This window comes from Scyliorhinus torazame, chromosome 4 (genome assembly GCF_047496885.1).
Source record: "Scyliorhinus torazame isolate Kashiwa2021f chromosome 4, sScyTor2.1, whole genome shotgun sequence".
Classification (NCBI taxonomy): domain Eukaryota; kingdom Metazoa; phylum Chordata; class Chondrichthyes; order Carcharhiniformes; family Scyliorhinidae; genus Scyliorhinus; species Scyliorhinus torazame.
Window position 1 is genome coordinate 41,772,646 of NC_092710.1, and position 72,089 is coordinate 41,844,734.

The window sequence follows — 72,089 nt, forward strand, 5'->3', positions numbered from 1 at the left end:
GCCAGACACTCGGCGCCCGTGGAGACTAAAACAAAGCATACCAACGGCCACCTAGGACACGCCCAGCAACCAGTGAACCCACCCCTCTATTGGAGGAAAATCGATAAGGACAATTGGGAAACGGCCCAATTAATTGGGGCCAAGGTCAGGACCCGCCCAAAAGAACGCGAAGCCTTTTGGGGTATAAACAGGATTCCCCAAGAGAGAATCTCTCTCCTGGCCTTGGCTCTCAGCGAGGTGAGACCTGCCTAGCAGCTATGCCAGGCCAAGTAAGTTCCAAGTCAACGCATGATATGAGATAGGCGCTCCAAGTTGCTATACTGTGTGTAAATAAATGAGCATTGCTTTTGAACTTACTAACTGGTGTATCGAGTCTTTGATCAATATTCGGGTTTGAAACTTGTGGCGGTGTCGAAAGATACCTGGCGACCCGAGAGCAAACGTAATTAAACAGAGCCAAATTAAGAGACAACAGCAAGTTAGCAACAATAAGGCTATTGAACTATTCGTTTTACGTGTCCATGAACTATTGCTTGGAACTCATATGAGGACAACTTTACTTATGAAACACTGAGTGAAAATGGGAAAAATCAACTTACATGTCAACATAGCAAAAGGTTGCTTTTTATGAGGACATTTAACACAGAGGGGGCAATTCAAGGTGGGACTTGAGAGACCATGTTGGTAGAAACAGTTTTCGGTGGAATTAGCGGAGAAAATTAATTAAAGGTTTTTGTTGAAATGGACGTAGAGTTGTGGAGAGATTTTTTAATGCAGCTATCTGTTATCGACAGGAATGGTCATTCATAGAAACATAGAAGATAGCAGCGAAAGGGGGTCATTCGGCCCTTCAAGCCTGCTCCGCCATTCGTCACGATCATGGCTCATTGTCCAACTCAATAGCCTCATCCTGCTATCCCCCAATAACCCTTGATCCCATTCGCCTCAAGTGCTATATCTAACTGCCTCTTGTAATTATTCAATGTGTTAGCCTCAACTGCTTCCTCTGGTAATGAATTCCACAGACTCACAACCCTGTTGGTGAAGAAATGTCTCCAAATCTCTGTCCTAAATGGTCGACTGCGAATCCTCATACTGTGGCCCCTGGTTCTTAACACACCCACTATCGAGAATATCTTCCCTGCATCCATCCCATCTAGTCTGAACTTCATCCCATTTCGGCTGGCTCCCTTTTGTCAATTCTACGAGTTAAATCTTCAAAGAACTCCAATAGATTTGTCAAGCATGATTTCCCCTTCTAAATCCATGCTGATTCTGTCTGATCCTGCCAATGTCTTCTAAATGCTCCGCTATCAGGTCCTTGATAATGGATTCGAGAATTTTAACGACTACAGACGTCTGGCCTCCTGGTCCATAGTTCCCTTTTTTCTTCTCTCTGCCTCCCTTTTTGAATATTGTGTGATATGAGCTACCCTTCAATCAACAAGGACTGCTCCAGAGTCTATAACATTCTGAAAGATGACCACCAGTGCATCCACCATATCTAGCGCCACTTTCTTAAGTGCTCTGGGATGCAGATTATCACTCCCTGGGGATTGATCAGCCTTCCAGCCCATCAAATTTCCCCAACACGATTGCTCCACTCATATTAATCTCCCTCAATTCTTCTCTCTCACTAAATTTTACATTTTCCAACATTTCTGGCATGTAATTTGTGTCCTCTTTTATGAAGACAGAACCAAAGTATGCATTCAGTTGCTCAGACATTTCTTTATCCCCTATTGTACAATTCCCCGTTTCTGACTGTAAGGGACCTACATATGTCTTCACCGATCTATTTCTCTTCACATTTCCATCGAAACTCTCAGTGTCAGTCTTTATGTTTCCTGTAAGCTTACTTTCCGACTGTATTTCCCCTTCTTAATGACTCGCCTCGTCCTTTTTGGCTGAATTCTAAACTGCTCCCACTCATCAGATCTATTACTTTTCTTGGCCAATTTGTATGCTTCTTCCTTGGACCGGATATTATCTCTACTTTCCTTTGTATGCCATGGATTGGCCCTCTTACCTATTTTGCTTTCGTGCCAGACAGGAATAAACAGTTGTTGCAGTCCCTCCGTGCGTTCGTTGAATGTTTGCCATTGCCTATCCACTGTAATCCCTTTAAGTAACTCTCCCCAATCTATCAAGCACAACTCACGCCTCATATCTTCATAGTTCCCTTTATTAAGACTCAGAACCCTAGTCTCCGAATCAATTACTTCACTATCCATCTTGATTAAAACAGCTTTCATGTTATATTCGTCATCCCCAAAGGGTCTCGCACAGCTTGATTGGTAATGTTTTCTAATTTCCTCTTAATCCCACTCCCAAACTCGCCACTTCAGTTTGGCAATCTATTCATGAAGCCCATTAGTGATTCTTGCCCCTTGGTATTTCTTAACTCTATCCATACATACTCCATATTTTCAGAGCCAATATCCTTTCTCACGATTGTGTTAATTTCCTCTTTAATCAGCAATGGCTCTCACCACGTTTTAGCCCGTCCTTCGTAAATATTGAAGAGCTTGAGACATTCAGTTACATGACTGGTCATCCTGCATCCATCTCACCGTAATCCCAATTATATTGTACCCGTTTACATCCATACGATTATTTCATTACTTTATTGCAAATGGTCCACGAATTAAGACACAAAGCCTTTAAGCTTGGGTTTGTAACAAGGTTTGTTTTGCTCACAACATTTTCCGTTTCTGTTTGAGTTTTGCCCTTGATTACTCTGCCTATCTCTTTTCTTATTCCCCTTTCTACCTTTCGTTGTCTTGCTTCCTCCTTCTCTGATTCCATACATAGGTTCCCATCCCCCTGTCATATTAGTTCAAACCGCATCCAATCTTTCTAGCAAACACTCCCCCGAGGACATCAGTTCAAGTCCTGTCCAGGTATAACCCCTCCAATGTGTACGGGTCCCACCTCCACCAGAACCGGTCCCAATGCCGCAGGAATTGGAACCTCCCCTGCTGATACCATCTCTTCAGCCACATATTCATCAGATAGTTCCTGTAATTTCTTGATAAAAGCAAATTACTGCGGATGCTGGAACCTGAAACGAAAAAGAAAATGCTGGAAAATCTCAGCAGGTCTGGCAGCATCTGTAGGCAGACCACGAGCGAACGTTTCGAGTCCAATGACTCTTTGTCAAAGCGAACAGACAGACAATGTGGGATATATTTTTACTGTGAAGTGAGAATGAAAGATGAGTCAACGCAAACTGGAGGAACAACTGGAGGGACACAGCGAGAGCGAGGGACACAGAGAGCGAGGGACGCAGAGAGAGCGAGGGACACAGAGAGAGCGAGAGCCACAGAGAGAGCGAGGGACACAGCGAGAGCGAGGGACACAGAGAGCGAGGGACGCAGAGAGAGCGAGGGACACAGAGAGAGCGAGAGACACAGAGAGAGCGAGTGACACAGCGAGAAGGAGGGACACAGAGAGAGCGAGGGACACAGAGAGAGCGAGAGACACAGAGAGAGCGAGGGACACTGCGAGAGTGAGGGGCACAGCGAGAGGGAGGGACACAGAGAGCGAGGGATGCAGAGAGAGCGAGGGACACAGAGAGAGCGAGGGACACAGTGAGGGCGAGGGCCACAGAGAGAGAGGGACGCAGAGAGAGCAAGGGACACAGAGAGAGCGATGGACACAGCGAGAGCGAGGGGCACAGAGAGCGACGGACGCTGAGACAGCGAGGGACACTGAGAGAGCGAGAGACACAGTGAGGGCGAGGGCCACAGAGAGCGAGGGACGCAGAGAGAGCGAGGGACACAGCGAGAGCGAGGGACACAGAGAGCGAGGGACGCAGAGACAGCGAGGGACACAGAGAGAGCGAGAGACACAGAGAGAGCGAGGGACACAGAGAGAGCGAGGGTCACAGACAGAACGAGGACACAGCGGGAGCGAGAGACATATCGAGAGCGAGGGATACAGTGAGAGCGAGGGAGACAGCGAGAGCGAGGGACTCAGCGAGAGCGAGGGACAGAGAGAGGGGGACAGGGAGAGAGAGTGGGACAGAGAGGGACACAGCGAGAGAGTGGGACAGAGAGCGAGAAGGACACAGCGAGAGAGACAGAGAGAGGGGGACACATAGAGGGAGAGGGACACAGAGCGAGCGAGGGATACAGAGAGAGCGAGGGACACAGGGAGAGTGAGGGACGCACAGGGAGCAAGGGACGCACAGAGAGCGAGGGACGCAGAGCGAGGGACACACTGAGAGCGAGGGACGCAGAGAGAGCGAGGGGCACAGAGAGAGAGGGACGCACAGAGAACGCGGGACACACTGAGAGCGAGGGACACACTGAGAGCGAGGGACACACAGAGAGCGAGGGACGCAGAAAGAGCGAGGGGCACAGAGAGAGGGGGACACACAGAGCGCAGGAGACACGGAGAGGGAAAGGGACACAGAGCGAGCGAGGGACACAGAGGGAGCGAGGGACACAGAGAGAGCGAGGGACACAGAGAGAGCGACGGACACACAGAGAGCGAGGGACACACAGAGAGCGAGGGACACCGCGAGAGCGAGGGACACAGCGAGGGAGAAAGGGACACAGCAAGAGAGAGGGACACAGCGAGAGAGAGAGGGACACACTGCGAGAGCGAGGGACCCAGCGAGAGTGAGGGACACAGCGAGAGCGAGGGACACAGCGAGAGAAAGAGGGACACAGCGAGAGAGAGAGGGACACAGTGAGAGCGAGGGACACAGCGAGAGCGAGGGACACAGCGAGAGAGGGAAGGACACAGCGAGAGAGAGACGTACACAGTGAGAGAGAGAGGGACACAGCGCAAGAGAGAGGGACACAGCGAGAGAGAGACGGACACAGCGAGAGAGAGGGACAAAGCGAGAGAGAGCGAGGGACACAGCGAGAGAGAGGGACACAGCGAGAGACAGACGGACACAGCGAGAGAGAGAGGGACACAGCGAGAGACAGCGGGACACAGCAAGAGAGAGAGGGACACAGTGAGAGAGAGGGTCATAGCGAGAGAGTGAGGGACACAGCGAGAGAGCGGGACACAGCAAGAGAGAGGGACACAGCGAGAGAGAAGGACGCAGCGAGAGAGGAGGACACAGCCAAAGAGAGGGACACAGCGAGAGAGAGGGACACAGCGAGAGCGAAGGACACAGCGAGAGAGAGCGAGGGGCACAGCGAGAGAGAGGGACACAGCGAGAGAGAGGGACACAGCGAGAGACAGAGGGACACAGCGAGAGAGCGAGGGACACAGCGAGAGACAGGGGGACACAGCAAGAGAGAGAGGGACACAGTGAGAGAGAGGGACACAGCGAGAGAGTGAGCGACACAGCGAGAGAGCGGGACACAGCAAGAGAGAGGGACACAGCGAGAGAGAAGGGCGCAGCGAGAGAGAAGGACACAGACAAAGAGAGGGACACAGCGAGAGAGAGGGTCACAGCGAGAGTGAAAGACACAGCGAGAGCGAGGGACACAGCGAAAGCGAGGGACACAGAGCGAGGGACACGGAGAGCGAGGGACACGGAGAGCGAGGGACACAGCGAGAGCGAGGCAACCAGCGAGAGCGAGGGACCCAGCGAGAGCGGGGGACACAGCGAGAGCGAGGGACACAGAGAGAGCGAGGGACACAGCGAGGGCGAGGGACACAGCGAGAGCGAGGGACCCAGCGAGAGAGAGGGACACAGCGAGAGCGAGAGACACAGAGAGAGCGAGGGACACAGAGAGAGCGAGAGGGACTCAGTGAGAGAGAGGGGGACACAGCGAGAGGGAGAGGTAAACAGCGAGAGTGAGGGGGACACAGCGAGAGAGCGGGGACACAGCGAGAGAGAGAGGGACACAGCGAGAGAGAGAGAGTGGCACAGCGAGAGAGAGGGACACAGCGAGAGAAAGTGGGACACAGCGAGAGAGATGGACACAGCGAGAGAGTGAGGGACACACCGAGAGTGTGGGGGACATAGAGAGAGAGGGACACAGCGAGAGAGAGAGAGGGACACAGCGAGGGGGAGAGGGACACAGCGAGGGAGAGAGGGACACAGGGAGAGAGAGAGGGACACAGCGAGAGAGATGGACACAGCGAGAGAGTGAGGGACACAGCGAGAGTGTGGGGGACAGAGAGAGAGAGGGGGACAGAGAGGGACACAGCAAGAGAGAGGGGGACACAGCGAGAGAGGGACACAGCGAGAGAGACCGAGAGAGGGGGACGCATAGAGGGAGAGGGACAGAGAGAGAGTGTCACAGATAGAAAGAGTTACGCAGTGAAAGAGAGGGATAGAGTGAGATAGGAGGACACAGAGAGAGACAGGGACACAGAGGAGAGAGGGATACAGAGAGGGACAGAGAGAAGTGGGCACACAGATTGAGTGAGGGACACACACAGAGAAAGAGGTACACAGCGGGTCAGGATGTGAGGTTTCGGGGACGTGAGTGTGTCAGGATGTGAGTGTTAGGGGACATGAGGGTGAGATGGTGTGAGAGTGCCAGGGCGTGAGGCAGTCAGGACATTGAGGTTATCAAACTCACCGTTTTCATTGAATCCAAATTGTTTCATTAAAAAATTCTAATCTCAGGAATTGATAGCAGAGGATTTCAGTGAAAAATCCCATTGAACCCCCTTGTCTAATAAAATCAATAAAATCAATAAAAAATCAAATTCAATCCATATTTATAGAGCAGCTCATTGAAGAAATCTGTCTGTGAACAACAAGTAAAATATGAAGTGAAACTTTGCAATGAGCTTTGTTTTTGTGGCCAGGAATCTTCTCTCAAAACGGAAGCAGAAATGAAGTTGTGTTTAAGTCACATTCTGTGATTTCTTGCTGGTTTTTACTCATTCTATGGAAAGCCTCCCTTAGGCGACAGACGAATGGTCATTCCAAACATGTCAGAAATTCAGAGGGAAACAAATGTCAAACAAAGACAGAAATAATGACAGGACATTGCTGAATCTGTTGTTGACTGCTGAATTAACATAACCATAGACAGGACAAGTGTCTTCCTTAGAAGACACAGGAACCACACCGAGGGGGAGATTCCTGACAGAACGTCGGGGGTGGTGTCTGTACACAGGTCACTGAGGAGATCTCAGTCCAAACTGTTTCCAATCATTTCCCAAATGTTTGACAACATTTGTGGCTCTTCCAACATTTAAGATACTTTGCTGTCTCTATTCTGTGAATCCAGCTGTGAAATATCTTCGCTTCAACGTCTTTTCTCCAACACTATCCCCATATCCCTTTGTGTCAATGGGATTTAGAAATCAGTCAATTTCTGCTATAAACGTGGTCAATATCCTTCCATCTTTGAGAGTGGAGAAATCACCAGAAATGTGGTACTTGATCTCCAGGGTTAGGTTGGAGAAACAGGGCTTGTTCAGTTCCTATTGAACCAATCTCTCCTCTAGGACAGTCCGGCAATCTCGCTATCAGCCAATTGACCCTCCGCTGCACTCCCTCTCTGGCAACTATATCCTTTCTATGTTAGGGAGACCAAAAGCTGTACACAGTGCTCCAGGTGTGGTCTCACCAAGGCCCAGTATAACTGCAGTAAGACATCTCCCCTTCTGAACTCAAATCCCTCTTGCAATGAAGGCCAACATATCATTGGTCTTCGTAACTGCTTGCTGCACAACCCTCTCCACTTTCATTGACTGGTGTACAAGCACCATTTGTACATCCACATTGCCCAACATATCACCGTTTAAATACGACTCTTTCCTTTAGTTTTTGTTTGACACTAACTTGGACAAATGTCCGAATTCTCTCAGTGCTGTGCTCACATACAATGGCCACCCAGAGTGAGAGATAGAGAGTTGCAGAGACAGAGAAGATGGGGAGACTAACAGAATACATTCTTCAAGATTCAGAATCTCCATCAAACACTGTGAGCAAAAGTACATCATGGGGATAGACACAGGTTATACATCCCTCCAAACCGTCCCCATCAAACATTCCCAGGGCAGCTACAGTACGATGATGTATACAGAGTAAAGCTCCCTCTACACTGCCCCCATCAAACACTCCCAGGACATGTACAGCACGGGGTTAGATACAGAGTAAAGCTCCCTCTACACTTTCCCCATCAAACACTCCCAGGACAGGTACAGCACGGGGTTAGATACAGAGCAAGCTCCATCTGCACTGTCCCCCATCAAACACTCACAGGACAGGTGATGCACTAAGCGTCAAGAACCACAAAGACATGTGAGACTTGAACCAAGGCTTTAATACACTACAGTTATAATGGAGGCTGCTGTGAAACCCGACAAGCTCTCGCTCGACCCCCACGCTCCACGCGCGGGTACAATACTAGGGAAGTACAGTGGTGTATCACCACAACAGGTACAACACGGAGTGAGATGCAGAGTAAAGCTACCTCGACACTGTCCCCATCAAACACTCCCAGGACATGTACAGCACGGGGTTAGATACAGAGTAAAGCTCCCTCTACACGTTCCCCATCAAACACCCCCAGGACAGGTACAGCATGGGGTTAGATACAGAGTAAAGCTGCCTCCACACTGTCCCCATCAAACACTCCCAGGACAGGTACAGCACGGTGTTAGATACAGAGTAAAGCTCCCTCTACAATGTCCCCATCAAACACTCCCAGGACAGGTACAGCATGGGGTTAGATACAGAGTAAAGCTCCATCTACACTGTCCCCGTCAAACACTCCCAGGACAGGTACAGCACAGGGTTCGATACAGAGTAAAGCTCCCTCTACACTGTCCCCATCAAACACTCCCAGGACAGGTACAGCGCGGGGTTAGATAGAGGGTAAGGTTTCCTCTACACTGTCCCCATCAAACACTCCCAGGACAGGTACAGCACGGGGTTATTTACAGAGTAAGCTTTCCTCTACACTGTCTCCATGATCACTCCCAAGAATGGTCGAGGCAGTACAACGTGGAAATCCCCATCCCTGTGTATAGTCTGAACAGCGCTGTTGGAACGTAATACATTTCAATCAGAGCTCACAGAATCATAGAATATACATTGCAGGAATATGCCATTTGGCCCATCGAGTCGGCACTGGCCCTCGGAGAGAGCACCCTACCCAAGCCCACGCCTCCACCCTCTCCAAATAACCCCAGTAACACCAGCTAACCTTTGGGCCACTAAGGGGCAATTTAGCACGGCCAACATCTCCTCTCATCCTTCCTGGCTCTAGTGAATACAGGCACAATCACAGAATCGGTACAATGCAGAAGGAGGCTATTCTGCCAATCGAATCTACACCTACCCTCTGACACAGCACTCTATGTAAGCTCAGTCACCCGCCCTATTCTAATAACTCCTTAACCTAATCTAAACAATCTTTCTTGGACACTAAGGGGTAATTTAACAGGACCATTCCACCTAGCCTGCACATCTTTGGATTGTGGAAGGAATCTGGAGCACCCGTAGGAAACCCACGCACACACGGGGAGAAACTGCCAACTCCACATAATCAGTCACACAAGGCCCGAATTTAACCGGGGTCACTGGCACTGTGAGGCAGCAGAGCTAACCACAGTGCCACAGTCAAACCAATCTCTCCATGTAGGACAGTCCGGCAGCCTATCCGCTGCACTCGCTCTCTGGCAACTGTATCCTTTCTTAGTTAGGGAGACCGAAACTGTACGCAATACTCCAGGTGTGGTCTCACCAAGGCCTTGTGGAACTGCAGTAAGACATCTCCACTTCTGAACTCAAATCCCTCTTGCAATAAGGGCCAACATATCATTGGCTTTCTTAACTGCTTGCTGCACCATCCCCCTCCACTTTCAGTGACTGGTGTACAAGCTCCCTTTGTACATCCACATTCCCCAACATATCGGCGTTTCAATACGACTCTTTCCATCAGTTTCTATTTTACACCAACGAGTACAAATGTCAGAAATGACTGTGCTGATCTAAAATGGCGACCGTTAAGTAACTTAAAATGGCTGACTGCTGATCATGGATTTTGCTTTGACAATATTCCCAACAGACAGAGAGAGAAGCAGAACCAGAGCGATGGAGAAACTAATAGAAGACATTTATTTGAGATTTTGAAACTGCGTTAAACGCTAGCAGCAAAGGTCCATCATGGGATTAGACACAGGTTCCTTTACACTGTCCGTGGCAAACATTCTCAGGACAGGTACAGTACGGGGCTAGATATAGAGTGAATCTCCCTCTACACTGTCCCCATCAAACACTTCCAGGGCAGCTACAGCATGGGGTTAGATGCAGAGTAAAGCTCCTTTTACACTGTCCCCAGCAAACACTCCTAGGACAGGTACAGCACGAGATTAGATACAGAGTAAAGCTCCCTCTACACTGTCCCCATCAAACACTCCCAGGACAGGTACAGCACGGGGTTAGATAGAGAGTAAAGCTCCCTCTACACTGTCCCTCTCAAACACTCCCAGGACAGGTACAGCACGGTGTCAGATATCGAGCAGGACTCTCTCTACACTATACTGTTTCCATTTTATCACATCATATTTGCTTCTTTTCTAATTCACTTTAGTTCTGTGCCATCTCGTTCTTTAGCTTCTTAATAGTGGGAACCGTTTCTCCCTGTCTACTCTGTCCGGCACCCCCTAGAATTTGAACACCTCTATCAAATCTCCTCTTGGAGATTGGTCTCTGCGTGGAGAACAGACCCAACCTCTCCAATCTAACCTCATCACTGAAGTTTCTCATTCCTGAACCATTCTTGTGAACCTTCTCTGCACTTGCTCCAGTGTGTTCACATCCTTCCTATAGTGTGGCACCCAGAACTGTCCACAATATTCCAGCTGAGGTCTATTTAGTGACTTTTATAAGTTCAACCTTACCTCCTCGCTCTTGTACCAATGCGGGAAAATACTGAGCAGGTCAGGCAGCATCTGTGGAGAGAGAAATAGAATCATGTCCCAGGGCTACTAGCAGATAGACAGATAGAGAAAAGTCCACACACACAGTAACACACTTACCCTCACACAGACACCCTGCTCTAAAGAGATAGAAAATGCGGCAGATTACTTCTCCATCAGTAAATGGAAGGAGATTAATTGAATTGCTCTTCAAAAATACCAGCTCATATTTAAAAAGAATGGGTGGGTCGGAGGGTTGGTGCTTCCCAATTTTTTGTATTATTATTGGGCGGTGAATTTGGAGAGGTTTGGGCAATGGTGGGGAGAGGAAGAAGCGGAATGGTTACAGGTGGTGGAAGCATCGTGTAAGGGGCTAGTTTGCAGACTTTCACTGCGGCCCCACTCCCATTTCCCCCAGGGAGGTTTACACAAAGCCCGGTGCTGACATCTTCCTTCAACATATGGAGCAAGCGGAGACGCCATTTTGCTTTGGTAAACTTGACGGTGCGATCCCCTATTTATGGAAAGGGTAGGGTGCTCTTCTCCAAGAGCCGGTGCAGACTCGATGGTCCGAATGGCCTCCTTCTGCACTGTAAATTCCATGAAAGCACCGATTCACCCCGGCGGCAAGACTGGATACAATATATAAACGGTGGCATAAAGCTGGGCTGAGATAGGTAACAGACTTGTTGTTGGAAAGTAAATTTGAAGAATTGAGGGAGAAACATAAAATGCAGAGGGAGGTGAAGTTTAATTATCTTCAAAGATGAAACTTGGTGAAAAAGGAGTTATCCTCTTTCGTTTGCCTACCGGAGAGCAAGCTACTGGATAAATTGCTCCTCCCAGCTGAGTTGGTGATGGGAGAATTACTGACATTTACAGGTGGCTGATGGACAGAAAGAAAGCAGCGATTGAAGAGATGAAACAAAAGTGGAAGGAAGAGTTGGATGTCGAGTTGGAATGGGGACTATGGAGTTAAATTATACACATGGTCAATGCGACATCTTCATGTGCTCGGATGGGCTTGATACAATGCAAGGATGTACACAGGGGCCACATGACACAGGAACGAATGAGCAGATTCCTCACAGAGGGAGAAGATGAATGTGAGAGTGTAAAGGAGGACCAGTTAACCATGTCCACATCGTCTGGTCTCGTCCACGATTAGTGGGCTTCTGGCTCTCGCTATTTAAAACACGAACAAAAGTTGTGGAGGTGGAAATGTTACTGGGACCACATGAGGCAATTACTGGGGTGTCGGAAGTACCGGGACTAATAGATGGGGACGGGGCCGATGTGGTGGACTTTGCCACATTGATCGCCCGGAGGCTAATTTTATTGGAAGGGAAGTCAAAAGATCCGCCAAAAATATCGACATGGTTGAGGGATACTGCGGAATTCCTTAAACTTGAGAAACTAAAGTTAGCCCTTTGTGGCTCAGATGGGGGTTTCTGGACGAGATGGAAGCTGTTCTTGTCTCGATTTACAGATCTGTTTGTTGCCAGTGGGTAAGGGGAGGGAAAGGATTAATGGAAATTAAGGAATAAATCTCAAATGAGGAGAATAGTATTTTGTTTGTGTTGTGACTGACTGATTGTTTGTATGTTGTTATGTCCGTCCTCATCGGAATGAAAATATTTTCAAAAAACACAGCAACAGTAACCACACTTATTAAAAAGTAGCTCACGGGCTGCAAAATGGGTTTGAAGGTCATGAGTTAAAAGTCTTAAACTTAAACGTGGGAATGAGGGAGTTAATTCATCCTTTCCACAGGGGACGTAGGGGAATTTTCCACCATGATCACATTTCTGATTGTGGAATCTTGCTGTGCAATCAATATGCCTGCTGTCAGTTTGTACATGTTCAAGTAGAAAGAGAGAAATAAATCCATCTTCAGAGACCCTGAACTTAATTATGAAAGTGCCACATTTTTGGGCTCTTCATGTGCACAAGCTGCCTGCAGAATTCCCCAAATTGAAAACAAGCTGAGGAGAGTGAGGGGCGAGTTAACAGAAAGCAGTTGGGGTTACGAAACTGACCGTTTTCATTGAATCCAAATTGTTTCATTATAAATTCTAATCTCATGAACTGATATCAGAGGATTTCAGTGAAAAATCCCATTGAACCTCCTTGTCTAATAAAAAGATGTTGTTGCCGATGACCCTGTATTAATTGAGGAATAAGCTTCAAGGAATAACATCTCACAGTGAGAAAATATCAAATTGAATCCAAATTTATAGAGCAGCTCATTGAAGAAATCTGTCTGTGATCAGCATGTAAAATATGAAGTGAAACTTTAAAATGTGCTTTGTTTTGAGGTCAGGAATTTCTCTTCAACACCCATCAAACACTCACAGGCCAGGTACAGCACGGGATTAGATAAAGAGTAATGCTCCCTCTACACTGTCCCCATCAAACATTTCCAGGACAGGTACAGCACGGGGTTAGATACAGAGTAAAGCTCCCTCTACACTGCCCCAACAAACATTCCCAGGACAGGCACAGCACGGGTTCGATACAGAGTAAAGCTCCCTCTGCACTGTTCCCATGAAAATCTCCCAGGGCAGGCACAGCACGGTGTTAGGTACAGAGTAAAGATCCCTCCACATTGTCCCCATCAAACAGTACTATGACAGGTACAACACGGGGTGAGATACAGATTAAAGCTCTCTCTACGCTGACCCCATTAAACACAACAGGACAGGTACAGCACGTGTTTATATAAAGAGTAAAGCTCCCCCTGCACTGTCCACATCAACCACTCCCAGGGACAGGCACAGCACGGGGTTAGATAAAGAAAAAAGTTCCTTCCACGCTGCCCCATCAAACACACCCAGCAAAAGGTACAACACGGGGTTAGATACAGAGTAAAGCACCCTCTACACTGTCCCCATCAAACCTTCCCAGGACAGGTACAGCATGAGGTTAGATAAACAGTAAAGCTCCCTCTACACTGTCCCCATCAAATACTCCCAGGAGAAGTACATAGGAACAGTAATGGGCCATTCAGCTGATCTAGCCTGCCTGAGCGACTAGACCACCTTAATCAACAACTTATTTTAATAATCCGATACAAAGCCCTGGATAAATTTATTTCCCAGCAGCATCAGTAGCTGTAAATGCTGCTCTACACTGTGTCAGAAATATTACTGCATTAGAGAATGTCATTGTGAATATTATCTTGTAATATTTTACCGTTCTCATCCATATCTCTATTGAGAACACATTAGCTCCTTTCCCAGTGATCACTGCAGTTGACCCCGTCACTGTTTATACTATAAGCTCTTGTCCCAGTTAATACTACATTACACCATACTGCAGTGGGCACTACAATTAACCCTTTTTGAGTGCTGACCACCATGTACCCAGGGTAAGAGCCTGTGGGACTACCATGTATAACAATCTTTATTGTCACAAGTAGGCTTACATTAACACTGCAATTCAGTTACTGTTAAAACCCCCTAGTCGCCACATTCCGGCGCCTGTTCGGGTACACAGAGGGAGAATTCAGAATGTCCAAATTACCCAACAGCACGTCTTTCAGACTTGTGGGAGGAAACCGGAGCTCCCGGAGGAAACCCACGCAGACACAGGGAGAACATGCCGGGAATCGAACTCGGTACCCTGGAGCTGTAAAGCCACAGTGCTACCCACTGTGCCACCGTGCCGCGTAAAATGTCGCACACACAACATCCCCCCCCACCCCCACCCCCCCCCACCCCCCCACCCCCACCACCCCCCCAAACCCCCCACCCCCACCCCCCCCCCCAACCCCCCCCCCCACCCCCCCCCCCACCCCAGATACACAAACACGTGTACAGACAAACACAAACTCACACACAGACACAAACTCAGACAGGCTGCGTCAATACAGCTTTCAAATGGAGCGAGATCCATTCTCCACCTTTAACTTGGAGAGGTGTATCTGGCCTCTGTGTGACCCAAGTTACACACTGACTCTGAACATCCTCACAACAGCTTGGGGACAGACTTTTCTAAAGCACTTTTCATAACCTTTGGGTATCACAAACTGCTTCACAGACAATGGAGCCCTTTTGAAATCTAGTCAGTGGTTATTTAGGAAATGGACCAGCTAATTTCAGAGAGAGAGACACACACAGAAACAGGATGTGATTGTGCTGTGCATGTTTCACAGCTGACACTGAGACACACACGAGATGTACAATATCAATTATTATTCTGAAGCATGTGATTAAATCACCCCTCAAACTAAATTCCAATGTTTCAGAGTAAAGCTTTATCTGCACTGTCCAACATACTCTCACAACCCAAATACAGTCTGGGCTTAAATACAGAGTCAAAATCCCTCTCTCCTGTCCAAGGAATTTTTCATTGCAGATAGTTATTTTTATTTTTTGGAAAAGCAGAACTCAAATTACACGGAATCCCAGGGTGGAATCATGTTTATTTCAGCCCTTCACATTTAAACATGAAGTTTAAGTTCCGATTACAGATATCTGCTTGTCTCTGTTTGTATATTGTCTGTTACTGTTGTTTTGTCACTTGTCTGAAGTATTTGAAAAATAGGCCTTGGTTAATCAATCCTTTCTCTCAGCACATGGAAGTTGTGAATCTTCAAGGCTGTCAGTCTAATGTAGACAACAAAAAACTACATCCTTTGAACATCAATCCATTCCCCAACCCTAAATAGATCTCACACATTTCCATAATGCAGGATTATCTCCATCAAAACTCCTAATCAGTTCCCAATACTCTTGTTAACACTTGCCTGGATAACCTAAATTCCACTGACAGATTCCGAAAGCTGCACAGATAAATGACAGGTTACTTTAAACTTTGAAACAAAACTATTTGAACTTGTGCTTCAATCCTATTATACAGAAATGCTGTCCCTGTGGGCTGACAGTTTCTCAGTAAGATTGAAACATTGAGGTACACCTCGCACTGCACTTGACAACATTTGTGGCACTTCCAAAATCGACGCTACATTGCTGTCTGTATTGTGTGAATCCAGCTGTGGAATATCTGTACAGTTTAAACTTCCACTGTTTCTGTCTTCTCATCATTTATAAAGATCACGGTTCTATTCTTTGTAAGTCTAAATTACATCATCTTACATTTCCCTAAACTGAAACACGTCCACAGTTCAGTCTACTGCCAAAACGATAATATCTCCCTGCAATTTGATGTTCCCAGCTATGCTGTTTACAACGCTGTCTAATGTTTGGTGTCATTGGCAAACTAGGATGTGTAGCATTCTATCAAATTGTCTTAAATGGCTAATATATGTGTGTGTGTGCACGCATGTGTAATGCACGCGTGTGTGTGTGTGTATGTATCTGTTGCCGTGTATGTATCAATCAGTGTGTGCACGTGCATGTGTGTGTATATCTGTGAACTTGTGTGTGTATACACATTTAAGTCTCAAAGGAAAATATGAGCAGGTAGGTCATTTGACCCATCGAGCCGGCTCCACCATTCAAACTGATCCTGCCACACTCAGACGCACGCACACTCACACACACATTCCTATTTTATTATACACAGTCGATTTGTTTCTGGAACATGCTCAATGATTAAGCTTCCACAACCCACTGGATCAGAGAATTCCAAAGATTCGCCACGCCTCAATGAAGAAATTCCCCCTCATCTCAGTCTGCAATGGTCTACTCCTGATTCTGAGCATTCGTGACAAGAAGGCTTGAATACAAGACCAGGGATGTACTTCTGAGTCTGTATAAGGCTCTGGTCAGGCCCCATTTGGAGTATTGTGAGCAGGTTTGGGCCCGGTATCTAAGGAAGGATGTGCTGGCCTTGGAAAGGGTTCAGAGGAGGTTCACAAGAATGATCCCTGGAATGAAGAACCTGTCGAATGAGGAATGGTTGAGGACACTGCGTCTGTACTCGTTGGAGTTTAGAAGGATGAGGTGGGATCTTATTGAAACTTACAGGATACTGCGAGGCCTGGATAGAGTGGACGTGGAGAGGATGTTTCACCTTGACGGAAAAACTAGAAGCCGAAGACACCATCTCAGACTAAAGGGACGATCCTTTAAAACAGAGATGAGGAGGAATTTCTCCAGCCAGAGGGTGGTGAATCTGTGGAACTCTTTGCCGCAGGAGGCTGTGGAGGCCAAATCACTGAGTATCTCGAAGACAGAGATAGATAGGTTCTTGATCAATAAGGGGATCAGGGGTTATGGAGAGACTGGAGGAGAATGGCAATTAGAAAAATATCAGTCATGATTGAATGGCGGAGCAGACTCAATGGGCCAAGTGGCCTAATTCTGCTTCTATGTCTTACGGTCTTATGGTTTGAGGCTGCGCCCCCTCCCCCTGGTTCTAATCTCACCAGTCAGAGATCATCCAACCTACATCTATCTTGTGATGCCCCGTATGAATTGTGTATGTTTCAAGATCACCTCTCATTTTTCGGCACTCTCGGGAACACAGGTACATGTTCCTCAATCTCTCCTCATCAGACAACTTCACCATCCCAGGGATTCGTCTGGTGAATCTCCATTGCACTCGTTCCACTGCAAGTATATCCTTCCTTAGATATGGAGAACAAAACTCAACACAATAGTCCAGGTGTGTTGTGACCAAGGCTCTGTACAATTGCAGCAAGTCATCTTAACCCCTGCACTAATAACCCCGAGCGATTAAAGTTAACGTACCATTGGCCTTCCTGATTGCTTAATGTACCCGCACGCTAGCGTTTAGTGACCCATGAATAAGGAGTTAGATACAGAGTAAGGTTTCCTCTACACTGTCCACATCAAACACTCCCAGGGCAGGTACAGCACGGGGTGAGATACAGAGTAAAGCTCCCTCCACACTGTCCCCAGCAAACACTCCCAGGTCAGGTTCAGCCTGGGGTTACAAACGGAATAAATGTTCCTCTACAATTTCCACAACAGAAGCGGCCAGGATATTTACAGCAAGTAGTGGGAATGAGGCAATGTTTCCAAAGGAAGGGTTTTATTTTTAAAGAAGATAGGGAATTGTCAACATAACAGAACTTACCCCAAATGGTGATTACTCCAATATCCAAATCAAAAACGATGCCGAATTCATTTCGATCCCACTTTTCCAGATAATCTTAAACAGATAAACATCGAAATAATTAGCAATAACAGGCCACAAGGAGTAGGAGCAGGACTGAATCATTTAGCCCTTCGAGCTCGCTCCACCAGTCAATATGATCATGGAGATTCTTCCATTTCAACACCGTGCTCCTGCCCTATCCCCGTGCCTCTTGTTGATCCATCAATCGCAGTCTAGAACCGGCTCAGTGACGGAGTCTCCAGATCCCTCTGGGATAGAGAATTCCCAGGATTCACCACCATCTGAGTGAAGAAATTCCTCCTCATCTCAGTCCGGCATATCATTGGTTAATACAGAGAACAAATGATATCTGGGAATGAATTACAGACTGCAATCTAATGTAGGGGTTCAGGATGGTTTATATATAGAATAACAGATACCCGGGAGTGAATTACAGACTGGAATCTAATCGAGGGGTTCACAATGGTTTATATATAAAATAACAGATACCCGGGAGTGAGTTACAGACTGGAATCTAATCGAGGGGTTCACAATGGTTTATATATAGAATAACAGATACCCGGGAGTGAGTTACAGACTGGAATCTAATCGAGGGGTTCACAATGGTTTATATATAAAATAACAGGTACCTGGGTGTGAGTTACAGACTGGAATATAATCGAGGGGTTCACAATGGTTTATATATAGAATAACAGATACCCGGGAGTGAGTTACAGACTGGAATTAATCGAGAGGTTCAGGATACTTTATATATAGAATAACAGATACCCGGGAGTGGGTTGCAGACTGGAATTAATCGAGGGGTTCAGGATAGGTTATATATAGAACAACAGATACCCGGGAGTGAGATGCAGAGTGGAATGTAATCGAGGGGTTAGATTTAACTCACTCATACACACTCACTCACACTCTTACAAATATACTCTTACGCACTCAGTCACTCTTACACAATCACTCACTCACACACACTCACTCTTACACACCCCGATTCACTCTTACACGCTCACTCACTCTTACACACACACCTGTACATGGAAACTCACTGATTCCTACACATTCCCTCAGTCTTCCACACTCACTCACACACTCTTCCACACTCAATCACACTTAAACACTCACTCACTCGCATACTCGCTCATTCTTACACATTCACTCACACACACTCACTCTTACATACTCTTACTCACCTTCACACTCACTCACACATAGTCACTCACACACTCATTCACTAACTCTGACACACTCACCCCCACACGCTAACACACACTCACTCTCAGATATACACTCACTCACTTACTCATTCAGTTACCCACACTCACATACCCACTCTCACACGAACTCGCTCAGTCTTACACACTCACTCAGGCTCACTCACGGATTCAAACTCACTCTTACACACACACTTACACTCTCTCACTAACACATACTAACTATCATTCACACTCACTCTTACACACAGTCACACTTCCACACTCAGTCACTCTTAAAATCACTCTTACACACACATTTTCACACATTCACTCTCACTCTCACACTCACCTACATCACTTTTGGACATGCATTCTCACTCGCACACTCGTACTCACTAAATCTCACTCTTATACTCACTGAATTACACACTGTCGCTGTCACACACACACATCATTACACACACTCTAACTCGCATTCACTCACACTCATGCACTAACTCGAACACTCACTACCTCATGCTCACTCAATCACACACTCACTCGCACACACTCATTCACGCACACCGACTCACTCTTACACACTCACTCTCTTACCCACTCACATACTCAACCACACACTAAATCACTTACTCTTCCACACTCACTCCTACACTCACACAGACTTAATCACTCATTCACACTCTTGCACAATCACTCACTAACACACTCTCACTCACTTACTAACTACTGACTCTTACACACCCTGACTCACACTCGCTCACTATTACATAGTTACTCACTCATACACACTCATTTACACACTGAAACTCACGTATTCCTACACATTCACTCTTTATTACACACTCACTCTCACATCGCTCACTCAGTCTTAAACACACTCACACTCTCACACTTAAACACTCACACGCACACTCACTCACACTCCTACACTCACTCTTACACATTCAATCACACACACACTCGCCCTCTTACACACTCACTCACTTACACACTTACTCTTACACATTCGCTCACACACACTCCTACACTTACACTCACACTCCCTCACACATTCACTCACTCTTACAAAATCACTCACCCTCACTCACACCCACTATTACATACACTTGCACCCTCACTCACCTACTCACTCATTCTTACACACTAACTCGCTCACACACTCAAACTCACTTACACAGTCACTCACATTGACATACTCACACACTGACTCGCTCACTCTTAGACACACTCACCCTTACACACACTCACCATTTACAGATACACTGCAGTGCGATACAATGTGCAATCTAATCGAGGGGTTAGCTTTATCTAATTCTTACACACTCACTTACACACACTCTTATGCACACTTTTACACACTTACTAACAACCTTACACAATCACTCACTAACACACGCTCACTCACTAACTCACTCTTACACACAGACTCATTATTACATACTGATTCAGACACACTTACTGACTTTCACACACTCACTGACTCTCACACTCACTGACTCTCACACACTCACTGACTCTCACACTCACTGACTCTCACACACTCACTGACTCTCACACACTCACTGACTCTCACACACTCACTCTCACACTCTCTTACACACTATCACTCTGACACACTCACTCCCACATGCTAACACATACTCACTCTGCAATCTGGTAGAGAGAGCGAGAAATCTCAGATCAGAAACTCTGAACTCAATTTTGAAAGTGGTCATCATTTGTTGGGCTCTCCCTGTGCACAGGTTGCCTGCAGAATTCACAAAATTAACGAGAGTGGGGTCACTTTTAAAATGAATCCATTGAATGTAAAGTAATCTGGGTTGCCCAGAATTAAAGTCCCTTAACTTGAAGCGGGTATAATTCTGGAATGAAGCCTGTGTTTTTGGCCGACACATAAGTATGGAGGGTGAAATTAAATTCGCAGGAGGTCATTTAATTCAGTTGGAATTCACTCACACACAGACTGACTCATTCATTCACACTAACTTACGCACAATTACTCACTCACTCTTTCACACTCTCTCACTCACACTCACTCATACTCACTCACTCATACTTACTCAGGCACTCACATCCTCACTCATACACTCACACACTCATTCACTCTCACACATTCACACAAACACTCACTCTAGCACACTCTCTCACTCATACTTACTCATACTCACTCACTCATACATGCTCAGACACTCACTCATACACATGAGGGACGCACAGAGAGCGTGGCACACAGAGAGCGAGGGACGCACAGAGAGCGAGGGACGCACAGAGAGTGTGGGACACAGAGAGTGAGGGACGCACAGAGAGCGAGGGACGCACAGAGAGTGAGGGACGCACAGAGAGCGAGGGATGCACAGAGAGCGAGGGACGCACAGAGTGCGAGGGACGCACAGAGAGTGAGGGACACACAGAGAGCGAGGGACACACAGAGAGCGAGGGCCAAACAGAGAGCGAGGGACACACAGAGAACGAGGGACACAGAGAGAGCGAGGGACACAGAGAGCGTGGGACACAGCGAGAGCGAGGGACACTGCGAGAGCGAGGGACACAGAGAGCAAGGGACACAGAGAGCGCGAGGGACACAGAGAGAGCGAGGGACACAGAGAGCACGAAGGACACAGAGAGAGCGAGGGACACAGAGAGCGAGGGACACAGCGAGAGCGAGGGACACAGCGAGAGCGAGGGACACAGACAGAGCGAGGGACACAACGAGAGCGAGGGACACAGCGAGAGCGTGGGACACAGCGAGAGCGAGGGACACAGAGTGAGCGAGGGACACAGCGATAGCGAGGGACACAGCGAGAACGAGGGACACAGACAGAGCGAGTGACGCACAGAGAGCACGAGAGGCACTGAAAGCGAGGGACACAGAGAATACGAGGGACACAGACAGAGCGAGGGACACAGCGAGGGAGAGAGGAACACAGTGAGAGAGAGAGGGACACAGCGAGTGAGAGAGGTACACAGCGAGAGAGAGAGGGACACAGCGAGAGAGAGAGGGACACAGCGAGAGTGCGCGGGACACAGCGAGAGCGAGGGACACAGAGCGAGCGTGGGACACAGAGAGAGCGAGGGACACAGAGAGAGCGAGGGACACAGCGAGAGCGCGGGACACAGCGAGAGCGAGGGACACAGAGAGCGAGGGGCACAGTGAGCGAGGGACACAGAGAGCGAGGGACACAGAGAGCGAGGGACACAGAGAGCGAGGGACACAGAGAGCGAGGGACACAGTGAGAGCGAGGGACACAGAGAGCGAGGGACACAGAGAGCGAGGGACGCAGCAAGAGCGATTGACACACTGAGAGCGAGGACCACAGACAGAGAGAGGTACACAGAGAGCGAGGGACACACAGAGAGAGCGAGGACCACAGAGAGAGCGAGGGACACAGAGACAGCGAGGGACACAGAGAGAGCGAGGGACACAGAGAGAGCGAGGGACACAGAGAGAGCGAAGGACACAGAGAGAGCGAGAGACACAGTGACAGCGAGGGACACAGCGAGAGCGAGGGACACAGAGAGCGAGGGACACAAAGAGCGAGGGACACAGTGAGAGCGAGGGACACTGAGAGCGAGGGACACAGCAAGAGCGAGGGACACACAGAGAGCGAGGACCACAGAGAGAGAGAGGTACACAGAGAGCGAGGGACACACAGAGAGAGCGAGGACCACAGAGAGAGCGAGGTGCACAGAGACAGCGAAGGACACAGAGAGAGCGAGTGACACAGAGAGAGCGAGGGACACAGAGAGAGCGAAGGACACAGAGTGAGCGAGGGACACAGTGACAGCGAGGGACACAGCGAGAGCGAGGGACACTGCGAGAGCGAGGGACACAGGGAGCGAGGGACACATAGAGCGAGGGACACAGTGAGAGCGAGGGACACAGAGAGCGAGGGACACAGAGAGCGAGGGACACAGCGAGAGCGAGGGACACAAAGAGAGCGAGGACCACGGAGAGAGAGAGGTACACAGAGAGCGCGAGGGACACAGAGAGAGCGAGAGACACAGGGAGAGCGAGGGACACAGAGAGAGCGAGGGACACAGAGAGCGCGAGAGACACAGAGAGAACAGGGACACAGCGAGAACGAGGGACACAGAGAGCGAGGGACACAGAGAGCGAGGGACACAGCGAGAGCGAGGGACACAGCGAGAGCGAGGGACACAGAGAGCGAGGGACACAGCGAGAGCGAGGGACACAGAGAGCGAGGGTCACAGAGAGAGCGTGGGAGACAGCGAGCGCGTGGGACACAGAGAGCGAGGGACACAGAGAGCGAGTGACACAGAGTGCGAGGGACACAGAGAGAGCGAGGGACACAGCGAGAGCGAGGGACACAGCGAGAGCGAGGGACACAGAGAGAGCAATGGACACAGAGAGAACGAGGGACACAGAGAGAGCGAGAGACACAGAGAGAGCGAAGGACACAGTGAGATCGAGGGACACAGCGAGAGCGAGGGACACAGCAAGAGCGAGGGACACAGCGAGAGCGTCGGACACAGAGAGCGAGGGACACAAAGAGCGATGGACACAGCGAGAGCGAGGGACAGAGAGAGAGCGAGGGACACAGAGAGAACGAGCGACACAGAGAGAGGGGGGACACAGAGAGAGCGGGGGACACAGGGAGAGCGAGGGACACAGCGAGAGCGTGTTACACAGCGAGAGCGAGGGACACAGCGAGTGTGAGGGACACAGCGTGAGCGAGGGATACAGCAAGAGCTTGGGACAAAGAGAGCGAGGGACACAGCGAGAGCGAGGGACACAGCGAGGGAATGAGGGACACACCGAGAGTGTGGGGGACAGAGAGAGAGAGGGGGACAGATAGGGACACTGCGAGAGAGAGGGGGTCACAGCGAGAGAGGGACACAGCGAGAGAGAGACAGAGAGAGGGGGACACATCGAGGGAGAAGGACGCAGAGAGAGTGGCACAGATAGAAAGAGGTACGCAGTGAAAGAGAGGGAAAGAGTGAGATAGCAGGACACAGAGAGAGACAGGGACACAGAGGGAGAGAGGGATACAGGGAGGGGCAGGGAGAGGTGGGCACACAGAGAGAGTGAGGGACACACACAGAGAAAGAGGTACACAGCAAGTCAGGATGTGAGGTTTTGGGGACGTGAGTGGGTCAGGATCTGAGGGTTAGGGGACATGACGGCGTGATGGTGTGAGGGTGCCAGGACGTGAGGCAGTCGGGCCATTGGGGTTATCAAAATGGCCGTTTTCATTGAATCCAAATTGTTTCATTATAAATTCCAATCTCAGGAATTGACATCAGAGGATTTCAGTGAAAAAATCCCATTGAACCCCCTTGTCTAATAAAATGATGTTGTTGTTGTCGATGACCGTGTAATGATTCAGGACTAAACTTTACATCTCACAGTGTGAAAAAGTCAAATTGAATCCAAATTTACAGAGCAGGTCATTGAAGAAATCTGTCTGTGAACAACAAGTAAAATATGAAGTGAAACTTTGCAATGAGCTTTGTTTTTGTGGCCAGGAATCTTCTCTTAAGATGGAGGCAGAATTGAAGTTGTGATTAACTCACATTCTGTGATTTCTTGCTGGTTTTTACTCATTCTATGGAAATCCTTCCTAAGGCGACAGACGAATGGTCATTCCAAGCATGTCAGAAATTCAGAGGGAAACAAATGTCAAACAAAGACAGAAATAATGACAGGACATTGCTGAATCTCTTGTTGACTGCTGAATTAACATAACCATAGATAAACAAGTGTCTTCCTTGGCAGACACAGAAACCACACCGAGGGGGACATTCCTGACAGAACGGCAGGGGTAGGGTCTGTACACAGGTCACTGAGGAGATCTCAGTCCAAACTGTTTCCAATCATTTCCCAAATGTTTGACAACATTTGTGGCAAAATTTAAGATACTTTGCTGTCTGTATTCTGTGAATCCAGCTGTGAAATATCTTCTCTACAATGTTTTTTCCCCAACACTATCCCCATATCCCTTTATGTCAATGGCATTTAGAAATCAGTCAATTTCTGCATTAAACTTAGTCAATATCTTTCCATCTTTGAGAGTGGAGAAATCACCAGGAATGTGTGATTTGATCTCGAGGTGTTAGGTTGGAGAAACAGGGCTTGTTCAGTTCCTATTGAACCAATCTTTCCTCCTAGGACAGTCCGGCAATTTCACTATCAGCCAATTGACCCTCCGCTGCACTCCCTCTCTGGCAACCATATCCTTCCTTGCTAGGGAGACCAGAAACTGCACACAGTACTCCAGGTGTGGTCTCACAAAGGCCCAGTATAACTGCAGAATGACATCTCCACTTCTGAACTCAAATCCCTCTTGCAATGAAGGCCAACATATCATTCGTCTCCTTAACTGCTGCTACACCCACCTCTCCACTTTCAGTGACTGGTGTACAAGCTCCATTTGTACATCCACATTGCCCAACATATCACCGTTTAAATACGACTCTTTCCTTCAGTTTTTGTTTGACACTAACTTGGACAACTGACCGAATTGTCTCAGTGTTGTGCTCACATAAAATGGCCACCATTAAGTAACTTAAAATGGCTGACTGCTGATCGTGGATTTGTTTAGACAGATTCCCAGAGAGAGAGATAGAGAGTTGCAGAGACAGAGAAGATGGGGAGACTAACAGAATACATTAATTCAAGATTTAGAATCTCATCAAAAACTGTTAGCAAAAGTACATCATGGGGTGAGATACAGATTACACATCCCTCTAAACTGTCCCCATCAAACACTCCCATGGCAGCTATAGTACGATGGTATATACAGAGTGAAGCTTCCTCTAAGCTGTCCCATCAAACACTCCCAGGAAAGAGACAGCACGGGATTAAATACAGAGTAAAGCACCCTCTACACTCTCCCCATCAAACACTCCCAGGAGAGGTACAGGCCAGGGTTAGCTACAGACTAAAGCTCCCTCTACACTGTCCCCATGAAACACTCCCAGTACAGGTACAGCACGGGGTTAGATACAGAGTAAAGCTCCTTCTACACTGTCCCCATCAAACACTCCCAGGACAGGTACAACACAGGGTTAGATACAGAGTAAAGCTCCCTCTACACTGTCCCCATCAAACACTCCCAGGACAGGTGCAGCACGGGGCTAGACACAGAGTAAAGCTCCCTCTACACTGTCCCCAGCAAACACTCCCAGGACAGCTACAGCACGGGGTTAGATACAGAGTAAAGCTCCCTCTACACTGTCCCCATCAAACACTCCCAGGACAGGTACAGCACGGGGTTAGATACAGAGTAACGCTCCCTCTGCACTGTCACCATCAAACACTCCCAGGACAGGTACAGCACGGGGTTAGATACAGGGTAAGGTTTCCTCTACACTGTCCCCATCAAACACTCCCAGGACAGGTACAGCACGGGGTTAGATACAGAGTAAAGTTTCTTCTACACTGTCTCCATCATCACTCCCAAGACATGGCAGAGGCAGTACAACGTGGAAATGACCATCCCTGTGTATAGTCTGAACAGCGCTGTTGGAACGTTATACATTTCAATCAGAGCTCACAGAATCATACAATATACATTGCAGGAGTAGGCCATTTGGCCCATCGAGTCTGCACTGGCCCTCGGAGAGAGCAACCTACCCAAACCCACACCTCCACCGTCTGACAAATAACCCCAGTAACACCAGCTAACCTTTGGGCCACTAAGGGGCAATTTAGCAAGGCCAACATCTCCTCTGATCCTTCTCGGCTCTAGTGAATACAGGCACAATCATAGAATCCCAACAATGCAGAAGGAGGCCATTCTGCCAATCAAATCTACATCAACCCTCTGACACAGCACTCTATGTAAGCTCAGTCACCCGCCCTATTCCAATAACTCCTTAACCTAATCTAAACAATCTTTCTTGGACACTAGGGGGTAATTTAGCAGCACCATTCCACCTAGCCTGCACTTCTTTGGACTGTGGAAGGAAACCGGAGCACCAGGTGGAAACCCACGAACACACGGGGAGAAACTGCCAACTCCACATAATTAGTCACACAAGGCCGGAATTTAACCCGGGTCACTGGCACTGTGAGGCAGCAGTGCTAACCACTGTGCCACAGTCAAACCAATCTTTCCTTGTAGGACAGTCCGGTAAACTACCTATCAGCCGATTGACCCTCCGCTGCACTGCCTCTCTGTCAACTATATCCTTTCTTACTTAGGGAGACCGAAACTATACGCAATACTCCAGGTGTGGTCTCACCAAGGCCTTGTGAAACTGCAGTAAGACATCTCCACTTCTGAACTCAAATCCCTCTTTCAATGAAGGCCAACATATCATTGGTCTTTTTAACTGCTTGCTGCAACCCCCTCTCCACTTTCAGTGACTGGTGCACAAGCTCCATTTGTACATCCACATTGCCCAACATATCACCGTTTAGATACGACTCTCTCCATCATTGTTTGTTTGACACTAACTTGGACAAATTCCGAATTGTCTCAGTGTTGTGCTCACATAAAATGGCCACCGTTATGTAACTTAAAATAGCTGACTGCTGATCATCGATTTGTTTAGACAGATTCCCAGAGAGAGAGATAGAGAGTTGCAGAGTCAGAGAAGATGGGGAGACTAACAGAATATATTCATTCAAGATTCAGAATCTCCATCAAACACTGTTAGCAAAAGTACATCATGGGGTTAGATGCAGATTACACATCCCTCTAAACTGTCCCAATCAAACACTCCAAGCGCAGCTACAGTACGATGGTATATCCAGAGTAAAGCTTCCTCTAAGCTGTCACCATCAAACAATCCCAGGACAGGTACAGCACGGGGTTAGCTACAGAGTAAAGCTCCCTCTGCACTCTCCCCATGAAACAATCCCAGTACAGGTACAGCACAGAGTTAGATACAGAGTAATGCTCCCTCTACACTGACCCCCATCAAAGACTCCCACGACAGGTACAACACGGGGTGAGATACAGAGTAAAGCACCCTCCACACTGTCCCCATCAAACACTCCCAGGACAGATACAGCACGGGGTTGGATACAGAGTAAACCTCCCTCTGCACTGTTCCCATCAAACTCTCCCAGTACAGGTAAGGCACAGGTTTAGATACAGAGTAAAGCTCGCTCTACAGTGTCCCCCATCAAAGACTCCCAGGACAGGTGCAAAACGGGGTGAGATACAGAGTAAAGCTCCCTCTACACTGTCCCCATCAAACACTCCCAGGACAGGTACAACACGGGGTGAGATACAGTGTAAAGCTCCCTCGACACTGTCCCCATCAAACAGTCACAGGACAGGTACAACACGGGGTTAGTAACAGAGTAAAGCACCCTATAAACTGTCCCGCATCAAACACTCCCAGGACAGGTACAACACGGGGTTAGATATAGAGTAAAGCTCCCTCTACACTCTCCCCATCAAACACTCCCAGGACAGGTACAGCACGGGGTTAGATACAGAGTAAAGCTCCCTCTAAAATGTCCCCGTTTAACACTCCCAGGTGAGCTACAGCATGGGGTTAGATACAGAGTAAAGCTCCCTCTAGACTGTCCCCAACAACCACTCCTAGGACAGGTCCAGCACGGGTTGGAATCAGAGTAAATCTCCCTCGACACTGTCACCATCAAACACTCCCAGGACAATTACAGCACGGGGTGAGATACATCGTAAATCTCCCTCGACACTGTCACCATCAAACACTCCCAGGACAGGTACAGGACGGGGTTAGATACAGAGTAAAGCTCCCTCTACAATGTCCCCATCAAACACTCCCAGAACAGGTACAGCACAAGGTTAGATAAAGAGTAAAACTCCCTCTGCACTGTCCCCATCAATCACTCCCAGGGACAGGCACAGCACAAGGTTAGATAAAGAGTAAAGCTCCCTCCACACTGCCCCATGACACACACCCAGGACAGGTACAGCACGGGGTTAGATGCAGAGTAAAGCACCCTCTACACTGTCCCCATCAAACATTCCCAGGACAGGTACAGCATGAGGGAAAATAAAGAGTAAAGCTCCCTCTGCACTGTCCCCATCAAACACTCCTAGGACGGGTACAGCACGCGGTTAGATACAGAGTAAATCTCCCTCGAGACTGTCCCCATCAAACACTCCCAAGACAGGTACAGCACAGGGTCAGATACAGAGTAAAGCTCCCTCTCCACTGTCTCCATCAAGAACTTCCAGGACAGGTGCAGCACAGCGTTAGATACACAGTACAGCTCCCTCGACACTGTCCCCATCAAATACTCCCAGGAGAGGTACATAGGAACACGAGTGGGCCATTCAGCTGATCGAGCCTGCCTTAGCGACTTGACCACCTTAATCAATCACATATTTTAATAATCCGATACAAAGTCCTGGATCAATTTATTTCCTATCAGCATCAGAAGCTGTAAATGCTGCTCTGCACTATGTCAGAAATATTACTGCATTAGAGAATGTCATTGTGAATATTACCTTGTAATATATAACCGTTCTTATTCATATCTCTATTGAGAACACATTAGCTCCTTTCCCAGTGATCACTGCAGTTGACCCCGCCACTGTTTATACTATAAGCACTTGTCGCAGTTAATACTACATTGCACCATACTGCTGTGGACGCTACAATTAACCCTTTTGGAGTGCTGACTACCATGTACGCAGGGTAAGGCCTGTGGGACTACCATGTATAATAATCTTTATTGTCACAAGTAGGCTTACGTTAACACTGCAATGAAGTTACTGTGAAAAGCCCCTAGTCGCCACATTCCGGCGCCTATTCGGGTACACAGAGGGAGAATTCTGAATGTCCAAATTACCCAACAGCACGTCTTTCAGATTTGTGGGAGGAAACCGGAGCTCCCGGAGGAAACCCACGCAGAGACAGGGAGAACATGCTGGGAATCGAACTCGGGACCCTGGAGCTGTGAAGCCACAGTGGTACCCACTGTGCTACCGTGCCGCGTATTGAGTCACACACACAACCTCCCACCCCACCCTGGACACACAAACACGTGTACAGACAAAGACAAACTCACACACAGTCACAAACTCAGACAGGCTGCGTCAATACAGCTTTCAAATGGAGCGAGATCCATTCTCCACCTTTAACTTGGAGAGGTGTATTTGGCCTGTGTGTGACGCAAGTCACACACTGACTCTGAACATCCTCACAACAGCTTGCGGGCAGACTTTTCTAAAGCACTTATCATAACCTTTGGGTGTCACAAACTGCTACACAGGCAATGGAGCCCTTTTGAAATCTAGTCAGTGGTTATTTAGGAAATGGACCAGCTAATTTCAGAGAGAGAGAGACACACAGAAACAGGATGAGATTGTGCTGTACATGTATCACAGCTGACACTGAGACACACACGAGATGTACAATATCAATTATTATTCTGAAGCATGTGATTAAATCACCCCTCAAACTAAACTCCAATGTTTCAGAGTAAAGCTTGATCTGCACTGTCCATCAAACACTCACAACTTAAATACTGCCTGGGCTTAAATACAGAGTCAAAATCCCTCTGTCCTGTCCAAAGAATTTTTCATTGCAGATAGTTATTTTTATTTTTTGGAAAAGCAGAACGCAAATTGCACCGAATCCCAGGGTGGACTCATGTTTATTTCAGCCCTTCACAGTTAAACATGAAGTTTAAGCTCCGATTACAGGTGTCTGCTTGTCTCTCTTTGTATGTTCTCTGTTATTGTTATTTTGTCACTTGTCTGAAGTATTTGAATCATAGGCCGTGGTTAATCAATCCTTTCTCTCAGCACATGGAAGTTGTGAATCTTCAAAGCTGTCAGTCTGATATAGATAACAAAAAACTACACCCTTTGAACATCAATCCATTCCCCAACCCTAAATAGATCTCACACATTTCCATAATGTAGGAATATCTCCCTCAAAACTTCTAATCAGCTCCCAATACTCTTGTTAACACTTGCCTGGATAACCTAAATTCCACTGACAGATTCCGAAAGCTGCACATAAAAATTTTCGGTTATTTTAAACTTTGAAACAAAACTATTTGAACTTGTGCTTCAATCCTATTATACAGAAATGTTGTCCCTGTGGGCTGACAGTTTCTCAGTACGATTGAAACATTGAAGTACGCCTCGCACTGCACTTGACAACATTTGTGGCACTTACAAAATCTACGATACATTGCTGTCTGTATTGTGTGAATCTAGCTGTGAAATATCTGTACAGTTTAAACTTCCACTGTTTCTGTCTTCTAATCATTGAAAAAGATCACGGTTCGATCCTTTTAAATCTAAAGCACATCATCTAAACATTTCCCAACACTGAAACACGTCCACAGTTCAGTCTACTGCCAAAACGATATCTCCCTCCAATTTGATGTTTCCAGCTATGTTGCTTACAATGCTGTCTAATGTTTGGTGTCATCGGCAAACTGGGATGTGTAGCTTTCTATCAAATGGTCTTAAATGGCTAATATATATGTGTGTGTGTGCGCCAATGTGTGTGTACACGCATGTGTCTACGCACGCATGTGTGTGTGTGTGTATGTATCTGGTGCCGTGTATGTACCAGTCAGTGTGTGCACGCGCCTCTGTGTGTATATCTGTGAACTTGTGTGTGTATATACATTTAAGTCTGAAAGGAAAATATGAGCAGGTGTAGGCGATTTGGCCCATCGTGTCTGCTCCACCATTCAAACAGATCCTGGCACGCACAGACGCACGCACACTCTCACACACATTCCTATTGCATTATACACACTCGATTTGTGTCTGGAACATGCTCAATGATTGAGCTTCCACAACCCTCTGGATCAGAGAATTCCAAGATTCTCCACCCTCTGAATGAAGAAATTCCTCCTCATCTCAGTCTGCAATGGTCTACCCCTGATTCTGAGCATTCATGTTAAGAAGGCTGGAATACAAGACCAGGGATGTACTTCTGAGTCTGTAGAAGGCTCTCGTCAGATCCCATTTGGAGTATTGTGGGCAGTTTTGGGCCCGGTATCTAAGGAAGGTTGTGCTGGCCTTGGAAAGGGTCCAGAGGAGGTTCACAAGAATGATCCCTGGAATGAAGAACCTGTCATATGAGGAATGGTTGAGGACACTGGGTCTGTACTCGTTGGAGTTTAGAAGGATGAGGGGGGATCTTATTGAAACTTACAGGATACTGCGAGGCCTGGATAGAGTGGACGTGGAGAGGATGTTTCCACTTGACGGAAAAACTAGAAGCAGAGGAAACCATCTCAGACTACAGGGACGATCCTTTAAAACAGAGATGAGGAGGAATTTCTTCTGCCAGAGGGTGGTGAATCTGTGCAACTTTTTGCCGCAGAAGGGTGTGGAGGTATTTTCGACAGAGATAGATAAGTTGTTGATCAATAAGCGGATCAGGGGTTTATGGGGAGAAGGCAGGAGAATGGAGATGAGAAAATATCAGCCTTGATTGAATGGTGGAGCAGACTCGATGGGCCGCGTGGTCTAATTCTGCTTCTATGTCTTATGGTCTTATTGTTTGAGACTGTGCCCCCTTCCCCTGGTTCTAATATCACCAGCCAGAGAGAACATCTGACCTACATCTATCTTGTGATGCCCCGTATGAATTGTGTATGTTTCAAGATCACCTCTCATTTTTCGGCACTCTCGGGAACACAGGTAAATTTTACTCAATCTCTCCTCATCAGACAACTTCACCATCCCAGGGATTCGTCTGGTGAATCTCCATTACACTCCTTCTACAGCAAGTATATCCTTCCTTAGATATGGAGAATAAAACTCTGCACAATGGTCCAGGTGTGTTGTGACCAAGGCTCTGTACAATTGCAGCAAGTCATCTTAACCCTGTACTAATAACCCCGGGCGATGAAAGTTAACCTACCATTGGCCTTCCTGATTGCTTAATGTACCCGCACACTAGCGTTTAGTGACCCATGAATCAGGAGTTAGATACAGAGTAAAGCTCCCACGACACTGTCCCCATCAACCACTCCCAGGACAGGTTCAGCACCAGGTTAGATACAGAGTAAAGCTGCCTCCACACTGTCACCATCAAACACTCCCAGGACAGGTACAGCACGGGGTTAGATACAGAGTAAAGCTCCCTCTACACTATCCCCATCAAACACTCCCAGGACAGGTACAGCACGGGGTTAGATACATGGTAAAGCTCCCTCTACACTGTCCCCTTCAAACACTCCCAGGACTGGTACAGCACGGGGTTAGATACAGAGTAAAGCTCCCTCCACGTTGTCCCCATCAAACAGCCAGGGCAGGGACAACACGGGGTTAGATACAGAGTAGTGAGGGACGCACAGAGGGCGAGGGACGCAGGGCGCAAGGGATGCTGGGCACGAGGGACGCAGGGCGTGAGGCACACATGTCGCGAGGGACACAGGGCGCGAGGGACACAGTGCGCGAGGGACACAGGGCGCGAGGGACACAGGGTGCGAGGGACACACAGCGCGAGGGACACACGGTGCGAGGGACACACAGCGCCAGGGGCACACAGTGCGAGGGGCACACAGCACGAGGGACACACAGCGCGAGGGACACACAGCGCGAGGGACACAGAGCGTGATGGACACACAGCACGAGGGACACACAGCGCGAGGGACACAGAGTGCGAGGCACAGAGAGAGCGAGGGACAGAGAGAGAGAGGGAGAAAAGTGAGGGACACACAGTGAGGGACACAGCTAGAGTGAGGGACACAGCGAAAGTGAGGGACACAGTGAAGGAGGGACACAGCGAGAGCGAGGGTTACAGCGAGAGCGAGGGACACACAGAGAGCGAGGGACACTGCGGGCGCGAGGGACACTGCGAGTGCGAGGGACACTGCGAGAGCGAGGGACACTGCGAGAGCGAGGGACACTGCGAGAGCGAGGGACACAGAGAGCGAGGGACACAATGAGCAACACAGCGAGAGTGAGGGACACAGCGAAAGTGAGGGACACAGTGAGAGGGAGGGACACAGCGAGAGCGAAAGCGAGGGTCGCAGTGAGAGTGAGGGACACAGCGAGAGCGAGGGACACTGCGAGATCGAGGGACACTGCGAGAGCGAGGGACACTGAGAGAGCGAGGGACACTGTGAGCACGTGGGACACAGCGAGAGCGAGGGACAGTGCGAGAGCGAGGGACACTGCGTACATAAACGTACAGTGGACATGTTCGCAATCATTAATTCAAATACAACCCCAAACACTACAACACTAAGTAAACCTTTAAGCTTTCCTTTTTAACATCCATACGAATTAAAATCAAAACCTTTATCAGAAGCACATCAGGTTAAAGTCACGACTGAAATCATTTATTATTCTGCATTCACCAAATGATTAATAGATAGTCTTTTCATGGCACCGAGAACAGCAGTACACCTGCTTGGCCTGGCTTCAGCTCCAACACTGAAAACGAAACAAAAACACACCCTGCAGCCAGCTCAAAAACGAAAGTAAAAAGCTGACAGATAGCCCAGCTCCACCCATTTTCTGACATCACTCCAGTAGTAAACACCCATTTATTAAAGGTACTCTCACTACAGATATTTAAATACACACCCATTTATAGACATCCATTTTTTAAACGTACTCTCACATGATACCTCCCCCAAGAAAAAAGATAAACCATCAACTTCAAGATGATTTCATTTGTTACCTTTTCACTATTCTTTAAGAAATGCACACAGTAAATATATGTTTTTGTTTAAAAAAATAACACACGCAAAAAGGTATAATAATATAGTCCATTTTTTTTTCGTTTTTCTTCCTCCAACTGAAATTGCTTCCGTTCATCACATTCGTGACAAAGCATCGGCTAACACGTTTTCTCGTTCTGCTACATGCACTATTTTTAAATGAAATGACTGTAACAATAAACTCCAGCGAAACAGCTGTGCATTGTTATTCCGGAATCGCTCCAAAAACGTCAACGGATTATGATCAGTATATATAACGGTGTCAGACGGATTGCTGGACACATACATGTGAAAATGTTGCAAAGCCAGCACCAAACTCAAAGTCTCCTTCTCAATCGTGGAATACTCTTTCTGGTGAGAATTCAATTTGTTTGAAAAATAACCAAAAGGCCACTCTAGGCCTTTGTCGTCGTCATCTTGTAGAAGCACCGCACCTGCACCCACATCACTAGCATCATCCGCCACTTTGAATGGTTTCCTATAATTTGGGATGGCGAACACAGGAGCAGTGATGAACACAGCCTTCACGCCGTCAAGTGACTGTTGGCACTCCACTGTCCACTGGAATGTGTTACGCTTCTTGAGCAAGTCGGTCAGTGGAGCGACCACACTGCTAAAATTGGGTGCAAATTTCCGGTAAAATCCACTCATGCCAAGAAATCGCATTATTTTCCATCGTGTCGAGGGTATCGGAAACTCCTCAATAACTTTTGTTTTCACATCCCGTTGGACCATTCGACCCTGTCCGATTGTATGGCCAAGGAAAGTGACTTGGGCCTTTCCAAATTCACTTTTGGCTAGGTTTACCACCAAATCCGCCTCCTGAAGGCGTTCGAATAACTCCATCCGATGTTTAAAATGTTCTTTCCATGTCTGGCTGTAAATTAGCAGATCATCGACGTATACCGCACAATTACCTAATCCTGAAACGGCTTTGTTAGTTAACCTTTGAAATGCGGCTGGGGCGTTTTTCATGCCAAATGGCATAACTTTGAATTGGTATGTACCAACTGAAGTCACAAAAGCTGAAATCTCCTTCGCCCTTTCGGATAAAGGTACCTGCCAGTAACCTTTAAGTAAATCTAATTTGGAAATAATAGCTGATTGTCCACTTTCTCAACGCAACCCTCCAAACGTGGGATAGGATAAGAGACCGTTCTTGTAACTGCATTCACCTTTCTATAGTCCACACACAACTGTTGGGTACCGTCTGGTTTAGATACCACCACTATGGGTGATCTCCATTGGCTGCAATCCACTTCTGCCATTTTAAAGCATACTCTCAATCTCTTTGTTAACCTGAGCCAATTTCAAAGGGTTAAGCCTATATGGATGTTGTTTGATTGGAACAGCATTTCCCTCATCTGCATCATGTATAGCCATTTTTGTACTTCCCAATTTATCTCCACAAACTTGCCCACGTTATATCACCAACTCTTTCAGGTCAGTTCGTTTTTCCTCTGGAATGTAACTCAACAATGTATCTCAATTTTTAAGAACATTCTCGTTTTCCAATTTAATTTGAGATATGTCAAATTCACAGCCATCTGGATTCGGTTCGTCAGTTTGATTTCGAATCATTAAAACCTCCTTTTTCTCTCCTTCCCTTTCAAAGTATCTTTTAAGCATATTCACATGACACACTCGGTGAGTCTTCCTTCTATCTAGTTTTTTACCACGTAATTCACCTCACTTAATTTCCTTTCAATTTGACAAGGTCCACAAAATCTTGCTTTTAAAGCTTCAGCAACCACTGGTAAAAATACGAAAACTTTATCTCCACAGGCTAAACTACGAACTTTGGATTTCTTGTCCGCAATCCGTTTCATCACATTTTGTGCAACTTTTAAATGTTATCTAGCCAATTCACCTGCTCTACTTAATCGTTCCCTAAAATTTGACACGTAATTAAATAACGTAATTTCTGATTTCTCACTCACCAATTTTTCCTCAATCAATTTAAGAGGTCCTCTTACCTCATGGCCAAAAATTAGTTCAAAAGGCCTGCATTTGGTTGACTCATTAGATGCATCACTAATTGCAAACAGTATGAATGGAATTCCTTTATCCCAATCCTCTGGATAATCTTGACAATAAGCCCTCAACATTATCTTCTATGTCTGATGCCACCTTTCTAACGCTCCCTGCAATTCTGGATGGTACGCAGTAGAGTTAAATTGTTTTATTCTTAAGCTATCAATAACTTCTTTGAATAACCTTGAATAAAATTTGATAATTGATCCGATTGTATTTCTGTGGCTAGTTCATATCTAGTAAAGAATTTGAGTAACTCCTCCACAATCTTTTTAGCTGTAATATTACGGACTGGAATGGCCTCTGTAAAAGTAGTCGACACATCCATTATCGTTTTCGAAGCGGTCCTACGCAATCAATTAGCAGCCTCGTAAAAAGGTTCCTCAAATGCTGGAACAGGTATTAAGGGCGCTAGTTTTATCAGTGCTTTCAGGTCTCCCTATCACTTGACATGTGTAACATGTTCACAAAATTTGACTACATCTTTATGTCGTCCAGGCCAATAAAAATGTTTCTGGATTTTAGCTTGAGTTTTCCTCATTCCCAAATGAACTCCCACCGGTACCTCATGTGCAACTCGCAACACTTCCTTTCGAACCCTACCGGCAATTCGACTTGATGAACCTCTGCCCACTTTTCATCCGCCTGCATATGTAAAGGTCTCCATTTTCTCATCAAGACATCTCTTTTCCTGTAATAACTCTCTGGTATATACTCAGATTCCTCTCCCATGTATGCTTCCTGCTACATCCGTTTTATGTCTACATCTTCCTGTTGTAACTCCGCCAATTTCCCTGAACTAAAAATATCCACCTCATCCTCCACCTGTTCTTGTTCTTTTTCAACCATCTGTTCAAAAATCGTTTCAGATAATTGCACTTCAACTTCATCTTCACTCTTTGATTTATCCACTTGCCTTAACATGTGACTTTGCGACCTTGTTACTGCACAATCCGGAAAGATCCCAGGATATTCATCCTTCAACACTTCAATTGGCTGATTTTCCACTGGCTTATCAACCACAGTCGACATCACTCCCACCTGCGATCCAGCAATATCATTAGCCAAGATAAACTGTATTCCTGGACAAGATAGTTTCTCTATTGCTCCTACTACCACTTAACCACTCGTCACTGGACTTTCCAACCTTACCTGTTTAATTGAACACTACTCCTCTCACCTAGAATTCCACATATCACCACCTTTTCTGGCAACATTCTTCCCAAACTACGAAACTCCTCATCTCTTACCATTAAAGATTGTCTACCACCCGTATCTCTTAAAATTGTGATTTCTTTACCTGCTCCTCCTGATACATATGAGTAAACTATACCCACACAAGAAAATTCTTCAAAGAGATCCGGCACCTTCTTATCATTCTTGATCAGGCTGTACAATCTTTTGGCCTCCTTCGCTTCACTTGGGCTTCCCTTTACCACATTAATAAACCCTATTGTCGTGTCCTGTTTTACCACATCAGCCTTCCCAGTGCTTTTCTTCAACCACCAACACTGTGACTTTACGTGGCCGAGTTTATTACAGTGAAAACCTTTGAATTTTTTCATTTCTTTTCCAACTTCCAGGATTTCATTTTTAAACTGAGGTACACTCTCCTAATGATCTCCCATCAGATCACCTTTACCTTTACCACTTGAGTAGTTCTCATGTCTCCAGTTTCTATCCCTCACAGGCTGAAACTGATGTCGGAAACCAAGCTTTGATTTATGAACTACTTCATAATCATCTGCCATTTCTGCTGCTAATCTCGGAAGATTTAACCCTCTACTCTTCACATGAATTCTCTCTACATCAGGAATTGAATTTTTAAAATCCTCCAAAAGTATAATTTCTCTGAGAGCTTCATACGTTTGGTCTATTTTCAAAGCCCTTATCCACCGGTCAAAATACTCTGTTTGAGTCTTTCAAACTCCATGTATGTTTGACCAAATTCTTTCCTTGCATTTCTAAGCCTTTTTGTAGGTTTCCGGCACCAGTTCATTGCACCTAAGGTGGATTTTTTGACCTCCTCATACTTCCCAGATACCTCCTCCGGTAGTGATGCAAACACGTCACTAGCCCAACCGACCAATTTTGCTGAATCTGTAATACCCACAAATCCTGTGACCATTTCATTTGTTTAGCTCTCTTCTCAAATGTAATGAAGACGGTTTCTACCTTCTTCTCGTCAAACCTTGGCAATGCTTGGACATATGTAAATAGATTCCCACGAAGCCTTCGACTTTGACGCTCTTTCTCACTATCCTCATCACTATCCACCAACTGTACATATCCCTTTACGTCTGCCAATTTTGACGGACTGTCATGTTTCATGGCCATTTTCTGATGTTGAAACTCTCTCTCTTTATCTTTTTCCCTGATCTGTATCTCCCTATCTCTTTCTTTTTATTCTGCTTGGGCTATTCTTTCTGTTTTCCTTTCTTCTCTCTCTTTTTCCTCTCTCACTTTTTCTCTTTCTCTTTCATGTGTCTCTTTCTCTCTTTCTCTTTCTTTTTCCTCCCACTCTATTACGTATTCAAGCTGCTTTAATTCTTTCTCATGCACCAGTTGTTTAATTTGCAACTGAATTTTTGCTATTTCCAATTATTCAAACGGTATCTCTGGAACTTTTCAATGCTTAGCCACCGCCATAATTACCTCATCCTTTCGCATTTTGTCAGGTAATGTTAACGGCAATGATTTTGCCAAATCTAACAGTCTGCTTTTAGTCTCTGTCCGTAAGGTACTGCGTGGACCGTCTCCGCCCCCAAGACGTCTGAGCCTCTGAAAGAGCCATTGTCCACAACACACTCCCTACTTAAACTAGAATACCACACCTGAAAAGCACCCACAATATGCTCACCCCTCACTGTCTTTCAGTTCACTAAGCCAATCCAATAGACAGACTTTTATCCCGGATGAGCCACAAATTTGTTACGGGCCAGGGTTTAGAGAACACCAAAGTTATCATGGAGTTCACCTGACCCACAACTTTTGCTAGGGCTATTCTTTCTGTTTTCCTTTCTTCTCTCTCTTTTTCCTCTCTCACTTTTTCTCTTTCTCTTTCATGTGTCTCTTTCTCTCTTTCTCTTTCTTTTTCCTCCCACTACCTAGATTGTGGTATGGGGATCACACGACCAACTCTACAGATGTGGAAGAGCAGAAATGGAAATGTTTTTTTCAAAGCAAAACAATATTTATTCTATGAACTCAAGTTTACATTTTTAAAACATACAGTGAACGTCTCAGCAACCAGTAATTCAAATACACCCCCAAAGACAACAACACTAAATAAACCTTCAAGCTTTCCTTTTTAACGACTGAAACACAAAACCTTTATCAGAAACACATCAGATTAAAGTCACTACTAAAAACATTTATAATTCTGAATTTACCAAATGATCAAGTGATCGTCTTTTGATGGCACAGAGAACAGCAGTACACCTGCTTGGCCTGGCTTCAGCTCCAACACTGAAAAGGAAACCCTGCAGACTGCTCAAAAACGAAAGTAAAAAGCTGACAGACAGCCGAGCTCCACCCACTCTCTGACATCACTGCAATAGCATGTACCCATTTCCTAAAGGTACTCTCACTACAGATATTCACATACACACCCATTTATAAACTCCCATTTCTTACAGGTACTCTCACATGACAGGTTCCCTCAATGACGCAACGCACCTTCTGACACTGCAATGCCGCTATCATCAAAAAAGTAACATTTGAACACTGCTTAATTGCTTTTGCGGATTTTATCTCTTTCTGGTATTTATCAGTGTCCTCTTTCAGGGGTTTATCAGTGCCCTCCTTCTGGGGTTTATCAGTGCCCTCTTTCAGGGGTTTATCAGTGCCCTCCTTCTGGGGTTTATCAGTGCCTCCTCCTGGGATTTATCAGTGCCTCCTTCTGGGATTTATCAGTGCCTCCTTCTGTGATTTATCAGTGCCTCCTTCTGGGATTTATCAGTGCCTCCTTCTGGGATTGATCAGTGCCCTCCTTCTGGGGTTTATCAGTGCCTCATTCTGAGATTGATCAGTGCCCTCCTCCTGCAATTTATCAGTGCCTCCTTCTGGGATTTATCAATGCCTCCATTTGGGATTGATCAGTGCCCTCCTTCTGGGATTTATCAGTGCCTCATTCTGAGATGGATCAGTGCCCTCCTCCTGCGATTTATCAGTGCCTCCTTCTGGGATTTATCAGTGCCCTCCTCCTGGGGTTTATCAGTGGCCTCCTTCTGGGATTCATCAGTGCCCCCCTCCTGGGATTTATCAATGCCCTTCTCCTGGGAATTATCAGTGCCTCCTTCTGGGATTCATTAGTGCCTCCTTCTGGGGTTTATTGGATTGGATTGGATTTGTTTATTGTCATGTGTACCGAGGTACAGTGAAAAGTATTTTTCTGTGAGCAGCTCAACAGATCATTAAGTACATGAGAAGAAAAGGGAATAAAAGAAAATACATAATAGGGCAACACATCACATACAATGTAACTACATAAGCACTGGCATCGGATGAATCATACAGGGTGTAGTGTTAATGAAATCAGTCCATAAAAGGGTCATTTTGGAGTCTGGTGACAGTGGGGAAGAAGCTGTTTTTGAGTCTGTTCGTGCGTGTTCTCAGACTTCTGTATCTCCTGCCCGATGGAAGAAGTTGGAAGAGTAAGTAAGCCGGCTGGGAGGGATCTTTAATTATACTGCTCGCTTTGCCCAGGCAGCGGGAGGTGTAGATGGAGTCAATGGAAGGGAGGCAGGTTCGTGTGATGGACTCGGCGGTGTTCACTACTCTCTGAAGTTTCTTGCGTTCCTGGGCCGAGCAGTTGCCATACCAGGCTGTGATGCAGCCCGATAGGATGCTTTCTATGGTGCGTCTGTAAAAGTTGGTAAGAGTCAATGTGGACATGCCAAATTTCCTTAGTTTCCTGAGGAAGTATAGGCGCTGTTGTTCTTTCTTGGTAGTAGTGTCGACGTGGGTGGATCAGGACAGATTTTTGGAGATGTGCACCCCTCGGAATTTGAAACTGCTAACCATCTCCACCTCAGCACCGTTGATACTGACAGGGGTGTGTACAGTACTTTGCTTCCTGAAGTCAATTACCAGCTCTTTAGTTTTGCTGGCATTGAGGGAGAGATTGTTGTCGCTACACCACTCCACTAGGTTCTCTATCTCCCTCCTGTATTCGGACTCTTCGTTATTCGAGATCCGGCCCACTATGGTCGTATCATCAGCAAACTTGTGGATGGAGTTGGAACCAAGTTTTGCCACGCAGTCGTGTGTGTACAGGGAGTAGAGTAGGGGGCTAAGTACGCAGCCTTGCCGGGCGCCGGTGTTGAGGACTATTGTGGAGGAGGTGTTGTTGTTCATTCTTACTGATTGTGATCTGTTAGTCAGAAAATCGAGGATCCAGTTGCAGAGTGGGGAGCCAAGTCCTAGGTTTTGGAGCTTTGATATGAGCTTGGCTGGGGTTCTGGTGTTGAAGGCGGAGCTGTAGTCAATAAATAGGAGTCTAATGTAGGAGTCCTTGTTTTCGAGATGCTCTAGTGATGAGTGTAGGGCCAGGGAAATGGTGTCTGATGAGGACCGGTTGCAGCGGTATGCGAATTGCTTTGGATCAAGGCGTTCTGGGAGTATGGAGGTGATGCGCTTCATGATCAACCTCTCGAAGCACTTCATTACGACTGAAGTCAGGGCCACTGGTCGGTAGTCATTGAGGCACGTTGCCTGGTTCTTCTTTGGTACCGGTGTGATGGTGGTCTTCTTGAAGCAGGTGGGGGCCTCGGAGTGGAGTAGGGACAGGTTAAAAATGTCCGTGAATACCTCTGCCAGATGGTCCGCGCAGGCTCTGAGTGCACGACCAGGGATCCCATCTGGGTCCGTCGCCTTCCGAGAGTTCATTTTCAGGAAGGCCAATCTGACTTCGGAAGCTGTGATGGTGGGTATGGGTGAATTATGGGCTGCTGGGGCTCTCGCCAGCGGATTGTTGGTTACCTGCTCTAACCGAGCATAGAATGCATTGAGTTCATCGGGGTGTAGTGCGCTGCTGCCAGAGATACTGTTCGGTTTCGCTTTGTAGTCCGTTATGTTGTTTAGTCCTTGCCACAACCACCGAGAGTCTGTCTGTGACTCTAGCTTGGTTTGATATACTCTCTTGGCAGTGCCTCCTTCTGGGATTTATCAGTGCCCTCCTCCTGGGATTTATCAGTGCATCATTCTGAGATTTATCAGTGCCCTCCTCCTGCGATTTATCAGAGCCTCCTTCTGGGATTCATCAGTGCCCTCCTCCTGCGGTTTATCAGTCCCCTCCTTCTGGGAGTTATCAGTGCCTCTTTGTGGGATTTATCAATGCCCTCCTCCTGGGAATTATCAGTGCCTCCTTCTGGGATTTCTCAGTGCCCTCATTCTGGGATTCATCAGTGCCTCCTTCTGGTGTCTATCAGTGCCTCCTTCTGGGTTTTATCAGTGCCCTCCTCCTGGAATTGATCAGTGCCCTCCTCTTGGGATCTATCAGTGTCGCATTCTGAGATTCATCAGTGCCTCCGTCTGGGATTAATCAGTGCCTTCTCCTGGGATTTATCAATGCCCTCCTTCTGGGATTTATCGGTGCCTCCTTCTGGGATTTATCAATGCCCTCCTTCTGGGATTTGTCAGTGCCTCCTTCTGGGGTTGATCAGTGCCCTCCTTCTGGGGTTTATCAGTGCCCTCATTCTCGGATTGATCAGTGCCCTCCTTCTGGAGTTTATCAGTGCCCTCCTTCTGGGATTGATCAGTGCCGTCCTTTGATTTAACAGTGCCCTCCTGGGATTTATCAGTGCCCTTCTTCTGGGGTTTATCAGTGGCTCCGTCTGAAATTGATCAGTGCCCTTTTTCTGCGGTTTATCAATGCCCTCCTTCTGGGGTTTATGAGTGCCCTCCTTCTGGGGTTTATCAGTGGCTCCTTCTGGGGTTTATGAGTGCGCGCCTTCTGAAATTTGTCAGTGCCATTTTTCTGCGGTTTATCAGTGCCCTCCTTCTTTGATTTATCAGTGTCCTCCTTCTGGGATTTATCCGTGCCCTACATCTGGGGTTTATCAGTGCCCTCCTTCTGGGGTTGATCAATGCCTCCTTCTGGGGTTGATCAGTGCCCTCCTTCTGGGGTTTATCAGTGCCCTCACTCTCGGATTTATCAGTGCCGTCCTTCTGGAGTTTGTCAGTGGCCTCCTTCTGGGGTTTATGAGTGCGCTCCTTCTGGGGTTTATGAGTGCGCTCCTTCTGAAATTTATCAGTGCCATTTTCTGCGGTTTATCAGTGCCCTACTTCTTTGATTTATCAGTGCCCTCCTTCTGGGATTTATCAGTGCCCTAAATCTGGGGTTTATCAGTGCCCTCATTCTCGAATTGATCAGTGCCCATTTTCTGCGGTTTATCAGTGCCCTCCTCCTGGGGTTTATCAGTGCCCTCCTTCTGGGATATATCAGTGCCCCCCTCCTGGTGTTTATCAGTGCCCTCCTTCTGGGAGTTATCAGTGCCTCTTTCTGGGATTTATCAATGTCCTCCTCCTGGGAATTATCAGTGCCTCCTTCTGGGATTTATCAGTGCCCTCCTCATGGGATTCATCAGTGCCTCCTTCTTTGATTGATCAGTGCCCTCCTTCTGGGATTTATCAGTGGCTCCTTCTGGGGTTCATCAGTGCCCTCCTTCTGGGGTTCATCAGTGCCCTCCTTCTTTGATTTATCAGTGCCCTCCTTCTTTCATTTATCAGTGCCCTCCTTCTGGGATTTATCAGTGGCTCCTTCTTGGGTTCATCAGTGCCCTCCTTCTTTGATTTATCAGTGCCCTCCTTCTGGGATTGATCAGTGCCGTCCTTTGATTTAACAGTGCCCTCCTGGGATTTATCAGTGCCCTTCTTCTGGGGTTTATCAGTGGCTCCGTCTGAAATTGATCAGTGTCCTTTTTCTGCGGTTTATCAATGCCCTCCTTCTGGGGTTTATGAGAGCCCTCCTTCTGGGGTTTATCAGTGGCTCCTTCTGGGGTTTATGAGTGCGCGCCTTCTGAAATTTGTCAGTGCCATTTTTCTGCGGTTTATCAGTGCCCTCCTTCTTTGATTTATCAGTGCCCTCCTTCTGGGATTTTTCCGCACCCTACATCTGGGGTTTATCAGTGCCCTCCTTCTGGGGTTGATCAATGCCTCCTTCTGGGGTTGATCAGTGCCCTCCTTCTGGGGTTTATCAGTGCCCTCACTCTCGGATTTATCAGTGCCGTCCTTCTGGAGTTTGTCAGTGGCCTCCTTCTGGGGTTTATGAGTGCGCTCCTTCTGGGGTTTATGAGTGCGCTCCTTCTGAAATTTATCAGTGCCATTTTTCTGCGGTTTATCAGTGCCCTACTTCTTTGATTTATCAGTGCCCTCCTTCTGGGATTGATCAGTGCCCTAAATCTGGGGTTTATCAGTGCCCTCATTCTCGAATTGATCAGTGCCCATTTTCTGCGGTTTATCAGTGCCCTCCTCCTGGGGTTTATCAGTGCCCTCCTTCTGGGATATATCAGTGCCCCCCTCCTGGTGTTTATCAGTGCCCTCCTTCTGGGAGTTATCAGTGCCTCTTTCTGGGATTTATCAATGTCCTCCTCCTGGGAATTATCAGTGCCTCCTTCTGGGATTTATCAGTGCCCTCCTCATGGGATTCATCAGTGCCTCCTTCTTTGATTGATCAGTGCCCTCCTTCTGGGATTTATCAGTGGCTCCTTCTGGGGTTCATCAGTGCCCTCCTTCTGGGGTTCATCAGTGCCCTCCTTCTTTGATTTATCAGTGCCCTCCTTCTTTCATTTATCAGTGCCCTCCTTCTGGGATTTATCAGTGGCTCCTTCTTGGGTTCATCAGTGCCCTCCTTCTTTGATTTATCAGTGCCCTCCTTCTTTCATTTATCAGTGCCCTCCTTCTGGGATTTATCAGTGGCTCCCTCCTGGGTTTATCAGTGCCCTCCTTCTGGGGTTTATCAGTGCCCTCCTTCTTTGATTTGTCAGTGCCCTCCTTCTTTGATTTATCAGTGCCCTACATCTGGGGTTTATCCGTGCCCTCCTTCTGGGATTTATCAGTGCCCTCCTTCTTTCATTTATCAGTGCCCTCCTTTTGGGATTTATCAGTGGCTCCTTCTTGGGTTCATCAGTGCCCTCCTTCTTTGATTTATCAGTGCCCTCCTTCTTTCATTTATCAGTGCCCTCCTTCTGGGATTTATCAGTGGCTCCCTCCTGGGTTTATCAGTGCCCTCCTTCTGGGGTTTATCAGTGGCTCCTTCTGGGGTTTTTGTCGGTGCCCTCCTTCTGGGGTTTATCAGTGCCCTCCTTCTTTGATTTATCAGCGCCCTCCTTCTTTGATTTATCAGTGCCCTCCTTCTGGGATTTATCAGTGCCCTTCTTCTGGGGTTCATCAGTGGCTCCTTCTTGGGTTCATCAGTGCCCTCCTTCTTTGATTTATCAATGCCCTCCTTCTTTCATTTATCAGTGCCCTCCTTCTGGGATTTTTCAGTGGCTCCTTCTGGGGTTTATCAGTGGCTCCTTCTGGGATTTATCAGTGCCCTCCTCATGGGATTCATCAGTGCCTCCTTCTTTGATTGATCAGTGCCCTCCTTCTGGGATTTATCAGTGGCTCCTTCTGGGGTTCATCAGTGCCCTCCTTCTGCGGTTTATCAGTGCCCTCCTTCTTTGATTTATCAGTGCCCTCCTTCTTTGATTTATCAGTGCCCTACATCTGGGTTTTATCAGTGCCCTCCTTCTGGGATTTATCAGTGCCCTCCTTCTGGGGTTTATCAGTGGCTCCTTCTGGGGTTTATCAGTGCCCTCCTCCTGGGGTTTATCAGTGCCCTCCTTCTTTGATTTATCAGTGCCCTCATTCTGGGATTTATCAGTGCCCTTCTTCTGGGGTTCATCAGTGGCTCCTTCTTGGGTTCATCAGTGCCCTCCTTCTTTGATATATCAATGCCCTCCTTCTTTCATTCATCAGTGCCCTCCTTCTGGGATTTTTCAGTGGCTCCTTCTGGGGTTTATCAGTGCCCTCCTTCTGGGATTTATCAGTGGCTCCTTCTGAAATTGATCAGTGCCCTTTTTCTGCGGTATATCAGTGCCCTCCTTCTGGGATTTATCAGTGCCCTCCTTCTGGGGTTTATTAGTGGCTCCTTCTTGGGTTCATCAGTGCCCTCCTTCTTTGATTTATGAATGCCCTGCTTCTTTCATTTATCAGTGCCCTCCTTCTGGGATTTATCAGTGGCTCCTTCTGGGGTTTATCAGTGCCCTCCTTCTGGGGTTTATCAGTGGCTCCTTCTTGGGTTCATCAGTGCCCTCCTTCTTTGATTTATCAATGCCCTCCTTCTTTCATTAATCAGTGCACTCCTTTTGGGATTTATCAGTGGCTCCTTCTGGGGTTTATCAGTGCCTCCTTCTGGGATTTATCAGTGCCCTCCTCATGGGATTTATCAGTGCCCTCCTTCTGGGATTTATCAGTGCCCTCCTTCTGGGGTTTATCAGTGGCTCCTTCTGGGGTTTATCAGTGCCCTCCTTCTGGGGTTTATCAGTGCCCTCCTTCTTTGATTTATCAGTGCCCTCCTTCTTTGATTTATCAGTGCCCACATTCTGGGATTTATCAGTGCCCTTCTTCTGGGGTTCATCAGTGGCTCCTTCTTGGGTTCATCAGTGCCCTCCTTCTTTGATTTATCAATGCCCTCCTTTCATTTATCAGTGCCCTTCTTCTGGGATTTATCAGTGGCTCCTTCTGGGGTTTATCAGTGCCCTCCTTCTGGGGTTTATCAGTGGCTCCTTCTTGGGTTCATCAGTGCCCTCCTTCTTTCATTTATCAGTGCCCTCCTTCTGGGATTTATCAGTGCCCTCCATCTGGGGTTTATCAGTGCCCTCCATCTTTGTTTTATCAGTGCCCTCCTTCTGGGATTGATCAGTGCCGTCCTTTGATTTAACATTGCCCTCCTGGGATTTATCAGTGCCCTTCTTCTGGGGTTTATCAGTGGCTCCTTCTGAAATTGATCAGTGCCCTTTTTCTGCGGTTTATCAATGCCCTCCTTCTTTCATTCATCTGTGCCCTCATTCTGGGGTTTATCCGTGGCTCCTTCTTGGGTTCATCAGTGCCCCTCTTCTTTGATTTATCAATGCCCTCCTTCTTTCATTTATCAGTGCCCTCCTTCTGGGATTTTTCAGTGGCTACTTCTGGGGTTTATCAGTGCCCTCCTTCTGGGGTTTATCAGTGGCTCCTTCTGGGATTTATCAGTGCCCTCCTTCTGGGGTTTATCAATGGCTCCTTCTGGGGTTTATCAGTGCCCTCTTTCTGGGTTTTTTCAGTGGCTCCTTCTGGGGTTTATCAGTGCCCTTCTTCTGGGATTCATCAGTGGCTCCTTCTGGGGTTTATCAGTGCCCTCCTCCTGGGGTTTATCAGTGGCTCCTTCCGGGATTGATCGGTGGCTCCTTCTGGGGTTTATCAGTGCGCTCCTTCTGAAATTTAGCAGTGCCCCTTTTCTGTGGTTTATCAGTGCCCTCCTTCTTTGATTTATCAGTGCTCTCCTTCTGGGGTTTATCAGTGCCCTCCTTCTGGGGTTTATCAGTGGCTCCTTCCGGGATTGATCGGTGGCTCCTTCTGGGGTTTATCAGTGCGCTCCTTCTGAAATTTATCAGTGCCCTTTTTCTGCGGTTTATCAGTGCCCTCCTTCTTTGATTTATCAGTGCTCTCCTTCTGGGATTCATCAGTGCCCTCCTTCTGGGGTTTATCAGTGGCTCCTTCTGGGATTTATCAGTGCCCTCCTTCTGCGGTTTATCTGTGGCTCCTTCTTGGATTAATCAGTGCCCTCCTTCTGGGGTTTATCAGTGGCTCCTTCTGGGGTTTATCAGTGCCCTCCTTCTGGGGTTTATCAGTGACATCCTTCTTTGATTCATCAGTGCCCTCCTTCTGCGATTTATCAGTGCCGTACATCTGGGGTTCATCAGTGCCCTTTTTCTGCGGTTTATCAGTGCCTCCTTCTGGCATTTATCAATGAGCTCCTTCTGAGCTTTATCAGTGCCCTTCCGGAATTTATCAGTGCCCTTCTGGGGATTATCAGTGCTCTACTTCAGTGGTTTAGCAGTGCCCTCCTTCTGGGATTCATCAGTGCCCTCCTGCTGTGATTTGTCATGGCCCAAATTCAGGGGTTTACCAGTGCCATCCTTCTAATATTGATTAGTGCCCTCGTTCTTTGATTTATCAGTGCGCTCTTTCAGAGTTTTATCAGTGGGCTACTACAACGATTTAACAGTGCCTTCCTTCTGGGATTTACCGGTGACTCCTTCTGGGGTTCATCAGTGGCTCCTTCTGGGGTTTATCAGTGCCCTCCTTCTGGGGTTTCTCAGTGGCTCCTTCTGGGGTTCATCAGTGCCCTCCTTCTGGGGTTTATCAGTGGCTCCTTCCGGGGTTTATCAGTGGCTCCTTCTGGGGTTTATCAGTGCGCTCCTTCTGAAATTTATCAGTGCCCTTTTTCTGCGGTTTATCAGTGCCCTCCTTCTTTGATTTATCAGTGCCCTCCTTCTGGGATTCATCAGTGCCCTCCTTCTGGGGTTTATCGGTGGCTCCTTCTGGGATTCATCAGTGCCCTCCTTCTGGGGTTTATCAGTGGCTCCTTCTGGGATTAATCAGTGCCCTCCTTCTGGGGTTTATCAGTGGCTCCTTCTGGGGTTTATCAGTGCCCTCCTTCTGGGGTTGATCAGTGACCTCCTTCTTTGATTTATCAGTGCCCTCCTTCTGCGATTTATCAGTGCCCTACATATGGGGATTATCAGTGCCCTTTTTCTGCGGTTTATCAGTGCCCTCCTTCTGGCATTTATCAGTGACCTCCTTCTGAGCTTTATCAGTGCCCTTCCGGAATTTATCAGTGCCCTTCTGGGGATTATCAGTTCCCTACTTCAGTGGTTTAGCAGTGCCCAAATTCAGGGGTTTACCAGTGCCTTCCTTCTAATATTGATTAGTGCCCTCGTTCTTTGATTTATCAGTGCGCTCTTTCAGGGTTTTATCATTGGGCTACTACAACGATTTAACAGTGCCTTCCTTCTGGGATTTTCCGGTGACTCCTTCTGGGATTTATCAGTGCCTCCTTCTGGGGTTTATTAGTGCTCTCCTTGTGGGGTTTATCTGTTCCCTTTTTCTTGGATTTAGCAGTGCCCTCCTTATGTGTTTGATTAGTGCATTCCTTCTTGGATTCATCAGTGCACCTCCTGGGGATTATCAGTGAACTCCTTCTGGGGGTTCTCAGTGCCCTGCTTCTGGGGACAATGAGTGCCGTCCTACTGGGGATTATCAGTACCCTTCCACTGGGAATGATCAGTTCCCTCCTACTGGGATTTCTCAGTGCCCTCCTTTTGGTATTTCTCTGTGCCCTACTTCTGGGGTTGATCAGTACCCTCCTTCTGGGATTTGTCAGTGCCTCTCCTTGCCTCCAATGTCTATCAAGTGTGGATAGTCAGAGAGTTTTTCCCGGGGTAGAGGGGTCCATTTTTTCCAGGTCTTGGTGTAAGGTGCGAGGGCAAGGTTTAACGGAGATGTAGCAGGCACGTTTTTACACAGTGGGTCGTGGGTGCCTGAAACACGCTGCCGGAAGAGAAGCTGGAAGGAGGGACGATAGTGATAATTAAGGGGCATCTTGACAAATACATGAATAGGATGGGGATAGAGGGATACGGACCCGGGAAGTGTAGCAGATTTTAGTTTAGACGGGCATCATGGTTGGCGCAGGCTTGGAGGGACGAAGGGTCTGTTCCTGTGCTGTACTTTTCTTTGTTCCTCGTTCCTTGAAACATGTCTTCCGCATTTGCCACGCTCAGCGTTGCCCACTCTCCAGCATTACCCTTCTCTCCGGCATTGTCCATTTCGAATTTTGCTCCCTCTCTCCCAATTTTATCCCGTCCTCTCCCAGATTTATATCAATCCTAGCTTTTCTCACTCTTCCAGACTTTTCCCATCTCTCAACTTTACCCGCTCTCGTCATACCTTCTCACTGCCAGCTTTACTTCCTAACTGTCAGTTTGCCCCTCCAACAGTTTCATCCCTGTTGCAGATTTCCCCGAACCGAGCTTTGCCCTATCACTTCCATCCCCGTTTTTCGATCCCTCTCGCAGTCTTACCCGTCCAATTTAACCTCCTCCAAGGTTTGCCCCTCCCAGTTTTGCCCCAGCTCCAGTTTTGTACCGCCTTGCGCCTCACCTCGACTTCCTTGCCACTCTGTTGACTGTCTGTCTATGGCCTTCCCAGCCCTGGCCTGGTGTTAGAATGGAATCTGCTCCCTCGACGGCCTCAGACCGATGCTGTCACAGGCTGCCAGTGTATGGCGTCATCTGTGCACCATCGTCAGTGCTGACCTGCAGGTAGAGTTGCCCTGCTGTCTCCCCTTGACGAGCAGTGCGTCGCACATCCCCTTGCTCAACGTCGTCGCCTCGCTTCTGCCTGATGGCTATGGCCTGTCGTCCTCAGCTCATCTGAATGCTTATTCCTTTTTGAGAGAAGAGAGAAAAAACTTTGCACACAGCGGACGATTCGGTTCTCGAAATGCACTGCCAGAAAGCATGGTGCAGATCAGTTCAATCGAGGCATTTAAAAGGACATTAGATGATGACTTGAATATAAACAATGTGCGCATTGTTAACCGGGATTCACAGGAAACAAATGAGCGTCATTTCTTATGTCCTACGTAAAACACTGCCATTTTCTGCATACCTTCCCATTATCTTCTGGGTTTATTTGTTCTACAACCGGTGTACAGCTTGCTCCTGTTCACATCTTTCCCAATCTGAATTTCCGTTTCCACTGTGATTTTAGATCCAGTTTGTCCTCGTCTCCAACACTAAACGAAATCAGTCTTGACTTCATGATTAAATTTAATTCCTTTCTAATCCACTACTTCTGGTTTGGATCGATCTGAATCAGTTTTATTGGACTTGTAACTCGTATCTGTTCTCGCGTTTCTGTATTCGTCTTCCGTAAAAATGTCTAAATCCCAAATGTCAAAGTAAATTTGAAATCAAGAATGGCCACAGTATCACACCTCTCAACTGCCTATCTGACAGATTCTATAGATCTCAGTCCTGTTTTCGTTTTAGTGCCATTTTGCCATTCAGGATTATGAATGATCCCTTATCTGAGGTAGTGAAGCAATCTGGGTGAAAATGACACCGATATTTTCAATTGCGTATTGACCTAAATCAGGTACCACATCGTGATCGCATAAAACAGTCTCCCACTAATGGAATGTGGCAAGCGACGAAGCCCAATTGCACATTCGATCTATTTACTTTGCACCAATTTGAATACATTCTCTGCGCAATTCTTTGGATTAAATTTCTTCTTGAATTGCGCTTTCACAGTGGGTAAGATAATTCTCGTTGCCAGGATCCATGAACTAATCCTATGAAATGCTGGAATTCCTAAATTAATCCAGCAAGAAAAAATAAATTAGTCTGGTAAATCTTTACATAGCTAGTTACTTGCAAGCTGGACAATTTGCGGACAGTACATCAAAAATGAACTTCAACTAAGGAATGGTCATAAAACTAACAAAGAGGCTGTGACTGGGGTTGTTATAAAGGCAAGACACGTCAATATAAGGGGACGTTATTAATTTTCGATTGGCCTGAACATGTTCTTGCAGGAATATGCCTGGTAGATTCATTCTCTAATTCTCTGCTTGATGGCGGGGCTGGAATTCCCAATCGCAATCTCTATTTCCATTTGCGGATGTGCGGTTTTGTGCAGATACAAATCAATCAGGTTGGTAATTGCACGGAATCTGTTAATGATTATGTTTGAACTGAACACAACAAAATAACTTTAATTTACCTCGCACCTTACCTGGAAATTGAAATGTACTTTAAAGTGAATATTGCACAGACCAGCCAACAACAGTGTGATTATGACGAGCTCTTATTCCGTGTGTTGCTGCGAGGTATGAATTTATCCTGTTCGTCTGGAAGAGGACCTTTGCTCCGACTGGCAATATTATCAGATGGTATTTTCAACCAGCTGAGGCGGGAGAAGGAGCCTTGACTTATCGTCATCAGACATTTGAATAGACAGATTGGCTTACACGGTATTAATGTACTGAGGGAGCAGTTGTCCTGTCACAGGAGTAGTCTTTCGGATCAGACTTTAGATACCAACCTGTCCGCCTTCTAAGGTGGACACAACGAATCTTGTGGAATAGAGGGCCGTTGACAACACAGTCGCACTGCCCTTTCTAATAATTATCCATGAAATGAATTTCCTGAAATTGATGGGCTCAGCAGTATACAATTCCTGGATTTGTTAACATTAATTTCATAGATTATCTGCCGCTTTCCTTACATTACAGAATTCACAAGATTTAAAATCTCCTCATTTGTTGAACTATCCCTGGGGACGTTCAAATATCGCTTCATGCCAGTCGTGTTTCCACATTTGAAGTTGAGACCTGCAGAGACTAAGCCTCCCTTCCCACAGTGCTGTCGCATTCGGCTCCATTATAATCTCACACGCGTTGAACGAACATTATTGCCAATTTAGAATCAAACAGTTGCTGTGACTTTAAACCTCTGGGTGGTGGTAACGGGTGGATTTTTTTTCTGGTGCTAACGTTTTCTACAATGGTCAATGTTGGTTCAATTACTGCTTCTCAACTCTGTAACCGAACGAGAATCGGATCTCAGGGACAAAATTATCATGTTTACAGATGTTACACAACTTAGTAACTCAGAGCATATTGATGCGCTGCGTTGTCGACTCCAGGATGACATAGCCAGAATGGTAAAACGATAAAAGCATGGTAGTTGGAGTTTAATGCGGAGAATTAAAACGTTATGCACGTCGAAGGACGAATGGGGCAGGGTATTTATAAAATCAATTTTACGGGATGCTGGCGTTCTTGGTCACCCCTAATTTCGCCTTCAGAAGATGACGATGAGCCGCCTTCTTCAACTACCACCGTTCATGTTCAACAGGGAAACCGACAGTTCTGAGAGGGAGGGAGTTCCAGGATTTTGACCCAGCGACAGTGCAGTAACGCCAATCTTACCAAGTCAGGATTGGAGGGAATTGGAGGGGAAATGTTAGTGATAGTGTTCCAATGATTCTGCTGCCCTTTTTCGTCTAGATTGTAGCGGTGTGGATTTCGAACGTTCTTTCGAAGAAGCCTTTCAATGTTTCTGCAGTGTATCTGAAGAAGCAGGGCGTGCAAAACAAATCAGTTCCCTGGCGTGTGTAGATAATGCAAGTGGCCTTTCTCTCTCCATGAACTAATCGTGTGAAATGTTGGAATTCCTAAATTAATTCAGGCAAGAAAAACTAAATTAGTCTGGTAAAACTTTATAAATAGTTAGTTACTTGCAAGCTGGCGAATTTGCGGACAATACATCAAAAATGAACTTCAACTAAGGAATGGTCATAAAACTAACAAAGAGGCTGTGACTGGAGTTGTTTTAAAGGCAAGACACGTCAATATAAGGGGATGTAAAAAAACAGAAAGGTATCGAGGATTCCAATTGGACAAACGCGGGTTCAGAGGTGATCTAATTCAGGGTTTCAAGATCCTGGTATACTTTGAGGAAAGTGCTCGTGAACGGCATAACCCTCTGGCGAATTACTTGATAACCAAAGAGCCGGATTTCCATATAATTCGAAACAACGAGAGGAGACATCCGGATGGTTTATTTCACAGGGAGGTTTCTGGATCTGGAAAGTACTGTTCGAAGAAAATCCATCCTGGAGTCTGCTTACACAAATATATTAAACAGGCATCGAAGAGATATTGCCAGGTTTACAGATAAAGGGGTGATGTGGGGATGTGGCGATAACAATTCCTTCTGCAGGGAGTTAGCACATGGATGACGGACGAATATGCCGTGGATGCATGAAGGAAACATTTTCGTAAATAACATAGTCAGCAATAGGACACTTACAAGGACAAAACCAGACTCAATGTGATTAGGCTCACGGCACATGTGCACAATGGGACATCTAGCAGTCAGTGGCACTTTCAGGAATTGAGGTATCCAGGTCAGCGACAGCTCCTCTTGAATTTTGGATCCGGCCAGTTCGTGATCCGGATTCGTGATCCGGATTATATAAGGTGCACCATTGTCATACTGACACCGTTAATGTTGTTTTTAATAACGGTGCAACTTCGTCAAATTGTATGTCTGGTTGAAATAAGTTAACCTGTGTCTTTCCTTTGCGGATTTTGCCTGCCTTTGCACGTTCACTGAGTCCAATGTGTTGACCAGAGGCGAGAGAATTGCCAAAATTCCTGCAGTGATTCTAATAATTTGGAATATATTGTTGACAAAAGTCTGCATTTTAAAATGAAAAATGAAACGTTCGCTGAATTACTAGTTATTGGGAAATGTTATTCGCATTAAAGAAAAACATTGCCATTTATGTCAGTTTCTTTACATTCACTTGTATATTTTGTCTACTTTGATAACAATTGCCTGTTCCATCGCAGCTTCCCAGTGACTCCATTGTTGAGGACATCAGCTCTCAACGTCGATTTTCCACGGTACAATGCTGGAACGATTCCTTGATCGAGGGGTGGTCGTTTACCTCTCTTTGTGTCAGCTCGTGCTGGCGCCGAAAGGTCTGGGTCGACTTTGTGTTACTAATTTGTAGCATATTGTTCCCGGGGATTGCTACTTTATATGCAGACGGCTGGGGTGTTGTTATGTTGATGGTTGCAGGTATAGATTCGGTCTGGCTTCCCCAGATGCGAATACACTATTTTACCTGCAGCCGTCTGTTTGAATCCTGTTGGCTGATTTTCCCATTACCTCTTCCGTTCGCCAATTTAAATCGGGGTTTGGCCATTCTAATCGGGAGTTAGCCATTTTAAGCGGCTACACAATGGCTTGTCAGAACCCTGACACCTATTTGGTGTAAACTGGTGCTCTCGGTTCCACGTTGGCTCCAGCTTCGTATATTCATCTAGTGTCAGCAGGAATTTACACAAACATTTGTCACCCAATTCAAACTTAAGATCCTGACAATTTTTTTTAACTGCTTAATAAATTAATTAATTTGTAAGAAAGTACGAAATACTGTTTCCCTTCATGCAACTAAAAGTTTATTCTGGTTCAACTTGAAGGACAGGCATCAGTTTTACAGCTTGAGCTGTCACAAGCTGTTTCCTTAACGCCGAGAAGGTTATCTGCATTTCAGAACCTTCGTTTGCTGCTGTTGTTAACCCTATGTGGGATGTTCCCCGATATTTACCCATGTAACCTCAGGTTTTGCCAGACTTTCATGTTTCAAATGACATATTTTCCCATTTTACTTTACAAGATGGTATGCAGATGCCGATGGCGCTTAATGTAGTTTGGGTTTGTATTTGCTGATAGGACAACGGCACACATGTTATGCACATGTTTGCATTTACCGTAAAGTCTCGGTTAGCTGAATATTACGCTAGTTAGGCCAGTTCGCTTAACTTCGGAAGTACGGAAGATGCTGGAAGCTATGGTCAATGAAGAAATAGTGAGGCATCTGGACGTAAATTGTCCCATTGGACAGACGCAGCATCGGTTCATAAAGTTAATGGAATTTTGTGTGCACATTATCAGTGCGTAGTAGGGAGCCATTGGATGTGGTATATCTGGATTTCCAGAAAGGTTTTGACAAGGTGCATCAAAAAACATTGTTGCATAAGATAAAGATGCATGACGTTAAGGGTAAAGTAGTAGCATGGATTGAGGATAGGTTAATTAATGGAAAGCAAAGAGTGTGGATTAATGGGTGTTTCTCTGGTTGGCAATCAGTAGCTAGTTGTGTCACTCAGTAATCAGTGTTGGGCACATAATTGTTCACAATTTATATAGATGATTTCGAATTGGGACCGAGTGCATTGTGTCCAAGTTTGCACACGACACTAAGATGAGTGGTAAAGCAAAAAGTGCAGAGGATACTGGAAATCTGCAGAGGAATTTTAATAGTTTAAGTGAATGGGCTACAGTTTGGCAGATGGAAATCAATGTTGACAAATGTGAGATTATCCATTTTGATAGGAATCACAGCAAAAGGGATTATAATTTAAATTATAAAATATTAAAACAGGCAGCTGTTCAGAGGGACCTGGTGTCCTCGTGCATGGGTCGCAAAAAGGTGGTTTGCAGGGGTAAAAGGCGAATGAAGTTTTGTCCTTCATTGCGAGAGTGATGGAGTTTAAGACTAGGGAGCTTATGCTTCACCTGTATAAGGTGTGAATGAGGCCACACCTGGAGTATTGTTCTCTTTCAGATATTTTCAAGAATTTCCCCTTTCAGATTTATTTAAGTGTAGTTTATTTTCTGATGTTGTTTCGTAAGATATAATTCGTAGTACATTCGACTTCCTAATGCTTAACACTAAGCAGCTCACAAATGCATATGAAACTGACAGTTGCCGTTGGCTTATTAAGTCTCATTGGTGCGCAGCACGGTGACGCAGTGGGCTAGCTCTGCAGCCTCACGGTGCCGAGGTCCCAGGTTCGATCCCGGCTCTGGGTCTCTGTCCGTGTGGAGTTTGCACATTCTCCCCGTGTTTGCGTGAGTTTCGCACCCCCCCCCCTCGCACCCTCCCGCCCCCCCCCCCCCCACAAGCCGAAGATAAGCAGAGTAAGTGGATTGGCCACGCTAAATTGCCCCTTAATTGGAAAAAATTAATTGGGTACTCAAAAAAATTTTTTTAAATCTCATTGGTATGTTTCAAAGCGAATGAAGCATGTTGTTTTCAAATGCTGACCACGTTTTCTCAATATTTTTTCAAACTTTGTAAACTAGCCAGCTATGTTCTAAAGTGTATGGCAACATTCAGTTTTATTTACAAGCACATTTGCCCTACATTTTATGTAATTATAAAGAGTCATCTTAATGGGCAGAAGTTCTGCTAAAAATGCCAGGGCTCTATAATGAGATGGAGAAAATGAATATCCGTAGTGTGTTGCAGTATGACGAAAACAAGGGATCACGTCGTTGTCATCGTGCAACTTCCGTGTATTTTTTGCGTGCAACATTATGGAACTGCATGCCTGAACTATGAAAGCAGCATAAGGGCTGACGATAAACAAAAACCTGGATACAGAGGTCGTTTCATTGGAGGAAACTAGTTTGATATGTTCAGGTATCAATTCCAAGAGAATTGAGGCGAAGAGGTAATGACACTGCCAGCAGAGTGATGATTTAACACATTCAGATCTGAGTCGTGAAATGTGCAAATGTCTATTTTGTTATCCAGGAAACTATGTAATTACAGCACATTTACCTGCTCCCTGCTCCCAAGTGAAACGGGATTTATCCGTGTTTTCTGTCCATGGCCCATGCCATATATATCGAACCACACACCACCACTTGGAAGATGGGACGGGGGAATCATGTCTCGTGTCCTCGATATATCTTTATATGACGTAAAGCAGATTATCAGACCATTATCGCTATTTGTGTGAGCTTGCTGTGTGCAAATTGGCAGCTGCGGTGCCGACGTCATTACAGGAGGTACATTTCAAAATCATGCACTTATTTGCAAAGCACTTTGGGATATGGTAAATTGTGAAACGGGCTTTACAAATGCAAGTCTTCAGTTGTTCTTTAAATGATTATTGGGGGAAGATGAAGTAAAGTTTGTACAATGATGTAGAATTGAATGCATGTTTGAAAGGACGGTGGCGATGTGAATAGATCTTTGGGAGGTAATTGCTGAGATTTCGTCCTCACCCGTGTTGGAGTGAATGAAATCAGTGAGGCTCATGATGTCGTAACAAAATAAACGTAGACATATTCGTGTGTGGTGATGTTGGTGATGCCTTGGGACATCATGGATTTCTGCATATGAAGAATTTAAATAACTAGTTGTTGCAAACAATTTTAATGCCCAGGCATTGCGTCAGGAGAGTCAATGTTAGCGTCGAGAACACTGGCGTTGTCCCAAGTCCAGTAAAGCCAACTGACATTGAAGTTTTCACTCAATGTGCACTTTAAAGCCAAGTCATCATAGCTACTGTTTGAAAACATCAGATTACCTGCCACCTTGGAAGATAAATACTTAAAATGTTATGCAATAGATTTGGGATGAAAGTACTTGCCATGGAGGTGCTAAATAGAATTAAACGAGTTTTAATCAGTCCTCTCACATTTGCTTTACTTAATGTAAATTTTGCGTTCGGACCCACTCCAGTAAATATTACCTTTGGTCAAATAATTGACAAAATAAATGTACAGGTATAAATTTGAAGTACATCTTGCCCTCGTGTTGAATTTTTCTTTTACTCCGAAACAAAAGGTTCTAGATTAAAATCCTATGCCTCAAAGGGATATTATGATTTGTAGTATGTTCATCAGGCGTAAATTAGTAGTTGAGACATTTCTCTTTTTAAGTCTTGAACCTAAATATGCAACAATTATATTTTTAATGTACGGAGTATTAATAACTCTCTAAATATTTTTTACTTTCCTATGGACGCCCCCCTCCCCATCCTCGTCTGATTCTGGATCTGGACACCCCCAGCACTATCCGGTGCCCGCTCTGCATTCTGTTAGGATAGTGTCTGTCTCTCGAATATTCCCTTTTTAATCTTTGTCCTGCTGCCTGTTTGGATGGATAATCATGTTTAAATTGGAGTCTTTGGACACTGCGACCAACCTCCTTTTAGATGGGCTGGTCCGAAACATACCCTTCAGGTTCTGTGCCAGATCCCGTGATGCTGTTTAATACACTAGGCAAGTAGCCACTCAGTGCATACAAAATATTAAACTTTCTCCTCCTGCGGCCAATGGTTGCTGAAGCCAGTAAGTAACTGTCAGGGACGATATCGGGTCTTGTGGAGAGTGCCATCTTTTGTTCATTTTTGTTAATCAGCCAGCGAAGCGAGGACACAGAAGTCTCACTCTCGCTTTCTGCCTCTCTCTATCTCTGTACTGGACGATTTTAAGAAGCATTGCATCCAAATCTGTGAAGACTTTTCTGTGTTAAACGAGCATAAACAACAACAGGTCTGGGAAAGAGATCTTGAGTGTGAGAGTACATTTTTTTTCCCAACAAGCAGTAACCTTTGTATTGTGTGTGTCAGGAGCTGGAAAGAACTGAAGAATTGAAGGTTAAGATGGAGCCTTTATGATAAATCCATCAGTGTTGTACAGTAATCTGGCTCGTTAAATCAGCAAAAGTCCAGGTTCAGAGTTTCTTGTTCTCACATGAAAGGAAAAGCTCCATCAGGTGGTAGAAAGGCAGAAGTGCTCCGATCTGAGTAGATTGTGCCTCGCACCATCTGGTGGCCATCAACCGGAACTGCAATACAGTGAAATTCTTCGGTGAAATCCCATCTGGTAGCCAAAGGAAGGAATTGTGCGTATCTGAACCTGTCTTGTAAAAATCTTTCGCAGAGACTCAATCACAGAGTGAAGAATCATCTCATGCCTACCCCTTAAATCCCTGTTCATCTTGATGCTCGCCGAACTTTACCTGGTGTGTGTCTGGCCAGAGGGAGGGATAGGGTGTTCGGATTAGGTAATCTGGCAGACGGTTATCCTGCTTTTCCTTATATATTCATCTACTTTTCGTTTTTATAAATACATAGTCTGTTAATGTTTGCCTTACAAATCTGGTGTCTGTAACCCATTGGAACCGACAGGCGTCATGATGTTCGGAAAATACGAATTGTTAGTTACTTCACTTATTTTGGGACTCTGTGGTCTATGGGGATGGAATTGACCGCGCACTCGCCCAGGATGTGGTAACAATTTGTTTCCGAGGTCCTCTCTTCCCATTAGTCTTATGTCCACACGATGTTTCAAATTATATGCAATGTCTTACCAATTTTACACTGTGAGACAACGGGGCAGAGGAAGACTAGGAAGGCAGTGCCGGGGTCCCCCGCGGTCATCTCCCTCCAAAACAGGTATACAATTTTGAATACTGTTGCGGGACATGGCTCACCATAGGAAGCCAGCAGTTGCCAGGTTTATGGCACCGTGGCTGGCACTGCTGCGCAGGGGGCAGGAAAAAGAGTGGTAGAGCTATAGTCATAGGGGACTCGATTGTAAGGGGAGTAGACAGGCGTTTCTCTGGACGGGAACAAGACTCCGTGAAGGTATGTTGCCTCCTTGGTTCAAGGGTCTAGAATACCTCAGGGTGGCTGCATTCCAACGGCGGGACGGTAAACAGCCAGCTGCCGTGGTGCATACAGGAAACACCGATACAGGTGAATAACGGGATGAGGTACTATATGCTGTTTTTAGGGAGTTGGACACTAACCAAATGTAGGAACTCAACGATAGTAATCTCTGGATTGCTACCAGTACCACGTGTTAGTCAGAGGAGGAATGAGAGGGAAGACAGGGTGAATCCGTGGCTTGGGAGATGGTGCAGGAGGAAGGGATTCAGATTTTTGGGACAATGGAACCGGGTAGGGGAGAGCAGTGACCATTACAAATCGGATGGTCCACACCTGGGCAGAACTGGAACCAATGTCTCAGGGGGCTGTTTTCAGGCACTATTTGGGAAGGTTTAACCGGATATGCCAGAGGTTGGGGGGGGGGGCGACTTGGGACTATGTAAGGAGTCACAGAAAGAGGGTGCAAAGACAAAAACAAAAGGTAGAAAAGGAAATAAGGAAAGTGACAGGCGGAGAAACCAAGGCAACATTCAAAAAGGTGAAAATAGAAAAATATTGGAGCAAGATAGTGAAAAAGACAAATTAAAAGACAAAGACATTGGGAAAAAGACAAATTAAAGTTTATGTGCCTTAATGCATGGAGCATTTGCAACAAAGTGGATGAGCTAATTACGCAGATAGATATAAATGACTATGATATAATTGAGATTACGGAGACATGGCTGCAGGGTGACTAGGGGTGGAACTGAATGTTCAAGGGTATTCAGTATTTAGGAAGGACAGACATAAAAGGAAAGGTGGTGGGGTGGATAAAGAAGAAATTACACCAGAGAGAAAGGATATTAGCTCTGACAATGTGGAGTCTGTATGGGTAGAGTTGGGGCAACAAATATTAGTGTGGGTCATGTACAGAGGTCCAAACTGCAGTGATGATGTTGGGAATGGCATTAAACACGCAATTAGAGATGCATGTAATAAGGGAAGATTGGTGATCATGTGTGATTTTAACCTGCGCATATTGGGCAATCAAATTACCACAATACCGTAGAGGAAGAATTCCTGGAGAGTATACATAAGAACATAAGAACTAGGAGCAGGAGTAGGCCATCTGGACCCTCGAGCCTGCTCCAACATTCAATGAGATCAGGGCTGATCATTTGTGGACTCAGCTCCACTTTCTGGCCCGAACACCATAAACCTTAATCCCTTTATTCTTCAAAAAACTATCTATCTTTATCTTAAAAACATTTAATGAAGGAACCTCTACTGCTTCACTGGGCAAGGAATTCAATAGAGTCACAACCTTTTGGGTGAAGAAGTTCCTCCTTAACTCAGCCCTAAATCTACTTCCCGTTATTTTGAGGCTATGCCCCCTAGTTCTTCTTTCACCCGCCAGTGGAAACAACCTGCTCGCATCTATCCTATCTATTCCCTTCATAATCTTACATGTTTCTAAAAGATCCCCCCCCCTCATCCTTCTAAATTCCAACGAGTACAGTCCCAGTCTACTCAACCACTCCTCGAAATCCAACCCCTTCACATCTGGGATTAACCTAGTGAATCTCCTCTGCACACCCTCCAGTGCCAGTACGTCCTTTCTCAAGTAAGGAGACCAAAACTGAACACAATATTCCAGGTGTGGCCTCATTAACACCTTATACAATTGCAGCATAACCTCCCTATTCGTAAACTCCATCCCTCTCGCAATGAAGGACAACATTCCATTTGCCGTCTTAATCACCTGTTGCACCTGTAAACCAACTTTTTGCGACTCATGCACGAGCACACCAAGGTCTCTCTGCACAGCAGCATGTTTTAATATTTTATCATTTAAATAATAATCCCTTTTGCTGTTATTCCTACAAAATGGATAACTTCACATTTGTCAACATTGTATTCCATCTGCCAGACCCTAGCCCATTCACTTAGCCTATCTAAATCCCTCTGCAGACTTCCAGTATCCTCTGCACTTTTTGCTTTACCACTTATTTTAGTGCCATCTGCAAACCTGGATACATTGCCCTTGGCCCCCAACTCCAAATCATCTATGTAAATTGTGAACAGTTGTGGGCCCAACACTGGTCCCTGAGGGACACCACTAGCTACTGATTGCCAACCAGAGAAACACCCATTTATCCCCACTCTTTGCCTTCTGGTATTAACCAATCCTCTATCCATGCTGCTAGTTTCCCCTTAATGCCATGCATCTTTATCTTATGCAGCAACCTTTTGTGTGGCACCTTGTCAAAGGCTTTCTGGAAATCGAGATATACCACACCCATTGGCTCCCCGTTATCTACCGCACTGTTAATGTCCTCAAAAAATTCTACTAATTTAGTTAGGCACGACCTGCCCTTTATGAACCCATGTTGTGTCTGCCCAATCGGACAATTTCCATCCAGATGCCTCGCTATTTCTACCTTGATGATAGATTCCAGCATCTTCCCGACTACCGAAGTTAGGCTCACTGGTCTATAATTACCCGCTTTCTGCCTACCTCCTTTTTTATACAGTTGTGTCACGTTTGCTAATTTCCAATCCGCCGGGCCCACCCCAGAGTCTAGTGAATATTGGTAAATTATCACTAGTGCATTTGCAATTTCCCTAGCCATCTCTTTAAGCACTCTGGGATGCATTCCATCAGGTCCAGGAGACTTGTCCACCTTTAGCCCCATTAGCTTGCCAATCACCACCTCCTTGGTGATCACAATATACGGGATGGTTTTCTTCACCAAAATGTGGAGGAAGCAATCAGACAGCAGGTCATCTTAGAGTGGGTGCTGGGTGATAAGAAGCAAGTCATTGTCAATCTGGCTGTGCGATCCCCCTTGGGGGATGAGCGACCATACCATGATAGAATTGTTTATCAAGAATGAATGTGAATTAGTTGATCAGCATCACTAGCGTGCTGAATTGCAATAAAGGAAATTATGAAGACATGATGCGTGAGTTGGCCTTATAGATTGGGGAGAGTCCGTTTAGGGACTATAGTGCATAGGCAATGGAAAACATTAAAGGAACATTAAAGTATCCGATCAAAGGAAGACGCATCCACATTGGCCAAGAAAAATAATAGGTCTGAGGATTGGGAGCAGTTTTGAATTCAGCAATGAAGGGAGAAGGGATTGATTAAGAGGGGGGGAAATGCAGTACGAAAACGTAAGCTTGCACTAAAGATAAAGACTGGCACTAAGAGTTTCTCGAGATATGGGAAGAGAAAGAAATTGTAAAGACAAATGTAGGCCCCCTATCGACAGAAACAAGGGAATATATAATAAGGGACAGATAAATGTTTGAGTAATTGAATACATACTTTGGTTCCTTCTTCACAAAAGAAAACACAAATAAGGTACCTCAAATGTTGGAGAATGAATGATTCAGTGAGAGGGAAAAACACAGGGAGATCAATATTAGTAGAGAAATGGTGCTCGGAAAATGTATTAGATTGAAGGCAGATAAATCTACAATGCACGACAATCTGCATCCCAGAGTGCTCAAAGTTGTGGATCTGGAAATAATGCAAGCATTGGTGGTCATCATCCGGGATTCTACAGACTCGGGAACAGTCCCCGCAGATTGGAAGGTAGTAAATCTCACTCAAGTATTCAAAATGGGAGATAGAGAGAAAACAGGGAATGAAACACCAATGAAACAAACATCGGTAGTGAGGAAAATTCTTGAATTTATTATCAAGGACTTTATCGCGGAACATTTAGAAAAAATTGGCAGAATCATTCAGAGACAGCATTATTTTCTGAAGGGAAAATTATGCTTGATAAATCTATTTGAATTATTTGAAGATGTAACTACGACAGATGACCAGGCAGAGCCTGGACTTTCAGAAGGCGTTTGACGAAGTCCGACATAAGAGATTGTTGTGCATGTTTAAAGCGCGTGGGATTGGGGGAAATGTATTGAGGTTAATAGAAAACTAATTGGTAGAGAGGAAACAGAGTAGGAATTAATTTCTCCTTTTCTAATTGCCAGGCAGTAACTACTGGGATGCCACACGGCCCGGTGCTGGAACCCCAGCTATTCACAATATATATTAATGATTTGGATGAGGGAACAAAATATAGCATCTCAAAGTCTGCAGATGATACCAATTTGGGTGGAAGGGTGAACTGTGACGAGGATGCTGAGATCCTACAGCATGATCTGGACAGGGTGGGCGAGAGGGCAAATCAATGGCAGATGCATTTGGATTAGCGTGTGGTCATTCACTTTGGAAGCAATAACAGGAAGGCAGATTACCAGCTGAACAGTTGTAAATTGGGAAAGGGAAGTGTGCAGCGAGACCTGGGTGTCTTTGTGCACAAGTGGCTGGAGGTTTGCAGGCAGTAAAGACGCCTAATGGTATGTTAGCCTTCATTACGAGAGGTTTCTCGTACAGGAGCAGGGATTATGTCGTCGCAATTATACAGCAAGAAGCCTTACAACACCAGGTTAAAGTCCAACAGGTTTGTTTCGAATCGCTAGCTTCGGGGCGCAGCTCCTTCATCAGGTTAATGAAGAGGTGGGTTCCACAAAGACATACATAGACAAAATCAATGATGAAAGGTCTGACTTTGAATGTGAATCTTTGCAGGTAATTAAGTCTTTAAAGGACCAGACGGTGCGACTGGAGAGAGGATTAATTGCAGATTAAAGAAGAGTGAGTTGTCACAAGCTTGCACAGTGATAGAAGATATTGACATCTGATAACTCGACCATCGTCTGCAATTCTCATCCCAAGAGACACACACTATCTTCTCTTGGAACGATATTAACGATTTCTTACTGTTGTTGGTTAGAAGTACTGGAACTATCTTCCTTTTGCTTATTAATTTAGTGTACGCAATTATTATTTTCATTCCAATTAAGGGGCAATATAGCATCGCTAATCCACCAAACCTGTACAACTTTGGGTTGTGGGGGTGAAACCCACGGGGAGAATGAGCAAGCTCAACACGGACAGTGACCCAGGGACGGGACTCGAAACCGAGTTCTCAGCGCTGTAGTCACAGTGCAAACCACTGCGCCACGTGCCATGCTTTGGGACCTCCTTCCTAATAACACCATCGGGACACCTACATCACATCGACTGCAGAGATCCATCATCCGACACCATGCCGCCTTGCCAAGGGAATTCACCGATAGTTTATGTTTCGTGCTGGTTTGTTGCTGCTGTTGGATATTACGGGTTCACGGGCACATGATAGATTTAATTAACGAAACATGTATACACATTCTCAAAATTCAGGCAGAGCTTCAAGGAAAAAACATTTGTCGAATAAATCTGATGGAATGTTTCGAGGAGGTGACTAGGTGTGTAGATGCGGGCAATGAGTTGATACAGTCCACATGGACTTGAATGAGGCTTTGACAATGTTCGGCATTGCAGACTGATCAAGAAAGTGAGAGCCCGCGGGATCACTGTTAATTTGGAAAATTGGATCCAAAGTGAGCTTCGTGACAGGAGTTAGAACGTGAAGCTCGAAGGTGTTTCTTGTGACTGGAAGCCTTTGTCCAGTCGTGTAGCACAAGATCCGGGATGGTAATATGCGCAGAAGTGACAAATGGAATATCATCCTGCAAACTGGGAGGTGAAGCATTTTCGGAGGACTAGGAAGACAAGGGGAAACACAATGCACAGTTGGACTCTTGGAAATACAGACGACAAGACGGATCTGAGGTTCGTGCCCAATGATCCCTGAAGGCAGAAAGACAGGTCGATAAAGCAGTTAAGAAGGCATATGGGATAATGGACTCTCTTAGCCGATGTATGGATTTTAAGAGCAGGGAAATTGGGCTGAAGATGTGTAAAACCATCCGTAGGTCACAACTAGAGAAAATGGCAGAATTTGTTCGCCACGCTACCGGAACGATCCGATTTCACTAGAAAGGGTGCAAGATACGATTCACCAGAATGTCGCCCGGGGTGGAGCTTTTCAACTATGAAGAGCTGCTTGTCGGCTGGGGCTGATTTTCTTTCAGCCTTTCTTTCTCCTTAGTGTTGGAGTCAATGACCGATGAGAAGGGAATTAAGGAGGTGTGAATTAAAGGAAGGGGCAGAAGCTATAGAGATGATTTGAGCAAAACCTTATCAGCAAGAGGATGATTGGAATCCTGAACTCACTGCTGGAAATTGTGAGAGACCACTCAGAACTTTTAAGAGGCAGTTAGATGAGCAGTTGAAACGACATAAAATGCATGGCAATGAACAAAATGCTGGATAATGGGTTTAGAGTGGATTGTTTTTGTTTCATGAACGACGCAGAGACGAAGAACGAAGGGCCTCCTACTGTGCTACAAAACGCTATGACTCTCCAACAGCCGCGTAAATCCCTATCAAGGTGGGAGATTATTTTATGGAATATGTGTAACTGGTGTCAAGTTCATAGATGGCATAGGCACCACGGCGGCGCAGTGGTTAGCATTGCTGTCTCACCCCAGCTTTGATGCTGGCTCTGGGTCTCTGTCCGTGTGGAGTTTGCACATTCTCCCCACGTTTGCATGGGTTTCGCCCACACAACTCAAAGGATGTGCAGGGCAGATGGATTTGCCACGCTAATGTGCCTCTTCATTGGAAAATATTAATTGGGTACTCCATTTTTTTTAAAGTTCAGAGACGGCAGAGTACATAATTGTGCGAGAAGTGCATTTGAACAGTAAAGTCTCGATGTAAGACAATTATTTATGTGTCCTCAAGGAGCTGATGGGTGAGGTAAATGGGATATAGAGTCGTGCATTGGAGGTGGAGATATGCGGTCTTAGTGATGGTGCAGATATAGGGTGCAACAACCCTCGAAACGGAGTTATGTTTAGCATTATTTTACGGGATGTGGGCGACGTTCGCTAGTCTATGATCTACTGTGCATCCTTGATTGTCCTTGAGACGGTTGTGGTGAGACTACTTCTTGTCCATCTCTTTTCCATGTGTAGCACATAGTGCTTTTAGGGAGGGAGTTCCAGTATTAAGCCCCGAGACAATGAAGGAAAGCCGTTCTAGTTCCACGTAATGATTGGGAGTGACTTGGAGAGGATCATTGAGGTGGTACTATTCGGAGGATGCTTCTGCCCTTGTACTTCTAGACGGTGTCTGTATTCGTTTAGGAAGGTGTATTTGCCTTAGCCAGTTCCTGTAGTGAATCCTGTAGATCCTGCACTCGACTACCAATTCTCCTCGGAAGTGGAGGGAGTGAAGCTTGAAGATGGGGTATCACTCAAATGGATGCATTTTCCAGGATTGCTTCGAGCTTCTTGAATGTTGTTGCAGCTGGATCCACGGTTTATTCATCACCACTTCCCCTCTGCAAGCAGACAGCCGCGGGGTCAAGAGTCATTGGAATCCCTGTTATTTTTTGACAAATTATTGCCAATTTAAAACGAATCCAGATATCTATGAAGGGCAGGTAGCGATCGCAATGCACTCTGAATGAATGTTCCTACCAGCCAATTTATTGTATGTGTATCTTTCTCCTAACAGTAGACATTTAACAATGATACATTACTATCATTAGTAGATCACAAGTTCACGCTTAAGGGTATTCTGGCGATATACCTCAGTAAGGAAAGATTACATTTAAACTTAGATCGTCGGATAGATTGCATTATGTAGGAATGTTCATGTGATACATCGTCCTAAAAAGGAAATGGATGGGGGAGGGTCTGGGTTGTGGGAGGTGAGTGCGGGAAAGGGAGTGCCGACCAAGCGATACATTAAGGAAAATAAATGAAAAATAAATGTCAGCATTTTTAATTTACCAGTGGTCTATATAGTACAGCCAATTAAAATGGAACGCCAAAAATAATTTAGGTTGACAAATACATTAAAAAGGACCTGTATGGAAAAATAGAATGGAACTTTGCTGGGAATGAACGGAAAATGATAAAATGCAACATTTTAATCATCTGCGTCTATCTATGTTTGATATATCTGCAAAGTTTACAGAAGTCACAAAACTGAAACTTGGAGTTATCAGTGACATCCTGAAGATATGGACACATTTGAAAAATGGGCAGCCAGATGTCCTTTGTAACAAAATGAGTAATAACACATTTATGAGTGATGCATTGTGAACAGAAAAATAGAGAAATAGGCAATTTTCAGAGGGTTGGAAGGATGTGGAGGCCAATCATTTGCGTGCACACAAATCAATGAAACTGGCAGGATAGGTCAAGAGCCACATTATCAAAGCATGCCTTGAGTGTTATATTTAGGCACATACAGAAGGAATATAAGAAAGTTATAGCCGGGTAAAAGTCTAACGTTATGTCAAATAATTGCTTCTTACAAAATTTAGGGTGACTTTGAAGGATTTGAAATTGGCATATTTCTGGCACGACTTCAAAATACAAGTTGATGGAGTGGGCCGGTAGGTGGAAGATGAGCTTCAATGTGTTGAAGAGGTAATGTATTTTGAAGGAAAGATCGTGCAGGTGTAATTGTAACATAAGAGGTAAGTTCATAAGTGGGGTGCAGTAACAGAGTTACCTGGATATATATCTGTGCAGATCTATCGTGGCCGGACAGGCGAAGAGGGCATTTAATAAACTATTTAATATCCTATGAGTCCAAAGACGTGCATGTTTGGTGGATTGCTCAAGGTTGATTTAGCACACTGGTCTAAATCGTTGGATTTTAAAGCAGACCAAACAGGCCAGCAGCACGGTTCAATTCCCATACCAGCCTCCCAGAACAGGCGCCGGAATGTGGCGACTAGGGGCTTTTCACAGTAAATTCATTGAAGCCTACTTGTGACAATAAGCGATTTTCATAAATTGTCCTTATAGACCAAAAAGGTTAGGTGGAGTTATTGGGTTACGGGGATAGGGTGGAAATGAGGGCTTAAGTGGGTCCGTGCAGATTCGATTGACCAAATGGCCTCCTTCTGCACGGTATGTTCTATGTTTTGTTTACAGAAATTTAGAATACCAGAGAAAGAAGGCGTTGCTGAACTTATACAGGAATTGTTGGACATTAGCAGGATTATTGCGTATAATTCTGGGATTTGCACGATGGGAAGAAAGTGAACACAATGGAGGAGTGAAGGATGAGCTGACAACAATGGTTCCAGTAATGGGAAGCTTCAATTATGACGATATATCGCAGAGGTTAGGACGATTCACCTTGGAGAGAAGAAGGCTAAGATGGGATTTGGAGAGGGGCTCAAGCTCATGAGGGGGCTGGGCAACCTAGATATGGAGAAACTGTTTCTGATCGTATAATGGCCGACAACGGGCGGACTTAGGTATAGTGTGATTTGCCAAAGAAGCAAATCTGACATGAGAAAATAAAAATATTTTTCACATACCGAGTGCTTCGAGTCTGAAATGAAATGGCTTGATGTGTAGTGGAGGTAGATTTGTCAGGAATAAAAGGGGGCATTAGATCGTAACTTGAATACAAACAATATGCATCTGCAGGAGAAAAGGCATGGGGAATGGATCTAAGTCACGATGTGAGTTTGGAATACTGCCGCATACACGATGGGTCGTAAAAATACTATGATGCAATTGGAACAGTTGGCACACCCCGGTGCAGGGCATTGAGGCGAGACTTTAAGTAAAGTTCGAGCCATCCATCGTAAACTTAGAAGTCAAAAGCAATGTACCTTATTGCTCCATTCTCCCACCCACCCACCCTCCCATCAACCTTCCGCATATTATTCGCCATCATGGCAGGTTTTAATACCCAGAGGCAGAAGAGCTGGAATAAATACGATGGGACGAATATCATTCTGGGTTTCTCTGAGTTACACGCCGAAGGACATTTTGCGGTTCGAAATTATGCTTAGGAATCATCGAGAAATTATGTCTTAATCTTGACGAGTTGTGGAAACTCCATTCTAATCTTATCTATGACGTAAGACGTGAAAATTGGGTTACATTTCTTCACTTTGACTGCACGGAGAACGACGACTTATTATGGTGGAACAAAGAACAAAGAAAAGTACAGCACAGGAACAGGCCCTTCGGCCCTCCAAGCCCGTGCCACCATGCTGCCCGACTAAACTACAATCTTCTACACTTCTTGGGTCCGTATCCCTCTATTCCCAGCCTATTCATACATTTGTCAAGATGCCCCTTAAATGTCACTATCGTTCCTGCTTCCAGCACCTCCTCCGGTAGCGAGTTCCAGTCACCCACTACCGTCTGTGTAAAAAAATTTGCCCCGTACATCTACTCTAAATCTTGCCCCACGCACAGTAAAGCTATGCCTCCTAGCAATTGACACCTCGACCCTGGGAAAACGCCTCTGAATATCCACTCTGTCTATGCCCCTCATAATTATGTAGGCCTCTATCAGGTCGCCCCTTAACCTCCATCGATCCAGTGATAACAAACCGAGTTTATTCAACCGCTCCTCATAGCTAATGCACTCCATACCAGGCAACATTCTGGTAAATCTCTTCTGCACCCTCTCGAAATCCTTCACATCCTTCTGGTAATGTGGCGACGATAATTGAACACTATACTCCAAGTGTGGCCTAACTAAGGTTCTATACAGCTGCAACATGACTTGCCAATTCTTATACTCAATGCCCCGGCCAATGAAGGCAAGCATGCAGTATGCCTTTTTGACTACCTTCTCCACCTGTGTTGACCCTTTCAGTGTCCTGTGGACCTGTACACATAGATCTCTCTGACTTTCAATACTCTTGAGGGTTCTAACATTCACTGTATATTCCCTACCTGCATTAGACCTTCCAAAATGCATGACCTCACATTTGTCCGGATTAAACTCCATCTGCTATCTCTCCGCCCAAGTCTCCAAACAATCTAAATCCGGCTGTATCCTCTGACAGTCTTCATCGCTATCTGCAATTCCACCAACGTTTGTGTCGTCTGCAAACTTATTGATCAGACCAGTTACATTTTCCTCCAAATCATTTATATATGCTACAAACAGCAAAGGTCCCAGCGCTGATACCTGCGGAACACCACTAGTCACAGCCCTCCAATTCGAAAAGCATCCTTCCATTGCTACTCTCTGGCTTCTATGACCTAGCCAGTTCTGTTTCCACCTTGCCAGCTCACCCCTGATCCCGAGTGACTTCACCTGTTGTACTGGTCTACCATGAGGGACCTTGTCAAAGGCCTTACTGAAGTCCATATAGACAACATCCACTGCCCTACCTGCATCAATCATCTTTGTGATCTCTTCTAAAAACTTTATCAAGTTAATGAGACACGACCTCTCCTTCACAAAACCATGCTGCCTCTCACTAATACGCCCATTTGCTTCCAAATGCAAGTAGATCCTGTCTCGAAGAATTCTCTCCAGTAATTTCTCTACCACTGACGTAAGGTTCGCCGGTCTGTA

The 72,089-nt window shown here is 46.0% G+C and overlaps 1 long non-coding RNA gene across 1 annotated transcript; it reads right to left on the reverse strand.

The window, feature by feature from the left end:
• Positions 1–6,777: 6,777 nt before the first annotated feature.
• LOC140411591 (uncharacterized) lies at positions 6,778–24,623 on the reverse strand. Its single transcript, XR_011940884.1, has 3 exons — positions 24,579–24,623; positions 10,786–10,836; positions 6,778–6,823 (listed from the first exon to the last, which is right to left on the reverse strand). It is a non-coding gene; the product is annotated as an uncharacterized lncRNA (long non-coding RNA).
• Between the last annotated feature and the right edge of the window lie 47,466 nt (positions 24,624–72,089).